Source organism: Populus alba, chromosome 5 (genome assembly GCF_005239225.2).
Source record: "Populus alba chromosome 5, ASM523922v2, whole genome shotgun sequence".
NCBI lineage: Eukaryota > Viridiplantae > Streptophyta > Magnoliopsida > Malpighiales > Salicaceae > Populus > Populus alba.
This window is the reverse complement of record NC_133288.1, coordinates 12,596,582-12,667,427: the sequence shown is the minus strand read 5'-3', so window position 1 is coordinate 12,667,427 and position 70,846 is coordinate 12,596,582. Positions and strand designations below refer to the sequence as shown.

General features: G+C 32.9%; 7 protein-coding genes and 1 non-coding gene across 9 annotated transcripts; 4 read left to right on the top strand and 4 right to left on the bottom strand.

Moving 5' to 3' along the window:
* Nucleotides 1-6,627: 6,627 nt before the first annotated feature.
* On the bottom strand, nucleotides 6,628-8,696 carry LOC118045814 (protein CURVATURE THYLAKOID 1D, chloroplastic). The gene is made up of 5 exons (XM_035054530.1): nucleotides 8,489-8,696; nucleotides 8,249-8,400; nucleotides 7,092-7,196; nucleotides 6,932-7,003; nucleotides 6,628-6,846 (listed from the first exon to the last, which is right to left on the bottom strand). Exons 1-5 carry the CDS (start codon nucleotides 8,616-8,618, stop codon nucleotides 6,775-6,777), a joined length of 531 nt encoding a protein of 176 aa, XP_034910421.1. The 5' UTR covers nucleotides 8,619-8,696; the 3' UTR covers nucleotides 6,628-6,774.
* LOC118045835 (small nucleolar RNA snoR128) lies at nucleotides 8,013-8,082 on the bottom strand. The gene has a single exon (XR_004687053.1). It is a non-coding gene; the product is annotated as a small nucleolar RNA snoR128 (small nucleolar RNA).
* A 3,586-nt stretch (nucleotides 8,697-12,282) lies between the features above and the next one.
* LOC118045763 (methylmalonate-semialdehyde dehydrogenase [acylating], mitochondrial) lies at nucleotides 12,283-24,916 on the top strand. The gene is made up of 20 exons (XM_035054477.2): nucleotides 12,283-12,539; nucleotides 13,364-13,906; nucleotides 14,299-14,393; nucleotides 14,508-14,582; nucleotides 14,669-14,830; nucleotides 14,914-14,992; nucleotides 15,109-15,263; nucleotides 15,599-15,662; nucleotides 16,678-16,757; nucleotides 17,157-17,222; nucleotides 17,639-17,689; nucleotides 17,999-18,150; nucleotides 19,082-19,172; nucleotides 19,294-19,374; nucleotides 22,212-22,289; nucleotides 22,423-22,458; nucleotides 22,554-22,597; nucleotides 22,960-23,038; nucleotides 23,448-23,538; nucleotides 23,653-24,916. The coding sequence occupies exons 2-20, from the start codon at nucleotides 13,387-13,389 to the stop codon at nucleotides 24,807-24,809; spliced, it is 3,156 nt and encodes a 1,051-aa protein (XP_034910368.1). The 5' UTR covers nucleotides 12,283-12,539; nucleotides 13,364-13,386; the 3' UTR covers nucleotides 24,810-24,916.
* Nucleotides 24,917-28,262: 3,346 nt separating this feature from the next.
* On the top strand, nucleotides 28,263-31,415 carry LOC118045773 (uncharacterized). The gene is made up of 4 exons (XM_035054491.2): nucleotides 28,263-28,670; nucleotides 28,868-29,162; nucleotides 30,354-30,404; nucleotides 30,893-31,415. The coding sequence occupies exons 1-4, from the start codon at nucleotides 28,348-28,350 to the stop codon at nucleotides 31,292-31,294; spliced, it is 1,071 nt and encodes a 356-aa protein (XP_034910382.1). The 5' UTR covers nucleotides 28,263-28,347; the 3' UTR covers nucleotides 31,295-31,415.
* Nucleotides 31,416-32,573: 1,158 nt separating this feature from the next.
* LOC118045813 (probable glycosyltransferase At5g03795) lies at nucleotides 32,574-36,736 on the top strand. The gene is made up of 5 exons (XM_035054529.2): nucleotides 32,574-33,204; nucleotides 33,869-34,155; nucleotides 34,831-35,063; nucleotides 36,033-36,190; nucleotides 36,372-36,736. The coding sequence occupies exons 1-5, from the start codon at nucleotides 32,704-32,706 to the stop codon at nucleotides 36,471-36,473; spliced, it is 1,281 nt and encodes a 426-aa protein (XP_034910420.1). The 5' UTR covers nucleotides 32,574-32,703; the 3' UTR covers nucleotides 36,474-36,736.
* A 2,512-nt stretch (nucleotides 36,737-39,248) lies between these two features.
* Nucleotides 39,249-41,431, top strand: LOC118045770 (nicotinamidase 1). The gene is made up of 5 exons (XM_035054488.2): nucleotides 39,249-39,615; nucleotides 39,769-39,952; nucleotides 40,062-40,198; nucleotides 40,295-40,480; nucleotides 41,100-41,431. The coding sequence occupies exons 1-5, from the start codon at nucleotides 39,469-39,471 to the stop codon at nucleotides 41,196-41,198; spliced, it is 753 nt and encodes a 250-aa protein (XP_034910379.1). The 5' UTR covers nucleotides 39,249-39,468; the 3' UTR covers nucleotides 41,199-41,431.
* A 128-nt stretch (nucleotides 41,432-41,559) lies between these two features.
* LOC118045768 (protein NETWORKED 2D) lies at nucleotides 41,560-46,660 on the bottom strand. Of its 2 annotated transcripts, XM_035054487.2 has the most exons (3): nucleotides 46,098-46,660; nucleotides 42,447-45,330; nucleotides 41,560-41,938 (listed from the first exon to the last, which is right to left on the bottom strand). In XM_035054487.2, exons 1-3 carry the CDS (start codon nucleotides 46,189-46,191, stop codon nucleotides 41,926-41,928), a joined length of 2,991 nt encoding a protein of 996 aa, XP_034910378.1. In that variant the 5' UTR covers nucleotides 46,192-46,660; the 3' UTR covers nucleotides 41,560-41,925. The 2 variants fall into 2 exon arrangements, with proteins under 2 accessions (XP_034910378.1, XP_034910376.1); XM_035054485.2 differs by lacking the exon at nucleotides 41,560-41,938 and having other exon boundaries at nucleotides 42,232-45,330; nucleotides 46,098-46,659.
* Nucleotides 46,661-59,598: 12,938 nt separating this feature from the next.
* Nucleotides 59,599-62,034, bottom strand: LOC118045816 (pentatricopeptide repeat-containing protein At1g80550, mitochondrial). Its single transcript, XM_035054533.2, has one exon. The coding sequence runs from the start codon at nucleotides 61,991-61,993 to the stop codon at nucleotides 60,530-60,532; it is 1,464 nt and encodes a 487-aa protein (XP_034910424.1). The 5' UTR covers nucleotides 61,994-62,034; the 3' UTR covers nucleotides 59,599-60,529.
* Nucleotides 62,035-70,846: the final 8,812 nt, after the last annotated feature.

Below are 70,846 nucleotides of genomic sequence, written 5' to 3'. Positions count from 1 at the left end.
AATCAATCAAGAGAGGTTGATTTAAACGTTTGGAAAGTTGTTTTGAAGAAGACTTATAAGCTAAGGTTTGAAAAGAGAAGGAAAAGAGAATTCAAGTTTTTCTTGCAATCATTTCTTAAATCATTATCCAATCAAGGTAATGAGGATGTTCAAAATTGATTAGTTATTATTATGTGTTTTGAAGAAGAGATTCAATCGTTGTGTGTAAATCATTATTCAATTGTCGGATGGAATGGAGACGGAATTTAGAAAGAAGGAAGAAGAATGATTCGTTTAAAAAGAAGAAAATTGGGGCACTAGAGTTTTGACTAGTGTTTTTTAGCCTGAAAAAATTGAGTGAGAAAATGTCCATAAACATGTGGAGATCAAGACGTTAGCCATGGATGAAAGGAGGAAGGCCAGAAGATTAATCCCTTTTTTTCAACCATAAACAAGCCATTAGTCAAATAATCAACCGTCATCGGTAATCGCTTAGAACACAGTAGATTTAGACTTAGTCCTCCAAAGTCCAAACTTCTTCGTTATGATCAAATGGCATATTAGATCCTTGATTTGAAGATTCTTTAGATTCACTGGTCAAATAGTTTCACAGGAAAAACAATAGAAATACCAAAAAAGCAATCCCTTTTCATAACTCAATTGACTTCCATTGAATTGTTTTCTCAGAAAACCTCTTAGACAACCATTGTTTTCTTGTCATTTTAGGCTGGGAAAAACAACAGCGGTACTCTCTCTCTATAGACAGATAGATAGATGGGGAGAGAGAGAGAGAGAGAGAGAGAGAGAGCAGGGCATTTCTTTCTTACTTTATTAGCTTTTCACAAGTTGTGGACCTGTAGCAAAAATGGCAACTGTGTCTTGTAACAGGAGTGATAGCCTTCAGCCTGCAACAAATCTGAAAGGCAGTCTTGCATAGGGCTATATAAGAGCGAGCATCCATGCCCTTTCTCTCTACACTTTAGCTAAAATAGTTAAAAATATATTTTAGCATATTATTACTTGTTAATTGCTAGCAAAATCATCCCCCATTAGTTTTAAATTCTAGGATCAAGTTGCCTTTATTGAGCTTTCAAGTGAGCTTCTCTTTTCTCTCTCTTTTTTTTCCTGATCGAAGTGAAAACCATTCACCAAAAAGGTATCGTTCTTCACCAGTTCACCATAGATGACCAGTTGGAATGTGATTCCTAATAAGAAAATGAGTGTGCTGTCAATGCCACCCATATTCACAGAGAAAAGGAAGCTCATTTGGAGGAAGATAAATTAAAAAAAACCAACAACAGCCGCACTAATTGACAGATATATGCTAGAACTTGTTCTTTAACATTTGAAAGTCCAGCCATACCCATGAGCAAGATTACTACCTAATACAAGTGAAAACTTGTCCAATTGTATTCTTCTCCTTGACTCACTAACTAGATAAAACAATTCAACAAAGCATACCTCAGCATGAGGCAGGGCTGAAAAACAAATTAAAGAGTATCATCTTTCTGTCTGCCTAGTCTCCATCACCGGAGTAAATTATTATGGGTGCAACCAAGTCAAATTTCTCAAGGACTTGGATCTACTAATCAGTTGTTGGAGGAAATCCCAGATAAAAGTTACTTATTCACATGAATAACTTGAAATCCTCATTAAAATTCTTTCTAGAGCATTGATCCATGATATGATATTGCAGGATTTGCTGTTTTCGATCCTAGGATGGGAAAAGCACATACAATACGGTTTTACAATTCTAATTTATTAATGGCTAAAAGTGAAGTTCTCTCTGGATAGAAACGATACTGGTGAGGAGAAAGCAATTGATCCAACTCAACCAGTTTATGAATGGGAAACCTGAGAGAGGGAGAGGGGGAAGGAGGGAGGGAGGGAGAGAGAATAAACTTTCTTTGGATTTCATCGCATCTCTTTCTCGTGTCAATGTTAGGGGAATATTTACTTGTAAGTTACAACATTATTTTTTTGGTGATTTCATAAAGGAAAAACACAAATCTCATAGGATAAACAATACTAAGAGCATCTCCAATGCAAAAAAGTCAAATTAAAAAGCTAAATTGATAAAATAGCTTTTTGAATAATAAAAATATAGCTTTTTTTGAATGGTAAAAGCTATTTAAAAAAGCCATTTTATATTTTAATATATTTCATGTTAAATTCATTTTTATATAATTATGTAACTAATTTAGATATTTATATATAATATAATTATGATGTTATTAATTATATAATTAATATTAGTAATTTATAAAAAATAATATAAAAATTTAATGAAATAATATGAAAGTTAAAAGATATAATTTAAAATTAAACTTAAAATTTATTTTATATGAATATTTTTAATTTTCAGTTTTATATGTTACTGTTAAAATTTTAATTTTTTAAAAGTAAATTCAAATTCATGAAAGTAAAAATTTAATTTATTTATATGAATATTTTTAATTTTTAAAAGTAAATTTTTATTTATAAAAATAACAAGTTTTTTTCCTTCCTTTTAAAGAAAAAATAAATATTGTTGCCAACGGCTATAAAAATAGCCGTTGGCAACGTTAACTTAAATTTACCTCTTCTACATGAACCTGTAGAAATGTCTCTGTTTAAATTAAAAAGTCATTTTGGCTTTTTTGATGGCTGCTCCTTAATAAAAATCTTAAAGGCAAAAGTACATGTTTTTAAATTTAGCTCTTCATTTGCATCTCTGGCTGGAGATGCTCTAACCACAGGCCTGGAAATTATTCAAATTAGAAGTTAGATTATTATTTTTTAATAAAAAAGCACATCATGTATACAGAAAATTAGCAAGGCACCCAATGCATACAGAAAATTAATAAGGCAATGGGTTTGTTTCATCTTTTAATAACTTTTTCATACCAAAAGAAGAAGAAGAAAAGATAGATACAAACAGGGTTTCCATTATCTCAGTAGCAAAATAATACTCCCAACACACAGTCAAAGCAAGAAAAATTAAAGCTTTAGATGTTTTTAGTTTCAACGAACCTTAAAACAAATAGATACAGCAAGAAGAAGGAAAGCATACCCAACAAGAACGTCGAAGTTCTCAAGTTCTTAAGAAGAACTCTTAAAAAGCTTCTAGCACCGTAGCCCTTCTCTGTCTCGCACGCACAAACAAAGCAATGTTGTTCACTTTCTATCTATGTTGTTCTTCCATTTTTTTCTAATAAATCCTACGTAAAACCCAAAACAAAACCCGGATCAAGAAATAAAAAAACAAACATAAGCTAATACAAAAGGGGTTGAGCTGTATAAGAATGAGTGGAACTTTACTTGCAAGGTGAGAGAAGAACAAATAGCGAGGCTTCAATCGAGATTAAGAAAAGATGGAGTTGCAGAAGATGACAGGGAGTCATAGGTATAAGACCCGATCCGGGGTTGATCTGGTTAAAAAATCGGGTCCCAAATTACACGAATTAACCTGAATTAACTTGAATCAGCTTCAATCAACCCAAAAAAAAATTTAAAGTTCTAATATTTTATATTAAAAAGTTAAGAAACAATACATGTGAATATAAACTATATATGTTTATAAATAACAAAGTTTAAAAAATTATTTCAAAATATTTTTTATCTCACATTAAAAATATACAATGTTAGTATGTTATTTGTTTAAGTTAAAGTATTTAAATCAAAAAGATTTTTTATCCTATATTGAAAAAATATAATTTTTTTTCTTGTAAACATAGAGTATTAACAATATATTAAAATGACTTAGTGTCTCTGTTGCTGTTTACATAGACACAAAGCACTATAGATTAGAGTAGTGATTAATGGCAACCAAGTCCTTGACACAAAGAGCTGAAAGGGCAACGGGGGAGGGGTGGGGTTGTCTTTTCACTACTAGGATGTATTAGGCATTGAAAGGATGGTTGGGGAGAAAATGATTAGCATAAATCTTGGTGGAGCTGTAGGCCATGGGGAGTGAGCACCTAGCATTGACGCTACCCACATAAGAAAACCTGGCGATTGGGCTGTTCGGCCCTTGCGCGGGGCAGGCCCGAGCACCACCTAGCACATGGGCAACCTTGGCCTTGAGCGGAGCAAACCCAAGCCCCACTTGGCCCTTGGACGGATCTAATGTGCGGGACAGACCCAGCACCACATGGTGCTCGGGTCTTGGCAAAGGCCCAATTGGCTATGACAACTTAAACACCAAGTGGCGCTAGGGCAGCCCAAGTGCCAGGTTTCCGCTTCTCATTCTTATTATAATATTATTCATTATAATAATAGTATTATAATAAAAATATTAATATTTATACCACAACTGATAATATTTTTAGTATTCATTCTGTTAATTATAAATAAAATAATAATATTTATAGCATAAATAATACTATTTTTTATATGAATATTTTAAATTTTAGTAAAAATAATAATATTTTTAACACAAATACTATTCATTATAATAAAATAATATTTGTAACACCAATTATACTATTTTTAAGAGTAATACTTTTAATTATAATAAAAATTAAAATATTTATAACACAAATTATACTAATTTTGCTATTAATACTTTAAATTATAATAAAAATTAAAATATTTAAAATTCTTCATCAAGACCTATTATAATTGGATCACGCAAAACCCATTGAGCTTGGGTATTGACACCAGACCCAAGACAATGGGTACTTCTTCAAACCCAACCGTCAAGTGCCCCACATTAAGCGGCAGCAAGCTAGCTCCCCACAAGCCACCCCATCACCACATGGCGCTCGGGTATGCACATGGCTGGGTGCGACCAGGCTCACCTAAGCACTCTTAAGCGCCACATGATGCTTGAGTCTGATTGCTATGAAATTGCCGCCTAGTGCCACATGGCACTAAGGTAGACCAAGTACTAGGTGTTCGCTTCCCATTTTTATTATAATATTATTACTTATAATAAAAATAGTATTATTTGTGTTATAATTATTTTTTAATTATGATTAAAAGTGTTAATATTAAAAATAGTATTATTTTTGTTGTTATTATTTTTATTATTATTATGATTAGAAGTATTAATATTAAAAATAGTATTATTTGTGTTATAATTAAAAGTCTAGATGCGTCCATGCCCAACCACATGTGTATTAATATAATAATGTGTGTTATAAATATTATTTTTTTCTCTTATAATTCAAAGTGTTCAATAAAAAATATTATTATTTTTGGTATAAATATTATTATTTTTATTATAACTCAAAGTATTGATATAAAAAGTATTATTATTTGTGTTGTAAGTATCCTTGAAATTCTTATTATTATTATTATTATTATTATTATTCATAAAAAAAAAAATTATTTTTATTTTTATTTTTATTATAATTAATAGTATGAATATTAAAAATATTATCATATGTGTTATAAATATTATTGATAAAATAATTAATAAATTTGAAAAAAAAATATTATTAATATTATAAAATATATTATTTTTTATATTATAAATTTTTATAGTAGTTTTTATGAAAATAAAAAGTGAGTCTGCCGCGTGGTGCGGCCATCCAACTAGTATATATTAAAAGGCTTCAAAAATATTTTTTTTTTCTTGTGAACATAGAGTATATATATACTAAAAAGTTTTAAATACTACATTGAAAAAATAAAACATTCTAGTATATATATTGAACTTTGAAAGTGGTTAATAACCAACTAAAAATATAAAAAAAGAGGAGTATCTGGCTAAGAAAAAAACACATTTGAAATAAAAAAAGGTCTCAATTAGGTTTTTCCGGGTGGCCCAAGTCACGAGTTAACCAAATTTTGTCGGGTTTTTGCTCTTCTCAGTCTTTTGTCTTAACCAGATCAATCTAGCTATTGGGTCAAATGGATCTCGAATCGATCCGTTGGGCTAATCAAGGTTTAATACCTATGGTTAAAAGAATGCATTCGAGTAAAAGAGTTTGTAGCAATATTAAAATTGTTCTATTATATACAATTTGTATAGAATTAAAAAAAGAAGTAAATCGATTATCCGATTAAATCAACAGGTGGGTTAATCTCCATTAATGTCCAGCAGAGCACATAGAAGTGGAAAAGGATAAACGAGCATCACTTCGTCCAAGTCCAACCCATGGAACTTTCGTCCCAAGAATATATTTTATGTATTCCTAATGGATGACAGAGAGTGTGTACGAGGAAAATATATGAGACCGACTTCATGCCTCGCAGATATCTTGTTAAATAAAAGACAATGATATACGGGAGAACCCTTTTCTACTATAAGAACCTTTCCCCCCAAAACTCTAATGATGACTCTCTTGTCAAAAACCAGAACAGCTTTTTGAGGATTACAGGAACTCAAATGAAAATTAGTGGAGAACTTCTGGCAGTCACTAGCCGGGAATAAAGTTTTTTTTTTTTTTTTTTCAAATATATGTTTGAAAAAATTTAAATTTTTTAATTTTTTCTTTATTTTAAATTAATATTTTTAAATATTAATGGGCCATGGTACAAAGGACCACAAGACATCCTTGTTCCTTGTTCCAAACTTCTAATGGCCTATTCTCTGCTCTTCGAAGTCCGACTGGCCAAAAATATGTAGCTGCGTAAGCAAGCTTGTACACGCTGCGAAGGAGCAAAATCAAAACCTAGTATGTACTATGATGTAATATATCTGTAATGAGGTATTTGGTATGGAGAGTAAAAGATTAACTTCATTTCGAAAGGGGAAAAATATCTCGACAATATACTTTCTTTTTGTTAACAGAACTATGGAGGAACCTAGATCACATCAGGAAAACATGTCTATGACCGCATTCAACCATTCATGTAAGATTCATGTCAATCATCATCAGAGCCAAGGACCTGCTGCTTAAACTCTGCAACTTCGGCAGCCAACTCATCCCTATTTTTCTGCATAACACAGGCACAAGACATTGATCAGTTGATTCTTGCAGTGCACAATTATTTTGAATTCCAAAACAATTCAGATTACAACCTTGAAAAGCAGATATCGGGCGGCAAACCAGGTGGTGTAGCCAAGACCCACAACTTCCATCAATTTTGGAAACTGAAGCCATGAAAATGGAACTTATTCAAACAAGGTTATTCATTGTTCCGAGGAGCTTCAAAACTATCAAATAAAGGAACATACGAACCAATGGAATAGAATCAATAGCACCAACAACAGCTACAACCAGCCAAAAGACAACCAGGGCACCACTTGCATAAAAAAGAACAGAATACGCATCTTCAGGATCAAACTGCAAATTTTAAACAAGCAAGGTATCAATACTCCTAAATGCAAGGAACAGAAAGCTTTCAATCCTCCCACCCCCAGTTCCATCTCAGGAAAAAAAAATCCATACAAGGCAGCACCCAGAACCATTGTACAGTGGCCTCTAAAAAGAGACCACAGGGTGAAAAAATTGTAGATATCAACCAAAAAGCAGCTTTCAATTGGCAACTTGTTTTCTACCGACTCTTTCACAATCCAAATCACACTAATAAGTCAGTAAAATTATGATAAACAGGGCAGGGGGGGCATAAAATAATCCAACAGATTGACAAAGCAAAATGCGAGTGTCTGGAAATCATCTCCTTTCACAGATGGCTCTCCCGCAGCTACTTTTGCATTGAGGTTAGACCCAGGTGAGATGTATATATTAATAGACCATTCTCAATGGATCTAGGATGTAGTAAAAGCTTCTGATTTTGATAAAAAGAATGGAACGGAAGAGCATCAGTGTCAACCTAAGATTGTTAAAACATAGGAAAGAAAAGTTAGATTCCTAACCTGGGGTGCCCAGATGGTACCAGGGATCCAACTTGATCAAGCACATGTAAATATATAAACTTTTACTACTTTCCATTACCCATCATGCAGACAAACTTGCATTAGAAGTTATGGATCTGTTAAGATAGACTATTCAAAAGGAGCATACCGCAAGCACAAGTCCAAAATCAAGGAGAGAAGATAAGGGATAAAAGAAAGAAGAAAAAACTCAATTAAGTGTAAAGATTGAATAAATAAATAAATCAAAAGCAGCACTGGAAAATATGAATTTGTAAAAACTGTGTTGCTCAGGTAACCGCTCAGGAATGAATATCATCAAAACTCTCATAACCTTTTCATACTCATCATAGCAACAACTTTGCATTAAAAAAAAGGACAAAGAAAATCCCATTGGAAGCTGATAGCTGATGAGATAAGGAATTAAAGATGAGAGAATCACAAGGAAAACGATTAAATAGAAGAGAGGGGAGAGGTTAAATTTATTAGGAACACAAAACATACAAACTTTGCTTTCCTCACCAGCTTAAAAAAAAACTCATCACTGACTTGAGCAGCTGTTGCTTCCTCAGTTTCAGTTTCGGTGAGTGCTGGACTTTCTTCCACCGCCACTGCACCATTTCGGTCTTCTTTAACATATTGATTTGGTTCCTCAGAGAATGTTGCTCTGATCCCTAAAAAAGTTAAGAAAAAGTTACCATGAAATCCAACCAAATACAAAAACAAAACAAAAAATGTAAAACCTAGGGTTCTGTATCGTACGGGAGTAGAGGCGGCGGCCGCTGGTGGGGGGGATTAGGGTTTTCTGGAGAGAGAGAGAGGCCTTGGGGCGGAAGTGATAAGGAAATTTGGGGTGATTTGATATGCAGGGAGTTGTGGAACACAGCTCCATTACCACTTCCTCTCCTTTTCAAAGCCTCTGTCTTTGGAAGGCCAAAATGGGTGCTCCCGCTGCATTTCTCGGTTTTCTGCTTCTTCTTATGGTAGTTCAATTTTACTCTTCTATCCTCTTGTTTAGGGTTTACCAAGTCCAATATCATACATAGCTTTATCTCTACAAGGGTACCACTCCGTAAAATAACACTTCAATAAAATAACATAGCTTTATCTCTACAAGGGTACCACTCCGTAAACTAACACTTCAATAAAATAACATAGCTTTATCTTTACTAAATAATATAAAGGTATGCTATTAGTTTTTGGAGCAACTATTAAATATTAAAATAAGTTTTAATTTTATATTCCATTTTTTATCATATTTTAATTTAAGAAATATGTAACTTTATTCATTTATAAGTAATTCAAAAACAAAACTATTGAAAATTAAAAGAAAGTACTATAAAATAGTTGAATCATAACACACACATGTTCTATAGATAAAATAGATGATTACTAGCCATTTGACCTATATTTTGTCATAAATTATAATTTTTTTAAAAAAATATATATTAGATATTCAAGTTGTTTCAATGTCTTTTTCACATAAAAAAATCAAAATGTAAATTGAAAATTTTATGCAATTATCTAAACAAATCGTAATTATTCATGTCAATAAAAAAGATCGCTAACAATAATCAAGAAATTAACTGCAAAAATAAAAAATTCATCCAATTATGTTTATTAAACTTATTTATTTAAATAAATAAAAGATAAATTCACCCTAAAAAAATCAAGACTTAAATGATAAATATAAATGCAACTGACTGAATAAATCCATAACATAAAAAAAATATTAGGCCCAACACATTAACAAAATGTAAACACCTGTCAATATAATGCAAAGATATATATAAAAAAAAACTCGAGAAAACCCAAAAGCCAACTCAGGTTAACAAATCATACACATGATCTATGATATGAAATTAGGATGACTCCGTACATAGGAACCCAAAAAACATACCAGCAAAAATAATATTTGATAAAAAAAAAAAAAAAACTAAAGTCGATCCAGGCTAATCTTCTAGATTTATGATCTAGATTATGAGACCAGGGTTACCCTATTAAAGGCAAATACGAATAAACAAAGAAGTAAGACTCTTAACTAAAAAAATATTGAAGGATAAAATTGAAGAAAAAAATCAATCAACAAAACAATATAAAAATAAACAAGTAGCAATTAAAAGAATTAGGATGCAATTCAACAAAAAAAATAAACAAAATTAAATGTCTGGGGATGGAATTGAAAAAAAAAACTAATTAATCAAGAAAATGATTAAAAAATAGCAATTAAAAGAATTATGACCAAATTTGACCAAAACAATAAATGAAAATAAATGCTTAGGGATGTAATTGAAAAAAACCAAATCAATCAATAAAATGATTTTAAAAAATAGCAATTAAAAGAATGAAAATCAAATTTGATTAAAAAATTAACAAAATCAAACCACTAGGGATTAAATTGAAAATAAAATTCAATTAGCAATAATCAATGTAAATAAAATAATTGCAATTAAGAGAAAATTGATTGAATAAAAAAAATTGAAAGGCTAGTATAATTTTTGTATGGTTAACATGTAATTCAAGGAAGAAAGATAAGGAAAAAAAAAAGATTAAATGGGTGTCAAACTAGACCCAACCATCATACACCTAGTAAAAGAAGAAGATACCAAGATAAATCAAATGATATAGTGAAGCGCAATTAAAATCACTAGAGTCAGTCGCATATACCGTCTAAAGTCGATTGACGCATGCAAGACACATGTCAACAGTTTTTTTTTTGTACAAAAACAAAATTGCCTTTAGTACTAAACAATAATAACCAAAAAATTATTATAAAATTACAACCAAGTCCCTGAAGCCAAGGCTAAAAAAATTGAATAGCAAGGGTAATGAAATAATTACACTGTTGATTGATTTTTATGAAAACAATACCCCTAAGACTAAATAATAATAATAATAATAATCATTATAAAATCACAATCAAGCCCCTAAAGCCAATACTAACAAATTTTAATGATAAAGGTTATGGGCTAATTCAATTGCTCATTCTTATTGTTAACTTTTTAAAGGTAATATGGTAATTATAGTGTTATAGAAAATAAAAAGACATTATTATCCCCAAACAAATAAAGAATAACAAATCAACAATGTGCAAAGACCATTTTACCCCTCAAGCAAAGCCTTATAAATAATAGGGTGAAGGGTAAAATAATAATTTCATTATAACCTAAGACACATTTTATTATGGATTGAGTTATAGCGAAACACCCACATGGTTTAGTGTTTTAGTTAATTAATTACTGGTGCTTAGTGAATGTCAAATTTATAAATTGCGTTCATGCTCCCCTGGTATTCAATCCTACTTAATAATTTGTTCTTCTTTTTGAAAAATCTATATTAAGAAATAAGAAAAAATATGAATGCTTACAAATTTTAATCCAAAAATTATAGTTTTGTTAGTAGTGTTAATATCAAATTTGGTAGAGCACAAATGTATTATCACCTCACTTGCATCGTAACCAGCTATTTAACTTGCAAGATAGGATAATTTTAATTTTCAATTAAAAAAAAATAAATACTTGAGTATTTTTAACATGTTTTAATCTATAAAAAGATTCCTAATAAAAAACCAAAACACTTATACATGCATCTAATTAAATGAATCAAGAATTATTCAAGCCTATATATATATATATATATATATTATATATATATAGAGGCTTGTGTGTGTACGCGCGTGCCAGTCTGAAGGATGTATAATGTTGTAGATTATACATGTAGAATATACAAGTTCAGGGTAGTTTGGATGTAATTTAAAATGTTTGATTTTTTACAAAATTGGTCTATTAAATACCAGTTTGATTTTTTAAAATGTAATTTAAAGCTTTTTAGGGCATCTAAGTTAAATAGTCCTTCATTTTGTAATTGACAACTATTTCTGAGTTAATCTTTTGGTTATTATAAAAAAAGAACCCTGGGTATTGGAAGAAGACAATAAAAAGCATTTGATAAGATGAAGCAATACTTGTAAAATAACACCTCTTCTGGTACCTCCTCCCGTACCTGGATGATCTCTCATCCTTTACTTAACGGTGATTGAAGTAACTATAAGCTGATATATTATATTAGTTAAAACCTCATTGATCACGAGTCTTGTTATAATTTACTGAAAATTTTGTGTTGCAGTCTTATATAGTGTCAAATGACTCTAATACTACATGTTCTATTACATAATTGATCTTCACATCTATTTAGATATATTTCTTAGAAACCTAACTGTCAAACAAGATAATGAGATGATAAGTCTTGTTTGGCAGAATATGAAATCTTTTATTTGATTAAGAGGGTTTGAGAGTGTGGTAGAAATTATTTTTTATTTAAAAATATATTAAAATAATATTTTTTTATTTTTAAAAAATTTATTTTTATATCAACACATAAAATATTAAATTTTAATAAAAAATAATTTCAACGTCGATGAGATTCACCTCTCATAAAGCAGCGAAGGATAGTGCAAGCATAAATTTCCCGTTTTCCATTGTGTTAAAAATTGAAGTATTAGCGTGTTTCTGAAGGTCCCCACTTTAGTTTAGTTTAGTTTTTAATTTTAATACAATTTCTACTGCAAGGAGAGTGGTTAAAACTCATTTGTAAAACCATCCACACGCCAGTCGCCTCGCCTTGTGCCGAAGCTTTTTCTTTTTTAAAAAAGAAGCTGTCCCGATCCAAAAACTTTTCCTCACCTCTCTCTCTCTCTCTCTCTCTCTGGAGAAAGATGACAACAGTCAGTCACTAAGGTCTAAATGTCTGTCTTCCAGCGCCAGTTGTATTTTCGCCTCTATCATACGACCGTTTTAGTGTCACCTTAGATCAGGTAATTAAAACCCTGAATATATATTTTTTTTCTGGTTTCATCTGTACTGTATTGATGATTGGAATTACTTACAATTTAATCTTAGAGTAATGCCACTGTAGACTAGGGCTGGGAAAGGAAGGGAGTGTGTGTATTTCCATTGTATTGTAGGATGGCGGACGTGGGAGTGGGGGGGTTGTTTGTTTGAAATGGTTTGTCCTTAAATGGTTCCTCCATTTTTAGAGATTTTGGAGGTTAATCTCCACTATCGATAATGCATTTGTGGCACCTGTAATTTAGAGTAATCCTTGTGATGCAAGGGTTTCCTTCCGCCATACAGACACAACCTTTTAGTTTTGACTTTCGAGAGGAAGCTCTTTCTGACTCCGATGAATGTCCCTTTTACGAGGAAGAGCCGAATTTCCCTTTCATCACCATTGGCACACGTTTCCATCTGAAACAAGCTTAATTTTTTGTTAATTACGATAAGTGTTGCATGGCTGGCTTAATTAAGAATCTTGTTGATAGTTTTTATATAAATATTATTTGTTAGTTAAGAAAGAATGTTTTGTGTCATCTAAGAATTAATTGTAGGCTTCTGTCTAAATACTATTTGTTAATCTTAAGGATTAATAGCGCATATCTGCTGTGGTTCATTCAAAGCCAAACTATAAATGCTGGCATAGGATCATAAAACTGTCAAACAGAGAGCAGATCATGTCATGGTAACATGGTACTCTAATTGCAGTGTCCTTAAGCTGTGTTTATCTATCTATTTATTTTTGTTTTATTCTTTCCTGCCTACAAATCTAATTTTATATCGTAAATATTATTTGGCATTATAGGTTCTTTCTTTCTGCTATCTGTCATGCAAACCCAAAATCAAAAGTATAAGATGTTCCCTCCAGAATCTGGAGTTTTTCAAGATCGCGAGGATCTAATCAATTATGTTCGTGACTTTGGGGCTAATCAAGGTTATGTTGTGACTATTAAGAAGTCAAGGAGGGACAGAAGAGTTATACTTGGTTGTGACAGAGGAGGCATTTATCGTAATAGGCGCAAGATTGATGAAAGTCAACGTAAAAGAAAAGCATGTTCCCGCCTTATAAATTGCCCTTTTGAAGCAATTGGTAAGAAGGAAGATGACATGTGGGTGCTTAATATAAAAAATGGGGAACACAATCATGAACCTTTAAAAGACATGTCAGAGCATCCTTACAGTCGACGTTTTTCTGAAGAAGAGGTTAGACAAATTAGAATGATGACTGAAGCTGGTGTAAAACCACGACAAGTGCTTAAAGCTCTCAAGCAAAGTAACCCAGAGCTACAATCAACACCAAGACATTTGTATAACCTCAAAGCTAAGATCCGTCAAGGCGGTTTATCAGGTGAGATCCCAATCAATGCCTTTCCCTTTGGAATTGGTTATGCAGTGGTAGTTGGGAATCGTTCATCGTTTTCTGCTGAAATGGAGGCTTCTTTTTGCTGGTGATAATCATAAATGAGCTCTCCATGTTACTTTATTCATGGTTGTTATATAGGCTTGATATGAACTGGTTGCAGTTGATTTGCATAGTTTTTAAACATTAAAAATTAGCAAATTTTTGGTAGAAGACATTAGTTGGCAGTTCTCTACAGTTTTGTTCATGATGAACTGCTTGACAGTCAATTGGCATATATTTCAGATATTTTAAGAAAATCGTTTCCTGGTAAAATAAATCATTTGGTAGTTCTATAAAGTTTTCTTCATGATAGATTATCGTTTTTTTTTTCCTTGCAGATAGAAGTTTGAAGTCATGGAGACCTAACAGATCTGTTCCTGTAAACACTAGTGCATCTTCAACTGGAGAGTCATTAAAGCAAGATAGGCAGCCTGTAGGGTTTGAATATATTTGAATTTCTAATTCCCTTCTTTCTATCCGCAAGCCGTCTGTTTTTTCCTCGATTAAATGAATTGGGCCCAAAGCCATAAACTAAATTTAATTGCAGATGAAGGTCCCTAACTTTATTGGAGGAAAGTTTGTAGTGTCTCAAGGGTGTACAATTATTGATGTTTTAAATCCTGTAAGCTCATATATGCTGTTACCTTTTCCTTTCAAATAGAGGTATTTTGCATTGTGGTTTTTCAGCATGTTTTATTTCTTAAATAGGCTACACAAGAGGTTGTTTCGTACCTTCCTTTAACCACCTGTGAAGAATTCAAAGATGCAGTTATTGCAGCCAAGAGAGCGTTTCCTTCTTGGAAAAACACGCCTATTGCCACTCGTCAACGGATTATGTTCAGATTCCAGGAGCTTATTCGCAGGGACATGGTCTGTAAACAAGAATTGCATACTTATGTAGTTCCTTTTCCTTGTGAAATTATTATTTTGAATGCACAAAAAATTATTTCCAGGATAAGCTTGCTACCAGTATAACCTCAGAACAGGGTAAGACTCTAAAAGGTGCCTTGGGTGATGTGCTTTGTGGATTAGGTAAGTACCCAGAGAGTTCTCTTATTGTAATTTTCTCTTTGATTTCAGAAGATCAATTACAATGTGATCCCTAGCTGTCAAGATTGACCTTGGTGCTTTGCCATTGATTTTTATAGAGGCAGTTGAGCATGCTTGTGCTATGGCAACATTGCAAATGGGGGAGTTTGTTCCTAATGCATCAAATGGAATTGATACATACTGCATTAGGGAACCACTTGGTGTTTGTGCTGGGATATGCCCTTTTAATTTCCCAGCAATGATTCCTTTGTGGGTATGGGCCATGTGCTCTAAATTCTTTTCTTTTATTAATTCTGTCCCTTGCTTTTCTTTACCCTTTCTAGATTTTATCTCTGGAAAATGGTGGCTCTGATTTCTTAAACATTCCTAATTAAACAAAAAATTCTAAATCTATGCGTCATGATTTCTCACACTTGGCTTAGCTGGACAAATAATCAGATTTGGCTGAGTTGTAACTTCTTATCTGAATCTTAGTTTATTTTGGGTTCTCTATCCTTTTATCACTCAAATCACTAAAAGAGTGAGTGATAGGAAAGAGGGAAGGATTTTTCTCTCTCTTGCTAAAATGGTTATATGTATTTTTTTCAGATGTTCCCTATTGCAGTTACATGTGGCAATACATTTGTTCTTAAGCCATGTGAAAAGAATCCAGGTGACTTTACCACAGATTAGTTTATATATTCCTTGTTGCTGTCAGCCATTGATATTTTTTTTTTTTTTTGAGAGGGAAACCCTTGCAAGATGAAGCTAATTCATTTGAGAGTAACCATACCAGTGGAATTTGGTTCTGATTGGGCAGGATATTTGATTTATAACTTGAACTTGGTCTTTGCTTGAGCTGGATATTTGATTAGGATGTGAAAGCATGTGGGTTATTCTAGGAAATAAATGTATCCTTTTACTCAAGGATGGTGCAGTAGAGTCAAAATTTTGTTGAAAACAGTCAACGAGACCAAAACATTTTGCACATGCCTTTTTTGACATGTGGACCAGCATATTATTACAAAAATTGCCATGTCAGTAACTAAGTTGTTTCCAGAATGCAGATTAATTTAGAGGATTTCTACCATTAAGCATGTAAACAACATTATCAATAAAAATATATAAGAACTATTTATGATTAATTTATTATTCTGTGAAGATATGTTATTAAATAGTTATGCTTTATTAATGTTATGATCTGCTGAAGCTTACTTGGATGGCATCCTTTAGGCGTTTGGACTTGTTAATTTTGTTATTCCTAAGTTGTTGTTGATACGAGGCTAAAAAATGTAGGTGAGTATTACATGAGTAAGTTTTATGGGTGCAAAAATAGGTGTAAAAGTGAGTTTTTAAAATTGTTTGATACAAGGTTAAGAACCAAGTGTCTTAGTGGAGTCAATTAGAATTAATTGAGAGTCACTAAAGAAGGAAATATAGGCTATAAGTTTGAAAGAGAGAGAGGATGCCCACCCTCCAAATTAAATTTTTTACCCCTTCCTCTCTCAGGTTAAAATTTATCCCCCAATGAGCACCACTTGGAGAGTAATTACTGTTGTAATGTTAAATCTCATTACCCCCACATCAGAAATCTCCTTAAATGAAATCTGTTCTTATACATAATCAATGCACTTTTGTGGATCGGTTCTGTGAACTATAACTGATATTAATGGCAATTTTATTTTCAGGGGCATCAGTGATACTTGCAGCCTTGGCAGTGGAGGCTGGTTTTCCTGATGGTGTCTTAAATGTCATTCATGGAACCAATGTAATATTTGCTTCTCTTGAATCCTTTTATTCCTTATTACTCACATTATAATAAAATAATTTATAGAGGGATCAATTGACTGTAATGTCATTTTAGGGTGTTACATAGAATATATGCTGTTTTGAGGGCCCTTTCTGGTTTTCTTGGCAAGCTGCATTTTCTTGCAAATTATATGTAAGTGAGATTCCCAACTGGGCCCGACATCCAATTTTTCGAGATGGTGCATTTGTTTCATAGAACGGCTTTTGTTGTTGAGATTAGTTGGTTTGCTTTTAATGAGGAATTGGCAGTTTTCTGATGTAACAAAAACCTAATATGGTTTTGGGTGGGATTGGATTCAACACTTATAAGACATTAAAGTCGATCATTTAATTTACTCATCTCAAAAAATTTCTGCAGGATATCGCTAATTACATATGTGATGATGATGATGTAAAGGCTATATCGTTCATTGGTTCAGATCTGGTGAGTTATTTCAAGATTAAACTGCACACTGATTACAATTATATTTGTTTCAAGATTAAACTGCACACTGATTACAATTATATTTGTAATATTCAAAGTTTGAATACCATTGATTTGTGTGTGCAGACGTGCTTCCAATCTGATAGCAGACTAATATTTCCTTTCATTCTTTCACGTTATAGTGCAATTTCTATAATAACATACACAGTTGCAACTTTGAATAGACTTGTTGAATGTTACCCCTGCTTTTGTTAGCAAGTCAAGATCATTAGAAAGATAGAAGGACAAAGGAATTTCTCATCTTGATTATGCTTATAATAGACTGTGATGTATGCAAAATTAATACGTCAAGTCAAATCCTTACACTGACATTCTGTGCTTGGTCTTTGTTCACCACTTGTAACTTGTTTTCCAAGGCTGGTTTGCATATATATGCTAGGGCAGCTGCCAGAGGGAAGCGTGTTCAGGTGAAAACCTCCTTTTTCTCCTCTCTGATTTTCTCTTGTGTGCGCAAGTGCATGCATGCACATGTTTTTATTTCAGGAAAAGACTTTGGGCATGAAAAGGAGGGCCACAGGTCACAATATGAACAGGTCAAGTCTGTTGATTTTGTGGGACCCAAAAGTCAATGGCCATGTCCATTTCTTGTTGTTATGTGTGCCCTCCCTTTTGTGCTGTATACTACACTACTCTTTTCATTCTAACATATTGGGTTGAAAATTTGTTTTACTTAAATGGGTTTCAAAACTAATTATATGCTCTTTTTTTATCCTTAGTCTAATACTGGAGGAAAAAATCATGCTATTATAATGCCTGATGCAAGCATAGATGATACTTTGAATGCTCTGGTTGCTGCTGGCTTTGGTGCTGCAGGACAGCAGTGCATGGCACTGAGCACAGCTGTTTTTGTTGGAGGTTCATTAGCATGGTATTTTTATTTGTTTGTTTGAGCTCTTAAATAATTTTATTTCCCATTCTTTATCTGAGCTAACTCTATTCTTACATATTATATGAAGTCTGTGACCTCCAGAAAAAAAATGTTATTTTGGCTTGTTTGTTAGTAAAATCCAACTTCTTGTGGGATGGTTCCTATTTTTGAATTTACAAATTTTAGGCAAGTGAAATCTGTTGACAAGATATGCTGGCAAAAAAGAGTTTAAAGAAGGGAGTGAGTTGTGAAGAAATTGAGCGCTGAAAAGGAAAGAAAATGATATTAGAAGTTGTCCTGGGTAATTGCTCACACTCCCCCTTTTCGTTCTCTTGCTTGGCAAAATTTTCCACAAAAGATATCATTTATCCTGGTTAAAATTATTTCGCGTGCGGTATGTTAAAGAGATCCAAAAAAGCTTATCTTCTCTCAACCCTGTAAATTATGTTTTAGCTATCACCATTTAGCAATATACTTTGCGACCAAGACTGTAGTATTCTCTTCCACAGGACTGAGATCTTTTTCAAGGGATATGATTTCTTGAGAATCCAATGCTTTTCTCAGCTGTCCATGTGAACAATGATCAAATTGTTGCTTTAATCATCTAGAGCAGCGATGATCACATTTTAAGGTGAGGAAAAGGAGGGGATGCTGTGGAGAAATTTAACAATTACCTTCTAATAGAAGTTTAGTTAGATTGTGATTGTAGACCTAGTCCAATTTGATCACACAAAGAAGTTCATCTTTCATTGCTTTCTCAACTCTTTTAGTTGCCAAAAGTAGTAGAATCACTAATAACCATTCTTCTCTAAACCTGGTGTATGATACTGCCAAAAGATGCTGGTTTATCTTGTCACATTGTAGCTTCATAGGTAATTTCGTGCACATAATATCTATGACACCAACATGGATGTTGTAACAATATTTCCAGGGAGCATGAACTTGTGGGGCGTGCCAAAGCACTTAAAGTTAATGCAGGGACTGATCCCAGTGCAGACCTTGGTCCAGTGATTAGCAAAGAGGTAAAAACAGTATGATTGAACATGCTTCAATTTAACTTGCAATATGAGAAGAGTGAAATTGAGATCTTGGTCCAGTGATTAGCAAAGAGGTAAAAACAGTTGAGGCATGTTAAATTTGCAGGTAAAGGATCGCATATGTAGACTAGTTCAGAGTGGTGTTGACAGTGGTGCTAGGCTTCTTCTTGATGGGAGAAACATTGTGGTACACTGTTTGTTTCTATCTTTTATAAGATGATAACCTTGTGTTCTTGCCCATGTGTTGTTTTTTACTTGGAGTAATATGTGTGCATGTGTGTAGTTTCTTCTGTATGCTTGTGTGTAAGCAGTTGCTAGATTTGCAACTGCCATGTACAACAACACAAGCATGCTAACATAGACAAACCACTTTCTTTCTGTTGTATAGGTTTTTGCTTGCACTATTTATCTCGGGTTAAATATTGTATTCGTTTATTTGGAGAAATAGCATACTGGAATTTAAATTCCTTTTTGGCTGAAAGGCATTTTGTAATAATTTCTCATGGCTATGGGCTCATGGGGCAGTTAAAAAAAATATAATTACCATGACCTAATTATTTTTTTCTGGCCCAAGTTATTATACATCAACTGTTTAGCTAAACATGTGGATCAGATTTCAAAGTCGGGAGTATGATGTGTTTCTCCTATCTGGTCAGTGGAACTGAAAAGGCCTAATTCATCTTTCCTGCTGGAATACTATCTCACTTGGTGTTGGTTTAGAAAATACACATATGGAGATTAAGCTGTCATTTTGCAAATCAATTTCACTAAAAGAATTATTTAATTCAAGTTTAAATTTTTTCTCAATCTTTTTTTTTGTTCAGTGTTGGGAATAATTTCAAAATCCTTGGTTTATGTAGAAAAACAAGATTTGTAGGCAAGACTGTGTGTTAGATGAGAAGATACTCTTTGTTTGTTCATGAGGTGATCATTAAGTCATGTAAAAATGGATTGAATAGTTTGTGAAACATTTCCTAGAAGATATATTACCAATCATTTAGATTTTTCCTTATGCTGTAACTTACTGTGAAGGCAATAGATGCTGCATCAGTGCGGCTTTTTTTAATTTGTTTTTGAAGGTTGCAAAAGATATTTGTTCGGTTTGTTTGAAATGACTTTAAAGAGTAAAGGAATTTAAGAGTGCTTGATGGTTTATGATCAACATCCACATCAATATCCTTTTTAAAAAAACAAAAAAAATCAACAAGGATAATATGTCAAAGAACACTATTAGATTTTACTAAATTCATGATCAACAAGGATGCAGTAACTTATCATGGTTTCATATTTGGTATTCAATTCAATGATAGTAAATGTTGCATTGTCACTTTTAGAGCCATGTTATTGTGATTAAAATAAAAATCTTGAATGACAAATGCCACATCAATTAGTAATCAAGTGCTTGTAAAATTGTTAGTTCTTTTGGCATTGCTCATCCACCTGATTTTCTCTTTGATTTCGGTTTTCTAGAATTTCTTGATAGCATTTTTCATTTTGCTATTCTGTATGGAATCTTTCTACTAAATAAGGACCAAGGTTCTGTGTAAATGGGATTTGCTTGTTTTGCCCTGATACAAGATTCTAATCAAAACATGAAATGGAATTGTAATGAAGTAGAAGTCTTGTGGTAGTAATGAGCCATTAGAGAGTAGCAAAAAGTGTAACCAACACTTTGTCCATTCCATAGAGACTGTCCTCTTTGACTATGCACACATAACAAAAAAGGCTATTTGTGTTATTAATTAAAAGTAGTTAGAGAACAAGTCATCCAACTTTTATTGAGAGGCAAATTAGAATAGCAGGATAATGGTTTGACATTTTAGAGTGGACATATAGGGAAAACTAAAAAAAGGGAAGGACACCCCTCACGGGAGGGGGGAGGGGATTTCTAGTTGATCCTGCTTCACCATGAGCCCACTCACTCAAATTATGTGGGACCAAAGTGATTACAGCACCCACCTCTTCCTGAGTTTGTTTTAATAGTGAGCCAAGCTCACCCAATTAGCTCTCCCTTGTGTGACGTAGGGAGTGTTAAATGATCTAGCTTTGAAAAATTTACTAAAGTAAAATAATTTCTGAATTGACTGAATAAAAATGGATAATACCTTCAACTCTTCTTCCTAGGATTGCATCATGAAGTTTGAGGAAAGTCAAGGAGAGAGCTCAATTGCTCAAATAGGAGCAAAGAGAAGTGTTTGCTGAAACATTAAGAGTCAGTATGAACTTAAGTTCAAACAGTGGAAAATTTGATGTTTCAGCTGTCAAAAAGAAAAGGACATTAGAAGACCTTGTCTAGACACTGGAGAGAAAGCAAAAGGTGAGTGTTTGTATACGTAGCTCTGAAAAGGAGCAATGCTTGATTCTGGCTTTTTTTTTTGTCATGATTGATTTCTACATTCTAATAGAGGTTTCTCTATTTGTGAGCCTAAAGGAGAAAACATTTGTTGGGAAAAAAGGAAGGCCATTGTTCGTGCAGGGAAAAGTTGACCTAGTTTCTGAATTGTATTGTGAGGACTGAGGACCATTGAAGCTTTGCATGCTCCTTAATTGAAGAAAAACCTCATTTCCTTGAGTACTCTAGATTCCTAGGAAGCATGATTGTACTCCAGATTCTAGGTTTTATTAAAAACGTTACTGTGAGAGGCTGGGATATGTGATATGAAGCATGGTTTCTTCTGTCCCTGGAGGGGGTTGAATTGACCGAGTCACGTAAATTGTTATTGTTTCCTCCTTTCTCAATTTTCTATTTCATTTTCTAATATCTTTGGTTCAAGGTCATTCTCTCTTTACACACCCCTGTGTGTGGACTGACCCTATAAAATGATTAGTCTCTGCTGTATTTGTTGTGCTTTTCACCTTTCCACATCTGAATTACATCTCATTTTTGCCTTCTCTAGGTAAAAGTTCGGTTTGATATTCTCTGTGACGAGTGATATAAAATTTTTCTTTCTTTCTTTTTTATAATTCAATCGCCGGAGAGTTTAATTTACTAATCTAATTAACTTGTCTGAAATTATTTTGTAGGTTCCAGGATATGAAAATGGAAGTTTTGTTGGTCCTACAATCTTATGTGATGTTACAATCAGCATGGATTGCTACAAGGTATCCATTTCATACTTTTTACTCTTTTATGGCTTCAGAATGAATGGACTTGGATAATTTATGATTCTCAGTGGAAGAAGAGTTGAACCAAAGACCTTGCCATAATCTTGACAGCGATGTTTGTGTTGAGCAGGAAGAAATTCTTGGGCCAGTCCTGCTCTGTATGCAGGTAGTTTTTTTTTTTCTTAGATTGTTGCTTTTGCGTGAATCCTTTGGGAATTAGCTGGAGAATGGTTAGCAATATCTGTTATTTGATAATCACAGGCAGACAGCCTAGAAGAGGCCATAACCATTGTAAACAAAAACAGGTACATATTTTAACTCCTCTCTTAATCCTCAGGCTGCCATTAGAACGTGTCTTATATGTTCACCATCATAGAGATGTGTTTGTTGATTCAGTGTTTGTTGCAGTTTTCAAACATGTAACTTTTCCTCCATTCTTTCCAGACTTAATATACCATGCAAACTTTTTCCTACCTACTTTTTTTTTTTCCAGAATATTTGTAGATTGTGACAAGAGATAGTTTTAGACATATAGAGCCTTGAAAGGAATTGGAACTTTCTCAAATATATTATCTGTTCAGTATTCACACATCCAAATATCTCCCTAATTAGTCATTATTTGGGGAGTACTTACCTTCTTTGGATTCTCATATCTATACCTTTGTAGGTATGGGAATGGAGCTTCCATTTTCACTACATCTGGTGTCGCTGCGAGGAAGTTCCAGAATGACATTGATGCTGTGCTGGTAAGCCAACGTTTTTCCATATGGTGTGGGAAATGAAGAATTGCTTTTGTCAAAATGCATCTTGAAGAATATCTGTTACTTTCTAGAAGATTTGTCCCCTTACGGAAATTACCATTCAGGTTGGAAAGTGTCTTGATGGTGCAACAGGAGGGAATGGAAAATTTGACCTCAGCAAATGATTATGTCATGTTGGATAATGTAATAATTTTTTCAGTGGAATCCAAGTTTGCTGAATGTTGATGTTAGTTGGTCAATAGGAGGACTGGGTTCAAGCCTTTGATGTTTGTCATGTTGTAGATACGATAGAGGGAGAGCTTGTGACAAACAAAAGAAAATGTGTTCATGGCAGGTTTTCTTTGAGTTTGGGTATTCTCTGCAAGTGTGAACTACATCTTGTTTTGTATTACAGGTTGGAATCAATGTTTCTGTTCCGGTTCCATTGCCATGCTCCTCATTTCATGAAGCTAAGGTGTCTTTTGCTGGCAATCTAAATTTTTGCGGTATAATTCCTTCAAACCCTCTCTCAGGCACACACATTACTTGGAGCAGTGGTCGGACCAGTTATGAAATGCAGCTATGGAGCTCTCTTTTTTCTTTTCTGTTTCTGCATGCAGGAAAGACAGGTGTGCAATTTTATACCCAGATTAAGACAGTTGCGCAACAATGGAGAGAGTTACCTAACATAGGAGTCTCGCGGTCTATGCATACATCGAATGAGATGGACATGACAAGTCGAGGGGTTTGCTCAGCATTGCCTCCATCTGAGAGAGATTCACCTGGCAAGATAGCGTTACCAGCTATGTCACTGGCACCAGAGAGAGATCCTCAGAAGCATAGAGAGCTGCTCTGCGAGAATTTACCAAAATCAGGAGGATCATCAGTGCCCTCAATAACTGACAAGGATTTGCATAACCAGGTGGCATCCCTGGTTTTGCCTCCAACAGCTGAGAAGGATTTACAGGCGAAGATACCACCTACTATACCTCATGCATCAGAGGTCAAGCTACCAAGCCAAGAAATATCATTAACCACATGCCAGACATCTGAAGGAATGTATATACCTGTACCATCTCAGTGGAATGAAACTCCAACCCTAACATCTCAGAGGACTGAAAGTATCTCTCAAATTTCTGAGAGGATCTGTTTACCTACTTCTCAGAGGAGAAACAATACTGCCCCTTCTTTGAAGAGGATTGATGCTGCAATGGATTTAACTTCTGAGTGTGTATACATGGCAACGCCTCGTCAGAATGATAATATGGGTCCAGCATTGCTCAAAGACAGCAGTCCAACTCCAACCTCTCGTCCAACTGACACCGCTGCACATCCTGCTTCAGAGAGGTTACATGATGTTATAACTTCTCACTTGAGTGACAGCATGGTCCAGTCATTTCAAAGGAACGATCACATGTTTCCAACCGAGAGGAAATACACATCCGCTGCAGCCCACAGGAATGATCATATTGGCTTAACATCACAGAGGCCTGATGTTGCTTCATATCCAAGTTCCGAAAGGGTTTACAGCTCTGCAACATCTCAAAGGACAGACAATATGATTCCAGCATCCCAGCGAGCTGAAGCTATGCCACCGACCACAAAAACTATGTTTATGCCTCCAATTGTTCAGAGAAATAACGGTCCGCAGAAAACATCAGAGAGGCTATATATGTATCAATCTGAAAGGATGTATTCTGAGAGCACATTAATTTCAATAGATGGTTTTTCCAGCCAGGGAGTTTCAATGACTTTGGCGACATCTCAGAGGATGTAGGACACTAACAATGCTGTTTATTTTCCACTTGGGAATCTAAATTTAAGAAATATTCTCAGTGAACTCTTCCAAGGTATAAAACCTAACCCGTCTTAGATGGGCCATCATTGTATTTCTTTTCGATGAAAAAAGTATCAGAAATTATCAGTCTAAAACTGATATGCACAAGATTCAAACCGAGAATGTGGATGCCGGCTAATGGATTATCTGGGATGCTTAAGTTTTGCAAACCCAGAGCTTTTATCTGGGAATCAGTTTGCAACAACAGGCAGTGCTTATAAATAATTGTTCATATGTACTCTATATAAATGAAACACAAGGAAGAGGGAGAAAATAAAAATATATTTCTGTTTCTTTGAAAATATTCTTGTCATTTTTTGTGAATATAAAATTGATTTTCTTTTTTATTATCCATCTATTTCTTTTTTTCTGTGTTTTTTCTTTTTATTCAACAGGAGATCTATTGTGTTTTGTATAATACAATGGGGATAACTTTCTTCTATTTAATAGTTATATTGAAGAAATTGCAAATCATTAGGAGTCAATCTTTGTCTCACTAGAAGAAATTATAGAATACACACTAACTAGTGTACAATTTGATTACATCCCTTGTAATAAGATATTTAAGCAACTAAATACTAAGAGGTATAACTTAATTGATCAGTTCGTAGGTTTGTTTTTTAGAAATCATTAATTTGAGTTTCATAAATCTCAGGACCATTGGAGGCTTACACAGTCATTAACTTTAGAAGAAAATAGTCGAGGTGCGTGTAAACCAACCCGAACACTCATCTTTATAAAAAAAATATTTAAGCAATTAGTCATATATTTGTTTTGTATATTCATTTTCTGGTATCAAGAAATTAATTTTTTAAAATTGACAAGAACAAAAATATTAGAGTTATTAATACTAATTAAATATTAAAATGAAAAATTAATTTTCCTTGTAAAATGAATATAGATGCCCTTTTCAGCTTTCTTTTTAATTATATGATAATTGAAATGGATATTCGTAAGAAAAGTAGAGCATAAATTATATTTTTCTAGTTTAAATTCACTTTTCGATTCATGTATTTTGTTTTCACAAAACATATATTTATTATTAGAAATATTGTTTATTAATTAAAAACTAAAAGAAATTAAAATAAATATTAAAAAAATTCTCATTTTTTTAAATGGAAAAACTTGTATCTCTTTAATCAAAACCCCTTTTCTTATTCATGTGTTTTTTTTTTTTTATAACAAAAACATGTAATCGTTTTTTAAATAAAAACTTATCATAATTTTAAAATCAATTCTCAATAAAAAAAAATGAATCAATAATTTTTATTTGAATGTATAAAAAAATGTATGAAAAATTGTATAAAACATTTTACAACAAAAATATATATTTTATTTACATTAAATATTAATGAACAAAACTTTTAAAAATATATGCATATTGGATTCATAATAATTATTTAGAAAGTAATTATTACTATTATAATTTAAAAAATTTAATAGTATTTGAGTTACATAATTATTTAAATAAGGAGAGTCTAATTATAAACAAATGTAAAAAAAATAGAAAATGCAAAGGATCATTTAAAGAAAAAGGGCAAGTGTGCCTATGGTGAAAGGACAACCCAAGCACGTAGCTAAAATTTAAAAACCTAGTTTGCTTGGGCTAGAAGATTAGGCATATACTTGATTTTTTTTTTTAAAAATGGCAGATAATTTATTAATTTTTTTTAATGAAAAAGATGATGGGTTATCTAATTACAATATTTCCCAATTATAAGAGGACTCTGGTGATTGAAAAATCAGGGGTATGGGTATTTGGACGATAAAAATTTATATTTCAACTATTTTTAATACCAAAACATGAAAAATAAATAAAATATTTTAAAACACTATTTATAATTAAAAAACACATTTTAACCAAACTAAAAATAAAAAATGTGTTGAAATCTGATATGCTTTTTCAAGCATGCTTAAGGTACAAACTATTTTTATTAAATTTCTCTCTCAAAAATAAATCTATAAACACTAAAATTATAGTTATTGGCGGCTATAATTTGACCACCTGTGAGTTTTTTTCCTCATTTTTTTTTAACGATTTTTTCTCTAATTTTATAAATGATAAGTATAGAAATAGAAAATAAATGAGGTTTCATAAATGAAATGTAAAAGTTAAAAAGTAAAAGGAAAACATTAATCAATTATATAAGAGATAAAATTTAAGTGACTAAAATGAAAATTTTTTATTGGAACACTTTGAACAATGCAAGTGGAAAAAGGTTTTTTTCTCACATGTTAATTTTGGTCATTGTTCTATTTTTTTTTAAATAACATAAAATTATATTTCATAAAATCAATCTTTAATTTATTATTGGAATATTCTACGGACATATAAAATATATAAAAATATGCAAATCAAAACAAATTCCAAAACATAAAATCAAAAGAAAGGGGCCTTTAGTTGCATTGTATAATATTGTGAGCTTCTTAACTATATTTCTATAACTAGTTTGATTCTTCACACTACATTATAGGATGATTTTTTTTTTTTCAACACAAAAAAGGTGCAAACATTGTTTACTGTCTTTATACTTTCAGTAAAAGTTTTAACTACAAACTGTAAAGTTTATACGTGCATTCAAGAAAATAAATTAAGATTTGCATGTAACAATAAATAATAACAATTCTATTGATTCCAACCAAAGATTAAGTAGGGAAGCTAATATAAATATGTTATTTCTTAGAAAAAAAGAAGTTGAATGTTTGTTTCAGTTTGAAATTGAATCCCTAAAATTTTAATTGGTTTGAATCAATAAAAATGGATTTTGTTTTATTAAATTGAACATTAACTCAATATTAAAATTTATTTTTAAAACTATGAGAGCTCCATATAAAACCAATTGAAATAAAACATCAAATCCAATTCCAACCCCAATCCCAAGTCAAGTAGTCAACTTAATATGAAAGGATTAAATTGAATATTTTTTTAAAAAAATCAAGTGACAAAAAAAATTAAAAAAAAAGAAAAAATTATGGAAACTATTAGGATCCATAATTGATTTGTCTTTCTTTTATATTGTATTTTCATTTTTTTTATAATATTTTTTCTTATCTCAAATTGCCTAGCATGATTATAATTTCAAATACTATTTCAATATTTTACGAAATCAAACTATAATTATTAAAATATAAAGAAAACAACTCAATTAAAAAAAAAAAGGATGCAAGAGAAAAAAAACCCAATAAAAAATGATGTGAATGAAAAAAAGAAGAAGATTTTGAGATGGTTCACTTTCATAATAATCTAAACAATATTTCATGCTTTAACAAACGTTAATATATATATATATATATATATATATATATATATATATATATAAAGAATGAATAAAAAAAAATAAAAAAACTCTCTCGTAAGTTAATTTACTTAAAAATCCGTCCTTACTGCGTTCAGGGATAGGGGATAGAAAGGAAAAACGGTTGATGTAAAGTGTGAATAGAAAACAGGAATTATAGGAACAAATAATAAAAGGAAAGAATGCAGAGCGCGTACGCATCCGGTTCCTGGATACCAGCTCAAGCTTGTGTAAAACTCCGATACTCGAAGGCAAAGCTAACTACTGAAACCTATTATTATAATTGCTTTGACAATACAGGAGGAGGAGGCGGCGGCGGCGATAATTCAAGATTTGCATTACCAATACCAAGAATAATAATAAAGACAGCAGCAGCAGGAGGTCATGTAAAATCAATAACAAGCACTTCAAACCCTTTTGTGAAGCACTGTCTCAAGCTCCAACAAAACTCCTCTTATCGCCACTCTCATGCTTCAGCTCTTGTTGTGGGTTCTACCCCTATCAGGTGGTGGTGTGATTTATTTTTTATTTTTTGAATAAATCATTTTGGGTTTCAAAGTCACGTAATTGTAAACGCAAATGCTTGCTGGTGGTTGATGAATTCTTTTTAGCTCGTAATCCATTTCTTGCATCGGCTAGCTCTATAACAAATTACTCTCAATCGATTATTATAACAATGAGTCAGTGACGTGATGTAAACAGGGAGATACACAGATCTCAAGAGTCCTTGCAAGAAAGGACCGTTGAATTGGAATATTTACTTCTTCTTGATGAAGCAGAGGTCTCCCAAGTCCTCGACGACAAGTCCTCTGCTCGTGTTGTGCGTGTGAGCTCTGTCGTGATGAAAAAGCTTTCACAGTTGCAATCTACTGAATCTGTTGATGCTATTGCTCTCATGAAATTTCCTACCACCTATTTTGTTGTAGACAATCATCAAGACTGTAGCCGGAAATGGTTCCCATCTCCGCACCGAATTTTAGTCCTCGAGGGAATCCAGGTTATTCCACTACAACAGTTCTTACTTTTCTATCTTTCTTCCCTTTTTTCCCTTCATGAATGTGATTAACAATTGTTATTAAGAAAGCTATGCAGAGAAGCCATCAGGAAGATGGGGACAATTCCAATCATAAAACATCACCAAAGGGTGATAACTGGTTCTAAAATTACCTGCCTTGCCTCTCATCTTTCCTTTGCCTTAATGTTATCGTCTTAACATATGGAGCCATTGTCTTGTATTCCGCTCTTTGTACTGATCTTTCTAGTATTTCTGTGAGACAATCAATGGCAAAATAGAAGCAAAACAATTGGCAATGTGAAACTCTTGAACTATATAGAAAATTGACCTAAAAAGCGTTCACCTAATATCAATGGACGTGTAAACCAATTGGATTGAATGAACACATAGCTTTATCTTTTGTACCAAATTAGAGATGTAAAATAAACACGAGCACTTTTCCGATAATGTCTCTTTTTAGTTGATTGATCCTCTTTTAATTAATGGTATCAGATTATCAGGATCATACATGTGTTCTGAATTTGTGGTGGATTAATACGTTAGCGAGACAAAATTTTTACGTTTTGACAAACTTTTTTTCACCAGTTCTTCTTGAAGTCCCTTATCTTTTCCAATTACTTTACCATTTTCACTTGTGTTAGCCTACTTGATTGGTAAAGTGGCATCATCAAATTTTAAAATTTGCCTCTCATCATGTCAAAACATATAAAGTTAATCACATAGATAGATGGAATGCCTTGCTGCCAGAATAAGCTCATTGCTTGGTGTAGTCTTTTGCCCTGCTCACTAATCCATAAACAAACAGACTAAGGGCCGATCAGTTTCTAGAGGTCACTTATTCTTGCGTTCTTCATTTCATTTTTCACATCAATTTCTGAAACTCAATTTTTAATATTGCTATGGTCGGATAAAAATGATGCCATCTAAACAACAGCTTCAGTGTGTTGACATCATGTTAATCAGAGCTATTTGTTGTGCAGTCGCACTGGAATTTATTTTACACCTGTGAACCTTTAAATTACTTTTCCTGTTGTTTGAGATGCTAAAATTTGTTCTTCCTTGGATGATGAAGTGAAAAAATGCAGTTTAAACATGATATTGTGATTTAGGAAATGATTTGAGGAATGTCATGGGTGTTTTCATTACCAACTCCTTAAGTGTCATTCACTGCAGGATCCAGGTAACCTTGGTACATTACTCAGATCAGCTTTGGCATTGGGATGGGTAAGCACCAAGTGCAATCTTATTTATATCTTTTTTATCTGCTTCTGAACCCTTTCTTCTTCTTCTTTTTTATTTTTTCCCATTGATTAAGCGCATTTTATCCTGAACACCCAGTATACATTATTAGCAAACCTCCATTCTGAGTTTTCCAAGGTTGTTGTGAAGTCATTTCATTCACACAATGACATCAGTTACGATTGAACTCAAATGTTTCCCTCCAATGTTATCATCATGGTGGACCATATATTTGAAACTTTTGAGAATATTTTTCTCTCAATTCACCTATTAGTTGCAATAAGATGGCTGCAGTCATTGCAATTTACCTACTCGTTGTCTGAACTGGAGGTAATATCATGCCTTCACGAAACTTCCCTTTGGACAAATTATTACATCCTATGCATTCCTTAGAATAGATTTTTCTTGTCCACTGCTTTCTCAATTCATAATTGAAAAACCGAAGGGCTAACATCGATGATGATAGACAACAGGGTGGGGTGTTCTTACTTCCTGGTTGTTGTGATCCATTCAATAGTAAAGTCCTCCGAGCTAGCCGAGGAGCGTCCTTTCAGATCCCCATAGTTTCTGGCAGTTGGTATCATCTTGAAGCTCTCAAAGATGAATACCAGATGAAGATGCTAGCTGGCCATCCAGACTGTAATGACAAATCGAGACCCGTGTCGCAGCTATCTCAAGGGCTTGCAGATTGTTTTGCCAGGGTACCATTGTGCTTGGTTTTGGGTAGCGAAGGGCATGGCCTTTCAGAAAAAGCTCAACATGAATGTGAGCTTTTGAGCATACCAATGACAGGAGAGTTTGACTCTCTCAATGTCGCAGTTGCTGGAGGCATTTTCTTATACATGTTACAGCCGAAAAGCCAAAAAATTGTTTAATGGTTTTTATTTGTGATTTTGTATGAAGTCAAAACTTCACTAGTTACATAGTGTTATTAGATGAACAAATTATTGTTGAGTAGTTGAGGTTTTATTGAAATTAGACTTTAAGTTTGAGCTATTTTGAAAAAAGAAGAGTATTTTGAAATGAAGCAACTTTTACAAATTGACTTCAAATCTAATGAATCTATTTCCTCTTCATCTTCAGAATTCATAATCAGCTTAGAAGATAAAAATGAAGATGATTATTTTGACATTCTTTTTTTTTTTATATATAAAAATCTTAGACATTTATGCGTATGTGTACATATGCTATTAAAAACAAAAGAGTTTTTAGAGGGAAAAAATATTTATGATCTATTTTTTTATTTTGCTCTTTCTTATGACAGGTTCATTTAGACCCATCTTCTCCTAGCTTTTTTTACTCCTAGTCTAAAAAATTATGTTGGCAAAGAAGATAGGGTTTTTCTCCACTTGCAAATACAACAAATCACTCCCAATGAAGAGAGACAAGGCATACAACTTCATCTAACAATCTTTGAAAAGACTTTGTAAAGTTTCAAATTTGTCATATTCCCTTATAAATAGGTGTTTCTCTCCTTGTTTAATACAAATTTTTTTTTTTAGATAACTCTTTAGCAGATAAGACCAATAACTTTAAGGAAAAAACACATCATTTTCTCATCTTTGTATTACCTTCATTAAAATCCATATCTCTTGCATTTACCTTAATATAAATTTTAATAAGATTTCTTCGAGCTTTGTTTTATTTGTGTTTTATATTCTTGTATTTATAAGTATGCTATGTATTTATTAGATAATTTTTTTATGTTTATATATATATATATATATAAATAAATAACTTTTGAAAATATGGCATCGAGTGTAAATATAAACTGTAATCTTTTAAAATATAGCATGGAATGTAAAATAGATATTCATGTAATTTTTCTAATATGATGAATGACGTAATATTCTAGTTTATTTTTGTAGTTTACTCGATAACAATTTACTTATGAAACAAAAAAAATAATTTATTTAAGGTCTATTTATTTCTGTATTTTAAAAAAAAATTAAAACTTTTTATATTTTTATTAACTTTAAATTAATATGTTTTCAGTGTTTTTTTAATCATTTTAATATACTAATGTTAAAAATAATTTTTAAAAATTAAAAAAATATTATTAATATATATTTTAATATAAAAAATTATTTAAAAACAGCCATAATCACATCAAATACCAAGAAGAAAAACTACTAGACGTTTGGCATGGTATTTGAGTTGAGGGATTGAGGCGGTGAAATAAATAAAACAGGTACCCAATTATTAGCGCAAAAAACCCAGAACAGTCCACCGATCTGAAACTCCAGTGAAAAACCCAAATCTCCCACCACTGGCTCCTCCGGCAATGACAGCCGGAAAGCTGTCCCAACAATTACAGCAACAGCAACAAGTACGGCAATCCATGTGTTCTTTGAAAGGATCCCTCCGCACTCTGGCAATCCTAACGCTCGTCTCTTTTACATACCTTTCTTTCAATTCTCTCCATTCCTCTTATTTTTCTTCTTCTTCTTCTTCCATCGCTGCATCAACCATTTCTTTAGCGCCAGTGACCAAGAAGACGACTATATTGGTTGAAGATTACGACGACGACGAGATATCGGATCTGTATCATTCGCCACGTGTATTCAAATTGAATTATGAGGAAATGGAGAGGAATTTCATGATTTTTATATATCCAGATGGAGATCCAAATACATTTTATCAAACACCTAGGAAATTGACTGGCAAATACGCGAGCGAAGGGTACTTTTTCCAGAACATAAGAGAGAGCAGGTTTCAAACACAGGATCCTGATCAAGCCGACCTATTTTTTATTCCCATCTCCTGCCACAAGATGCGCGGCAAGGTCTTTATTTATTTATTTAGCAATTGCTGCTGCATCTGTCTGCATTTCTCTAGTCATGCTTTCAGCTTTACATTGACTGACTTTCCTGCCTGTCTTTCTGTAATTCTCAGTATGAATTTTATTAAATATTTATTTGGTTACATTTTCTTCACTACAGTGTGTTACTGGAATTGTTACCCAACTATTTTTCTTGATATTCTTCTTTTGGGCACCAACTGTAAGTGTGTCATCAGGCTACCTTTCACGCGCCGGGTCTGAGCCCCTTCCCTGTCGATTCTTATGCAGGCCATCCATGACAAATTATTCTTCGCATGGCCCCTTTTGGATTCGATCCTGGATGATAACATGGAGAGCAAACCCACTTACAATAAATCTTTCTTCATATTTTGACTGACAAGCATTTGATAGATAAATGTTGTTTTTCCAAGTGAGGAAACCCTTTGTTGATGATGGCTCCTATTTTTCTACATTAGTTTCCCTTAGCTCTGCTTGCTTGCTAAATCTAAATTGGCATGACAAATGCCTAAATCTATGCATGAATAGCTATCTGACACTACCTTTTCCTTTTTATTACTAACCCAATCAATTAAAGATGCCGCATTGCATTGTTGGTTGTTCTGATTGATGAAGTTGCTTCAAACCTGAAATTCATTGTTCTGTGCAGGGAATATCTTATGAGAATATGACCATTATTGTTGATAATTATGTGGAAAGCTTGAAATCCAAGTATCCCTATTGGAATAGAACATTGGGTGCTGATCACTTCTTCGTCACTTGTCATGATGTTGGTGTAAGAGCAACTGAAGGAGTTCCGTTTCTCATAAAGAATGCAATCAGAGTGGTGTGCTCCCCTAGCTATGATGTCGGGTTCATTCCACACAAAGATGTTGCTCTTCCTCAGGTCCTCCAGCCATTTGCCCTTCCTGCTGGAGGAAATGATGTAGAGAAGAGGTAACAATAAGTGAAAAATGTTGACTTATTTATTCTTCTAAACTTAGGTTTTATAGGCTCTTTTTTTTTAGGATTTGTAAAGGCATGGCTGTATCCATTTTTCTGTAGACTAAGAAGCGTTGTTGCATTTTGCATGAGCAGCATTGTTTTGTTTGGACACTAGCAGTCATTTTGATGATTGATTATGGACAACTAAAATTGAAAATACAGGATATCTCTTGTGAATCTTGGGGCTTTTTTTATTTCGCATTTAACATCTTACTGTACATTGAGGACATTAATAGAATTCAATTTTTCTTTTTAAGTGGACTCATAATATTAATGTTTAACTCTTTAGCTTTCATATCCTTATTTCTGCGTTTTTATTTTGTGCTTCCCAATGAATATTAGAAGCTCACATGCTACCTACCACTGAAGAAAAAAAAAATACAAGCCCAAATGTATTGCGGTTGTCATTTATCATTGACAAAGGTTACATGCTGGAAACTTATACTGAGTGTGTATTTGTCATTGCGTCCATGTTCATTCCATGAAAATAACTTTCACAATTTTTTGATTGACTCCTTACCTGATAAAGTTGCTGTCAATTGAGATAGGCATATGTGCAGATAGGTGTTGAATTTTTTTTTTTTTCCAAATGGATAGAATTCACCCTTGAGTTCATTTGCTTTACAGGACAACTCTTGGTTTTTGGGCTGGCCATCGAAACTCTAGAATTAGAGTTATACTAGCACGTGTGTGGGAGAATGATACTGAACTAGATATTTCAAACAACAGAATAAATAGGGCTACTGGACATCTTGTCTATCAAAAGAGGTTTTATGGATCTAAATACTGTATATGCCCTGGTGGATCTCAGGTTAATAGTGCACGCATAGCTGACTCAATCCATTATGGATGTATTCCTGGTAAGTGTTACAACTGTTGCAACTTTTTTTGATAGCCAAGAATGGGTACAAATATGTTTCTATAATTTCATATCTCAAAATATGAAATTAAAGGTTTTGATTCTTTAACAAGGTCCCTTTCATTAACCCTGACTTAAATACCTGGAGAATATGGTTAAGCACCTGAAAAAACTAAAAACTAAAATAAAAAATGAATTGAAAACAAAAAACATACATGAAGGAAATTTGACATGTATTTGTTATTTTAGTCTTGCTCATTTTGTGCATGCTCATATTCTCTTAGTATCTAATTGGGGCTTAGCAATCATGCTGATTGCCCCTGAATTATGATAGAAGGAACACCTTGCATGATGCATGGAAAATTTTTTTTTGCTATAACGAAGGACAAATGATTTCCTAGCATTACTAATAGTTCTTTATATATGTGTGTGCATGCGTGCATGACTAAGTTGCAGTTGGATAATTTCTTGGGATTACTTGCAAGATGTCAGAAAACTCCATAACATGGTTTTAAATCATGGTTTCAGTTCTGTAATCATTTGCTGTCGCAAGGAAGCAGGCTGTTGCGGGTGTTATGGCTCATGGTTATAGCTTTGTACCTGCAAATATATGTTAATGAAATGTCTAACATACTAAGGTCGGTGTTTATATAAATCAATATAAACCATTTGATTGTGAATAAATAACATGCACTGAGGAAAAAGATAAATTTATAAATAAAAAAAATAATTTCTCAAGTGTAATGGTTGTTCCTCCTGTTACAGCCGAAATATAACGGATAATTAATAGAAGGCTAGTACTCTGTTATGAAACGGCCATATGTTATGTAACGATAGTTTATTTTAGAACCATGCTCCATAGTTACGAAGCTTCCTATAAACACAAACATTTTTCATGCAATTTTAACTGTTGTTCAAATAGTTGGTTGAGAATCACTTTCTTTGAATACTTTTGTCACTTCTCTTGCAGTAATATTGTCCAACTACTATGACCTGCCATTCAATGACATTCTTGATTGGCACAAATTTTCCGTCATACTTAAGGAGCAGGATGTGTACCGACTCAAGCAAATTCTGAAGGACATACCCGACAATAAATTCGTTTCACTGCATAAGAATTTAGTGAAGGTAGAGCCCTCTCCGTTGCAGCTTGAAATGTGATTCTTTTTTTGCCAGATTATGGATTTTTGTTACGACTCAAATAATTTAAGAAGAAATTCAAAAATCCATATTACATAGCACCAGCAACTTTGAATTTCTTCTTAATGATTTGCAATAACTCACAAGCACTTAATGTTATGTTTATCAGGTACAGAAGCATTTCCAGTGGAATTCGCCTCCTGTCAAATATGATGCATTCCATATGGTCATGTATGATCTCTGGCTGCGTCACCATGTGATCAAATACTAGCTGTTCAAGGGGCGTGATTCCAATTGTCATCAGTTTATGCTCAAAACCTTTCATGCTTACAACCCGAAGCCTGTACATTGTCACATACAAAACGTCCTCCATGCCCCTTTGAGCTAGGGAATTACTTTTAAGGTTCCAAATTCTTTTTCTTCTTTCTGTCCAGCACTGGATCTATTGTATATGTTTCTGATTCATTGATTTCCGATAGTTTTTTTTTTTTTTCAACAACAAAAATAGATATTTATAAAATTAAATATTATATTTGTTTGAGAACACGATAACTTCATAAAAAACTAATTAAAACAAATTATGAATTTTAATTCTTAATCAATCCAAGTTAACCTCTCAAACAAGTGATTTATATAAAGGAGCATATTGAGTTTAATATTTGTTTTTAGGTTTAATAACTTTTGTTTTTTCCTGTAATAGTTTATATTTAATTATGTAATAACAAAAATAGATACTTGCAAATTAAAGCACTAATTTTTTGAAATCATGAATTTTATATATAATAAATTAAAATAAATTTATAAAACTCAATTCCTAAAATCAACTTGTCAAACTTGTAATTTGACTCTATTAGGTTTAATAATTTTATTTTTTCTAAAATTATTTTTTATTTAATTAGATGATAATCAAAATAGATGCTTATAAATTAAATGTCAATAAATATCAAGATATTTGCTTGAAATTACAATAAACATCCAAAATACTCCAACAGTGATATGAAAAACACATAGTCAAATATGAAAAAAAAAAAAAAATTCTTTCTCAACTCTAATCTACATTCTCCAGCCAGATAAAGGTTTAAAAATACTATAATGAGACCCCATCATTACATGGAACCCATTCACATCAAGATTGATATTTTTTTATTATTGGAATATAACAAATTAACAACTTTCTCTTTTATTTGTCATTATTTGGTGATTTTTTTCTCTTTTTTTTTAAGTTTAAAGATTGAAATATTAAAAAAATAAATTTTTAAATTGAAATTAAAATTACAAAAACTAAAAGATTATAAAGAAAGAAAAAGGAAAGCGAGTGGACTAAACATATATATATATTTTTTTTTTTAGTGAATTTGATATTGATCATATGGTTTCTTCTTATTTTATGCTTTTATCATCTTTTGTTTTATTTTTTCTTTATGTAACAAATCTTGATAAACTGATCATTAATTAGGTCATGGAAGGTAAAAAAACAATTAAAGGTAAAATTGAAAAAAAAACATATAATTAATGTGAATTGGTACAAAGAAATAACTAGTGGAATACTAATTGAGATGCTGAATTGCTTCGATGGAAGTGAGAGTTGCGCTTCGAAGCTCTGTATATTCTAATGAAACATCACACATTTAATGAATATGAAATTGTTATATATTAGATGGCTGGCAATGAGAATTATTATATATGGTAATGAAATTTACCCTCACGAAATTTAAAGTCAAGGTGGGTAATCTTTACCTCCAAATTGGTATTCCTTTTTTATGGGTAGATTCTACACTTTAAAATTTAACCTTTTTTTAATCAATAAATAAAAAAATTATTAACGTGCAAGAAAACAATGACCATGTATCATACTTTTTTTAATCAATAAATAAAAAAATTTTTTATTTATAATTTATAAATTAAATTCAAAATTAAATAAATTAATAGATAAAAAAATTATAAACGCTACTTAAATATCAAAACAAGAAGCTAATTTTTACCATTAAAGCAAAAGATAAATGATCAAGCAAATATTTTATATTAATTGTCTTTTTTATTTTTTGCGCTCTCGCTGCTAATAATGAATGATTTTATTTTTATAAAAACATAATATAAATACAAATTTTTTTTATATAAAATACAAGAGGGAAAAAATTAGAGTTAAATTAAACTAATTTCTTGGAAGTACTCTAAAACTAAAAAAATATAAATAGATGAATCACTATTTAAATAATAAAGCTAACCAAAACAGTAAAAATTTAATAATAAGAGAAGATGATATTAATTAATATTTAAGTAGAAAAAAAACTAATACAAAATTTTATACAAGTTCTCTTTTTCACCTCTCAACATGTAAAATAAAAAAAAAATAAATTTATAATCAAAATATATATTTTCAAAATAACAGGGAGCAAATGATAAGAAAATCTAAAACTTTAAAGATGGAACTGAAATTTCCTCATGCCAAGATGGCATGTGTTTTTGTTCTTCGTGAAGTATTGTTCTTTTCTTTTAATTTGTATGTTCAACCAAATCCGTTTTCAAACATAATCCAAAACTCAATGCATTAGTGACAAAACAAATTAGAAGAATTACACATAAAATGTAACATACGCATATAAAACGAAGTCAATTTTTTTTTAAATTACTATCAAGAATTCAAATGAATTTTTTAATTTCAGCTCTAAAAATCTATTTGAAAATATGGTTATTGTTATTTTTTAAAAATATTTTTATTTGAAAATATATTAAAATAATATATATTTTTTATTTTTTTAAAAAATATTTTTTACATCAATACATTAAAATGATTTAAAAACAAAAAAAAATATTAAATAAAAAAAAAATTTTTATTTTTAATTTTTTTTTAAAATATAAAAATAAACATTACACAAAATTCAAAACAAGTGCGAAGAAGGCAAGAAAATTAAATTAGATTTTGTTTTTGTTTAATTTATACTTGTTTGACTCGGGTGGGCCGCTTCAGACATTGAAGGGCCCGAACTTGACTTTGTTAGAGACCGGACCGGGGCAGGTCTTCTGAACAGGGTGATCGGGAAGCCCGGCGTCCGGTCAGGTCTAATAGGGCCGCTTTCATGTATAAACAAAATAAAATAAAAACAAATTTCCAAGGGATCTTTTGAAAATTTCATCCACACGGCTCCACGCGCATACTGAGTCTGTTTCAACATTTCTTTAATCTTGGTGCGCATGCTGTATAGGTCATATGACCGGATTGCCTACCTCTCTTCTCTAGCATAGACTTTAGAAGAAAGAGAGAGAAGATGGTGTCGCAGGCGATAGATTTGTTAAAGAAGGAGCTTCCTGTTGAAGAGGGTAGGCTGCTTCTGAACGGAGATGGAGCTAAGACTACTGGTCTGGTCTTGGTCGACCTTGTTAATGGCTTTTGTACTGTTGGCGCTGGGAATTTGGTAACAAAACAAACAACCCAAGAATTGCTCTTTTGCTTCTATTTACTTACATATATGCATAGACAGGGAGAGGTCTCAATTTGTTTTGTTCTGTTGAGGTTGTGTTATGTTTGTGATTATTTTTTTAAAAAAAAAAAAAAACTGTTTTGGCAGGCCCCAAAAGTGGCAGATAAGCAAATATCAGAAATGGTGGAGGAATCAGCGAGGATTGCTAGATTATTCTGTGAAAAGAAATGGCCTGTTTTGGCCTTTCTTGATACCCATCATCCTGATATACCCGAGCATCCTTACCCTCCTCATTGCATTCAAGGAACTGATGAAGCAAATCTTGTTCCTGGTAGCTACTGTTTCTTTCTTCTTACAATAAAAACCGTACTATTCTTCTTCTTATTTATTTATTGAATGGATGAATGAACGGATGGTATTCTATTCTTTTTTATTTATAGCCCTTCAATGGTTAGAGAATGATCCCAGTGCAACTCTTCGCCGCAAGGATTGTATTGATGGATTCCTTGGTTCAATTGACAAACATGATGGTTCCAATGTCTTTGTTGATTGGGTTCGAAATAATGACATCAAACGTGTAAGCAGCAACACTCCTCTTTTCTTTTCCTAAAATTCTATTTATTGTTTCTTTTCTTTCTTTAAAAATCAATGGTGCATGTTTTCCTTTTGGAAGCTACTGGTTGTAGGGATATGCACAGATATATGCGTCCTGGATTTTGTTTCTTCGGCCTTATCTGCCAGAAATCGTGGCTTTCTTTCTCCTCTAGAGGATGTGGTTGTGTATTCTCGTGCTTGTGCAACCTATGATCTTCCACTTCACATTGCCAACACTCTCCAAGATACCATAGCACACCCACAGGTACTTTGATTTATTTAATCATTGGTTTGCTAGCTATGATTCCCCCCCCCCCCATGTTCCCTGTCTTGATTAACCCTTGTGGTGTACTTCAATTTAGATTAGTAGCCAATTATCATGATGGCTGGGTTGTGTATATCGAACGCAAAATTTTCTAATAAGTGTAGATATATCACGGGTCAGCATTTTACTCAGATTATTGATCTCAGACATGCCAATTTTGTTAGATTATTAGGATTTCGACTTAGTTGAGATTGGACATATAAATTAATAGTTAAGACACGGTATAGGTATGAGGGGGTGGTGTAAATTAATATTAAATTGCTTGTTTAATGCATGGTGATGATTAAGGGGCAATGCCTTTACAAATGAGAAGTGCGATGCACAAATTGGAGGATCTGGTTCTTTGATCAATGGATCAAATCAAAGAACAATTTCATTTTCTTTTATTAGTTAATTATTTTTATTGTATATTAGTTAGCTTAATCTTTTGTTTTTTCTTGTAATGATATTTACTTGAATTTGCATCTTTACGTAAAACAGACTTTACATGCTTTTTTCCCTATGCATTGGTGAAATATGCAATCTTATCCCATTTCATTTTATTTTATTTGTGTGGCAGGAGCTGATGCATCACATAGGCCTCTATATTGCCCAGGGAAGGGGAGCTAAGGTAGTATCAGAGGTTTCTTTTGGTGCATTACCACAGCCATTATTTTAGCCCAGCTATGCTTTACATGTTCGTCAGATAGGGGTAGCTGAAAGAACAGTATGTATCTAGAATAAAGGTTTTTTATATTTGGGCTGCCACTCAATAATTATGGCATAGGTATTGAAATTAGTTGAATGGAAAACAAGATTGTCACATGCCCCTGTGTTTCTTGATCATGTTTTGCTTTGTAAATTTCTGTGCAATTCTAAATGACAAAGTATCAGCAGGAATGTTCTTGGCCAGTGATTTCGTAGTTGGTTCTGTTTCAATTGTTTATCAACGAAAAAAAGTGGCGTTTCCATGTTTCGATTCATGAATTATATAGCATTGAAAGGGATATAATCTGGAATTTGTGTGGCTAGGCTTCGCATCCTTTTTCAGGAGATCAGCAAACCAAATTTGAATTACAAGGCACTTGACAATTCAGTAGATTAAATTTGAGACGTCCATCTTGAACATCTCGTGTTGAAGTTTTGGAATTGGTGTGTGGAGATTCAGGGGAAGGGAGAGTTACTTACCCCTGCAGTTGAGCCTGAGATGCAGTGAGCCTTCCCATAATTACATTCAATTCATGCTACAGTTCTATAGAATTGCATTTTCAGGACTGAATTTACCAGAATTTTCAGCACGGCAGTCAATTTCCTCTGGAAGGACAGAGAAGCAGGCCCCAACACGTTCCCCATCAGAATTGTTCAAAAGGATGTTTCTCATTCCATGTGTTAAGGATACTTCCAAACTACGTGTTCTTTCTGAGGTTCAAGAGAAGGAAAAGAAACGAATATATCATGTTCTTTCTGGTGCATGAATAATGGTTTTGATATGCAATAAATGGAAGATCAAATTCAAATAAATTCGTCAATTTCAAGTTCACATTTTGTCTGTAGTCGCGCTACAAGCAATTGTTTCTCTTTTTTGACAAGGATGTGGCTTGGTTACAGACATTTAGAACAGCATATAACAGGAAAGCAAAACTTTCATGGAATTGCGCAGAAAAGATTTCTTGGTTGATTTTATAAGGTTAAAATGCAAACCCACTAACAGGTTAAGTGAAATCAAATTGTTGAAGTATTCTTCTCGTTCTGATACTTTTGATTTATCGATAGTAAGCACCCGTAGTACATAGAAACCATGCCTTGATAAAAAGTAGAACAGAGAAGGAAGCTTAGGCTTCTGAAACAACAACAACAACAACAAATGGATTGGATATAACTCAGACAACCGATTCAAATAGCACTAATTTACACGTTAGGTCCTGACCTTAGATGTCTCCTATTCATTGCAGGGTGCATGCGAGAAAAGATTGAATTCTTTTGCTTTTTGGGTTTTATGCCAAAGATGAACGACCGCAAAGGAACTCGAGATCCACTTTCTGAGTGTGGAAGCTGGATATTTTGACGGTGCTTTGATCCGGAAAGCTTAAATTCCTCGTTCAATTTTTCCAGTGTTCTTTCAACTTCGAGTTGGAGTGTTGTTATGTAATCTAAGCCTGCCTGCAATTCATCTGCAACCTTGTTATTCTCTTGTTTCATGTTCAAAATCTCTCCTTGGAACTTAGCAGCTTGATAGCTTGTAAACTTGAACTCATCATCTTCAGCACTCTCCTTCAATACAGCTGTTATTTCATCTTGAATGTCGCACAGAGATGCAAATCTGCTCTTCACTTCATCTTTCAGTTGCATGCTTTTCTCTAACCAGACTGTCAGTTCAGTATGTATCTCTCTAAGGTACTTGTATAGTGGCCGCGCATCTGATTTCAAAGAATATTTTGCATTACTACTCCCATCTTGAATCTTTTGCTTTTCCTCTAGTTTGAACAACTCAGACTGTAGATCTTGAACTTCAGTTTCAAATTTCTGTATTTGTTGGAATGTAGTGCTGAACCTTAACCAGAAATTCAAGTTCTCTTCAAGAACTTCATCAATGTTCATCCGGAATCGATCTTCGATTTCTGAGGTAGTTTCTGGTTGGTCCATTAGAATCACATTGATGTCTCCTGTTACTTCTTGTTCTGTCACCATTGATTCTACAGGTTTGCTATCTTCACCCAAACCTGCTTGAAGAAGGATCAGCTTCTGCCGTAGAAATTGAATCTGTTCATCCTTCTTTGCATTAGCACCTTTCAACTCTCTTACCTGCACTGTTGCATCAAAGAGGCTATCTCCATTCTTCTTTTCTGCTTCAGTAAGCTGCTTCTTTAATTCCTTGTAATTCCGAAGAATTGTAGTATACTCTGTCAGCAGTACTTTTTCTCTATTCTCCATACCATTCATGAACAACTGCTTCCAGTCTGGCTCATCAACTAGCATTGTTTCCTGTTCCCATATTTCAACATTGAGATCATCCATCGGTGAAGGTGAGTCTTTCTTAGCAGTTTTTTCTTCAATTTCCAGGCCACTAAGTTCCTCCAGAGAATTGTTGAGGTCAATAGTTTTTTTGGGTTGACTTGAATTTTGCCCATGCTCTTTTATCTCTTCATCTTCTCTTTCAATCCCTGCAGTCTTTATAGAACTATCAGCATCATTCATTTTATCTTCTTGTTCCTTCAACTCCGCAAAGAAACTGGATTCCGCAGGATATTCCTTTACCTTCTCTGAAGAATATGAAACCTTGAGCTCGTGACGTGGCTTCAGATTTTGTTGTACCCCAAGACCCTCAACAGGATTTAGTGCATCTTCTGATCCCTTGAAATCTTCATGGGATTTACCAACCTTGAGCTCGTGCATCTCTTTTGTCTTCACATTCTGATGTTTCTCAAGGCTATCATCAGGATTGAGTGCAGCTTCTTGTGATTCAACTTTTACCAGTGATCTGTCCCCTGTTTCAGGTTTGACCTCGAATTCCTCATCTGATTTTACAGACAGCAATCTTTCAGAGAGGTGGTCAATATTAGAACGAGCTTCAGTAAAATGTGCCTGAAGGTTGTTATTCTGGTACTCAACACTCTGGTTTAGATCCTGGAGTCCATACAATTTCTCCTCCATTTCCCTAAGCTGTTCCCTCAAATTATTTTTTCCATTGAATAATATTTCCTTGTCTTCTTCTAAAGTTTGAATTTCTGCTTGCAGTTCATTTGTCTCCAACCTTAACCTCTGTATAAGAGCTGTCTGTGATGAAACTGAAGCTTCTAAGTTAATGATCTTGTTTACAAGTTTATCGATCTTCTCAGCAAGTTCTCCCATGGTGACACATGCACTAGATCCAACCTCGAAGTTTTCCTTAATCTTCTCACGCAACAACTCCATATCCTGTCTCTCTTCTGTATCACTGCTCACTCCTTGATATATACGTTCCAATCCTTCTACTGCTTTTAAAGGTTCATCTTTGGCTTCAGGATTTTCTGGATTGATCTCACCATGCAAAACCTCATCCTTGAGACACTTCAACTTCCCCCAGGCATTGTTGATTCTTTCCCGCTCTTCTACTGCTTCTTCTGCAGATCTCTCTTGTCTCTCCTGCAATAGAGCCAATGTCTCTTGGCATGATTTCAGGGCTGCCGATGCGATCAATTTCCGAGCTTCGTTGTCTTCAATGACCATGCCTGCACCAAATTCATCTTGCAGATTACAAACCTTCTCCTGCATTTCCCTGATCTGAAGCTCAATTTCCCAATACTTGGCAAGTCTGCTGTCATAAGAACTCTTCACAAACTCTTTTTCAGTTTGTAGAGCCAGGATTGTTTTCTGAATTTTGTCAATCTCTTGGAGTCCCTCGGATTTGCTCAAACCAGACTTGGCAACTGTTGCATTCCTTGCTCCTTTCATTGACTTCTTTGATTGCAGCTTCTTTGAAGCTGATGTGATGATACCCTTTATATCTTTAGGAATCTTTGGGACCTTTGGAATATTTGCTTTCGAGATTTCTGGATGCTTCTTTGCAAATTTAGATGGGGTCTGGTCTCCATCTTCTTCCATTGCAAACTGGACTTGTTCTGGGAAAACATAAGCAATGGTATTGTTGGCATTTTGAAGCTCTGTTGATATGTGGTCATACCGTTCAGCTAATGCCCGATAAGCTCGGTAAGAGTCTTCAACGAAGTGTATCAGCTCTGGTCTCTTTTTGTAGTACATTTCAGCCCTCTTGGCAAAAGAGTCTCCATCTTCTTCAATAAGTTGGAGCACGTTTTGAACCTTATCTTCCATATCTGCAATTGAAGATTTGTGTTGTTAAGGCATGTTATACACATTGCGTTTATGCATGTTACGATCAATTGATTCATATATAGATGAAGGCATTTGACAAATTTATAAAGCAATGAGATGGAAATGAACTTCAGTTGTATCAGTTCCTCAGCAGAAGGTCCAAAATCATTTGAAATTGCCGGAAGAGGTCCAGAATCTTATTAAAAACGGACTAATATTGTGACTTGGTTTCTTTTAAGTAGGTTTTATATAATCAACATTATATTTTTACCATATGTTACCATCACAAAATGAATAAACCTGGAAGTCATTGCCGTGCTTGACTTAACTCGAAAACTAAATGCATTGAAATGAGATCTTTTTCATGCATATGTACGCCAAACATGTGAGATGTAAACCAATCCAGACTTGTGGGAAATATAGAAACTTGATCAAGCTGGTCTAATAGCGCATCTGGGCTTGGCCTTGCCTTATTATAGCAAAGAAGAAAAGGCAAACAAATGTATTCTCAACTAAATTTGTTCTTCCAACAATAACGAGCTTTGCAGAAATCAGATGGAGCGTATCATGCACGTAATGAATCGATTAGCATACGAAGTAGTCTAATTCCTATTCAATCGTAAATCTCCCTCTCTACAGCGTTTTGTTAAATCCCGTGAATAAAAAATGAATGTGTGATTGCTACAACATGAGGTTTACAAAAGGCCCATTAATCCAATCACTAACATATTGAGTGAGAAACTAGACAAGAATAGACCCTAATAATTACCATGAAGGTTTTGCTCGAGCCATTTAGATTGCTTTGTTCGGATGTGGCTTGCCCACCACCACGAGTAAGCATTGCTTGCAGCTCTCTGCAACATATTACTGTTTCTTTCTTATCTCTTTTGTTTCTCCAAATAAAAAATATGTTGGATCATGCAGCTTTTCTCCTCCTCTTTCTTCAACAAGGGACAGACCAAACTACATGCAATGCAACGCTGCAAGTAATTGCAGCCTCCCCTCTTTCTCCCCCCCTTTCTCTAACAAGAGAGCACAACAAGACATGGAAACCCGAAACGTCGTACCCTTTTGTTTTGGAAAGACAGAAGAGGAGGGTTGTTGGTTGAGGTTTCAAATTGAAAGAAACAAAAAAAGAAAGGATGCTCCAACTACATGCTAATAATGAGATGATGGAGGGGAGCCATTCCCGGCTGGATTAGCTGATGAATCGAGTTAAAATGAAAAGACCGAACGCCCAGCTGCCAATTTGTGATAGACAAGTGTAAGCATGGAATATGGAAGGCACGGTTTTTGCTTTTCCAGGGTGTATATAGGACACCTCCCTTTTCTTTTCTAATTATTTTCTTTCTTTCTTTGCGTTCTCTTTACCCTTTCTTCCTTTTCTTCTTCTAATAATTATTATCAACAATATAAGCAACAAGACTTGCTCCATTCAAGTACAAACAAAACTAAGAGATCAACTTTGCACTGTGCACTGTGAGTGTATTTACCGTGTATTCGAGCAATGTTTATCTGGGGAATTTGGACCATTCTTACGAGTTTTTCATGTGTTTTGTGCGTTATTCATGCCATGTCTTCAGATCATTTTTCTTTCTTTCTTCTGCCATGCATCTCTTTCGACACGGTTGCTGGGTTGTAGGTGGTCAATGAGTTTTTGTGGCCTGTCCTTCTTGCAGTGTACCCAGTTGATTGGTGGTTGTTGGTAGAGGGTGGGGCTGGTAAAGTGGAGTTTGATTTGGGTTGGTTTTGCACGACATGTTTGTCCTTTCTTTCAGTCCTGGAGACTTGATGGGTTACTGTGCTCTCTCACTCCTCTCACTGTGGCTTCTTTCTGGGCAGCTAAGCTCCCTCTCACTCCTCTCACTGTGCTTGATTGGTTATTTCGCTCATTTGTTTTGGATTTTGCTTGATTTCAGGGGCTTCGGTTGGATTTGGTTGCTGAAATTGACTTATAAGTGCTCTGTTCCTGCAAAAGGATAATGATTTTTTGACACTCACATTAAATCGCCTTAAGCACCCAGTGACACTTGGGTCAATCTCTTGTATCGGATTGCCCACGTACCAAGTGGTGCCTAGGTTTGACACTCAAATCGGATCACCCAAGCACAAAGTGGTGTTTGGGTTTGTTTTTGGCATCGGATCGTCCAAGCGCTAGGTGACCCTAGGATCAGCCCCTCTCATTGGATCGCCGAAGCGCCAAGTGGTGTTGTGGTCTGACCCTTGCATCGGATTGCCTAAATGCTAGGTGGCACTAGGGTCAACCCCTGGCTTGTCAATCTCCTGCATCAGATTGCTCAAGTGCCAGGTGGTGCTTGGACAGCCCCTGCATCGGATCACCCAAGCACCAAGTGGCACTTGGGTCTGGCATGACCCAATTCTATGGGGTCTTGCCTGACCCAATACTATTATATCTAGCGTGACCTAATTTTATTGGAATCAATTGAAAGATTTTAAATATTTTAAGTTTTGTTATAATTAAAATTTTACTATCAAATATAGTATTATTTGTGCTATAAATATTTTTATTTTTATTATAATTAAAAGTATTAATATAAAAAATAGTGTTATTTGTATAATGAATAGTTTTTGGGTTACAAAATATAATTACTGTTATTAAAATTTAAAATATTTATATAAAAAATAGTATTATTTATGCTACAAATATTATTATTTTATTTATAATTAACAATATGAATACTAAAAATATTATCAATTGTTGTATAAATAATACTAATTTTATTATAAGCAATAATAAACAATGAGAAGTGCCATGTGGCGCTTGGTTTCCCTTGCCCCATGTGGCGGTTGGGCTACCATAGCCAATCAGACCTTTTTCAGACCCTAGCGCTAGGTGGTGCTCGGGTCTTCCTTGAGCAAGATTAGGTTCGCTCATGCACCACGTGGCGCTTGGGTCTACTCTAACACCATGTGGCGTTGGGGTTGCCAAAAACAATCAGATCTTTTGCCAAGACCCCAGCACTAGGTGGTGCTTGGGTCAACCCCTGGCATCGGATCGCCCAAGCTTAAGGTGGCGCTTGGGTCTAACATGACCCAATTCTATGGGATCTTGCCTGATTCAATTTTGTTGGGTTCAACTGAAGAATTTTAAATATTTTAATTTTTATTATAATTAAAATTATTAATATCAAAAAATAGTTTTATTTGTATAATGAATAGTTTTTAGGTTAAAAAATATAATTACTGTTATTAAAATTTAAAATATTCATATAAAAAATAGCATTATTTGTGCTATAAATATTATTATTTTATTTATAATTAATAGTGTGAATACTAAAAATAGCATTAGTTGTAGACCCCAGCGCCAGGTGGCGCTCAGGTCTTCCTTGAGGAAGATCAGGTTCGTCCATGCGCCACGTGGCACTCAGGTTTGACCAAGCGTCATGTGGTGTTGGGGCCACCAAAGACAATCAAGCCTTTTGCCAAGTTCCAAGTGCCAAGTGGTGCTCGGGTTTGCCTGAGCAAGGACAGGGCTGCCCATGCACCATGTAGCGCTCTGGTTTGCCCAAGGGCTATGTGGTGTTTGGGTTGCCATAGCCAACCAGGCAGCCTAAGCGCCAGTTTTCCTTGTGTGGGCAGCGCCAACGCCAAGTGTCCGCTCCCCATAGCTTGCAACCCCACCAGCACTTGTGTTAACCATTTTATTTATTTTTTTATTTATATTTTTACTACAAATAAAGTTTTATTTCACAAAATTGATATTTAATTCATCACTAAAATATGATTCAACACTTTGTATATGTGAGAAAATACAAATCAAAAGGTTTGCTCCCTAATGGTAATGAGTTTGAGTCCTCTCAGAGCCACTGAGATTTATATGATTGTTAATTTCAGGGCTCGTGAGATTAGTCGAGGTGCGCGCAAGCTGGCCTGAACACTAACGTTAATCAAAAAATACAAATCAAAAGAAATTTCAACATCTCATGCTAATGAAATCTGAAAAGATGAAATTATAATTAATAAATTTCGATAACCAATATTAAAAATTCATATTATTTCTATGAACACTGAATTCTCCTATTCTTTTAGCATAGTTAGTAATAATATATGATATGCTTGTTTACAAATGTAGCAAAACAAGTAGCGGAAAAGCCATATAATTTCCCCAGAATCTTGGTTCCAAATTATACTTCCATTTCCTTATAGAATCTGGGCTCAAAATAGTAACCACAACAACTTTTTTGTTATTTTGAATAAATCCTATATGTGATTTATTTCCAATTTTATTAGTTACTCATGTTTAACATTACTTTTCAAAGATTTAATTTGTGATGGTTACATATTCTATATTGTTGACCTAAATAAAAGTAGTTTTAGTTATTATATAGTGGAATTTGTCATGATTATTTTTTTAATTAATGTGGGTATTTGGGCTAGTTTGTGCGCATCTTGATTACTTTCACGAGTCCTGAAGTTAACGACTATGTAAAGCCTCTAGTGACAATTATCTTAGCAATCATAGGGTTTAAATTTGACATTATAGGAGGAGCAAAATCTTTAATCCTAAATTTTTATTATTGGATTACCTACTAGATGGTTTTATTTGACATGATCTTTATTAACATTTGAAGCGGACTTCTACTCGGTTGAGTGAGTTATGAGTTTGAAATTAAGTAATTTAATATAATTCTAATAAAAACATGTAACGATCTTTATTAGCAAAATGAAGTAACAAGCTAATGTGACAAAGCTTTTACTAAAAAATTTGAAATTATATAATGGATAATATTTTTTTTTTTGAACCTCACGATAAAATATATTAGTTTTAGTTAAAAATATGTAATTATGTTACAAGAGACGTAAGAATATCACAACCTTTTGTATGATTTTTTAAATTATGTAATTCAATACACACACACAAAATATCATGTTTTTTGTAATTATATTTTAAATTTTATAGTTTCGATACAAAGGGTAGTTTAAAATTGTTGTGATTTTGTTGCTAAAAACAGTTCATTTAATATAATTCTAATAAAAATAAGTAGCCAATAAAAATTATTTTAGTCACGTGAAGGGATCTAATTGATTAAATAATTTTGATGATTTGTATTAAATTATAATGTTTCTAGGAATAAGGACCAAAATGTAAGTTTGCAAGCCATCACTTTCCAATTGGGTATAATATATGGGTCATAACAGTTCCAATTAAAAAACTTGAACTTTTCAATGATTTCCTACCATTTTTCTCAAATCAAGGCTTTTTTAAAACGTAAAAAACATAATGATGATTTTTAGGGCTATGTTTGTTTTTTGAAAAGTGATTTTTGAGAAATTACTTTTCAAACTTTTCTATATTTATTTATCATTAGAAAAGTTGGTCAATGGAAAACACTTTCCAGTCAAAGAAAAAATTTGGCTTAGTTTCCAGGAAAGTATTTTCCTGAAAAATTAGAGTGAAAAACACTTTTTGGAAGTTGTAAAAAATTTAGAAATATCATATTATTTGCTGATTATATCAAATTTGGTCCTCAAACTTTTGATTGCTATATATATTTTGTTTGAATATTTATTTTTCAATTTTATTTCTTAAAATTTAATTTTTATATTAACTTTGGTCTTCATTGTTATAATTGTTATTTGTTTTTCCCTTATCATTTTTTTATTGAAAATTTTTATTTATTAAATTTGATCCTCATTCTTTTAATTGTTACTTATTTTATTTGAAATAATTTATGAAATGTTAATTATTTTTTATTTGAAATTATACCTTTTTTTTCAATTTTATTCTTATTCAACGTTTTAATTTGTAAAATTTGTTCCTCATTATTTTAATAAACTTGAGAAAAATAAAACATTAATAAGTTATTTTCCAGCTCATTTTCCATGACATAACCAAACACTAGAAAGTGTTTTCCAATTTATTTTCCATTGCACTACAAACATCATAAAATAATTCATTTTTCCCGGAATCCACTTTCCAAAAAGAAATTACTTTCCAGCAACAAACGGGGCCTTAATATTTATTCCTTTTAATTTTAAAAGCTAAAAAATGAAAAAAAAATTAATATTTATACATTTGAATTATTTTATGGATCCGTGGGATTCTGGTGGATTTGAAAAATTTTGGAAGCGAAACCGTGCTATGATGGTTTTAGTAAATAAAGCTTTTTAATATGTTTGATATTATGATAATTTTTGTAGTTATAATTTTAAAAAGTAGTTGTAAAAAATATTATAAATTATATTTTTATCATAAAAAAATGTTTAAGAGATAATATTTAGTGGGATCCATGTAAAGTTACAATGTTTATTAATTTATCCAAATATTTTCAAAACTATAATTAGAGTAAAAAATAATTTTAACTATACTTCACCAAACTATTAAACAAATCCTAAATTAGATCAATAATTATTAAGAAAAAAATAAAGAACCTCAAGGTGAAAAGTCAGGGAGTCAAGTTCACAATAAACTTGCATTTTTCATTTATTGGTTGAGATCAATTAAAAAAAATGTAAATGTTCACATAAGAGCAAACTTGTACTCTCATGTGCATGCATAGACACTCATGTATATAAAAAAAACTAGAAGTCGCTGCTTTTGTCTTTTTAGTTAACACTAGATTATTGACAATTGTTATGCTATAGGTTTGATAAAAAAAAAAATAAATTGAACATAATAAAAGATACTCAAGCCATAAGAAATTATTTGATATTGTTATTAAACTTAACTCATCTAGTCAACTGTGAAACCTCTCAACTTAACTCTTACCTGGTTTAAGTTTAGAGTTAACCAATATGAGAGTTATCTTGAAATGACCCGGTCAACTTTGTAGGTCCCCAAACAACCCATATGATAAGAAAAAACATGACTTCAATTTAGAAAAAAATTCAAGACTTGTTGAAATTGGAAGAAAAATACATTGGATCAAACCTGACTTTGTGATTTAACCTGTTGAAACTGTGATTCAAATCATGGACTCCACTGGATATAATAATTTAATTTTCTTAAAACTATTTTTACTTAATGATATGATAAAAAAAATAGACATTTGTAAAATTAAGCACCAATCAAATATCAAGATATTTATTTACGACTGTGATAACCTTATAGAAAACAAACTGAAACAAGTTATTAAGATCAATTCAAAATCAACTAAATGTTAAAGTGTGAAATTAAAAAAAAAAAAAAAGCCTAAAGGATTCAATTGTAAAAAAAAAAATGGAATATGGAATTTAAAAGAAAAAAATAAGGCTCAACTTAGAGGGTTAACCTTAAGACCTCTCGACTCAATTCATTACCTAGGTTTGGTATAATAATAATAATTTGATGCATATTAGAGGGGATAATATCCACAAATAAATTTAAGGATATTGTTGAAATTAGAATGAGGATTATGAATTTTAGATTAAAATTCATAATGACGATGAAAACGGTGACGAGTCTTGATTGATAAAAGAATTAGGAAAACTCAAAGAAACACATTTCTAGAATAATAAAATAATTATGAGGAATTATAATGAAAATGTAAACCCTCACATCACATAAGGCTAAAGGTAGTAATAACCTGATAAATAATATAAACTTGGAATAAAACAAATGAGTAAATGACAAAAATAATTATGAATAAGATGCGTAATGAAGAGGATGACCTCCATTAATAAATTTAAAGTTATTGATGAAGTTGAAAAGAAAAATTTTGATCAGAATTCATAATATTAATGAAACTAGTAACGAGTTTTGATAGATAAAAAAAATAAAAAAAATGAGAAAATGATCTCAAGTAATTAGTATAGAAATAAAGAATAAAGTATAAGAAAAATTAGTACAAAATAAAAGTAAACAGGGATGGTGTAAGCATTAGTTTAAAATCAATAATGTTATCGTGAAGCGGTAATAAGTCTTTAAATGAAATGAAGGGTACAAAGGCTAAATAAATATATTTTGGTTAAGAAAGTGGTTCCATGGATTCATTAAAATAATTGATACAACCTATGCAAGAGTGAATAAAAAAAAATTCAGATTTTTAACAAAAAAATCACAAATTGACTCATTTTATACTAATGCGATGAACTCTCAATCCAACTATTAGAATTGGATTGCAAAGTGAATCTCCTAACATAATTTTCTACCTTAGTTTAAATTTTTAGGTCAATCGGAGCTTAGTAAGAACTCACAATTTAGGCAACAAACAAGTAATTTATGCCAAAAAAAAAGGACATTAAATAAAAGGCAAAACTATAGATAAGTATAAAATCAGTCTATAAGAGGTTGTTTCTAATGGATATTTTTGAGAGAGAGGGAGCTTTTATCCTTCATTTTTCTCAAAATTTCCTTAGAAAAATCACAACAAACGGAGAAATATAATGAGATAATGGATAAAAATAGGTAAATTAAGGATATATTGACTATGGTTTATAAGAAATAAAAGAGAGAGTTATGATTAAAAAGAGAATTTGAAGAGGAAGAGGAAGAAGAAGGTTGGAAACCTTGTAATTTCTTTTTGATTTGGTATAGGTAAGTGATGATAAACCTTCTTTTCTAACTTTAATAAGTTTTCACATGATTTTCATGAATGTTGGTTTATGGATTTGTGAGTAAACTTAGTGTTTGATTGGATGATAAGTTATTAATGATAAGATTGTTATGAGTTGTGCTTTTGGGCATAAAAAATTAATGGGTAATGTGGAATTAAAGAAAAATTTGAAAGGAAAAACATGTTTCCATTGGAGCACATATTCATCTAACTATGAAATGAAAAAGGGGTTAAATTTTTTTCTCTCTTAAATTCTTGATTGAAACTAATTAATTATGTGTTGGTTGATATAAATTATGTATGTGCTAGCTTTAATTGCATTAAATTTTGAAAAGGAACCCTTGAGTTATCAAAGGATAAGATTTGGCCAAGGCTAAGAAAAAAAAGAGGTTGGTTTGGTTTGGTTGATGTAATTCTTCTAATAGTTGCATTGAATTGTGTTAGATGAAATGTGAAATGATTAAGTTTGATAGTATTATTAAGAATTTTAAAAGAAAACACATGCCTTTCTTTTTAGCTAGATTCGGTTAAAGTCATATTTATAAGGATTTGCTTTGTTATTTTGAATTGCCATGGAAATTGTGTTAAATGGTGATTATGTATTATGTTCAAGTGATTTGATTTTAAAAAATAACAAGAAGAAATTTGGGTGGAAACTCATAGAATTAATCCATGAGGTTTCGATTATCCCCTCACACTTTATAACATATTATATGTTTTTGCCTATGTAATTTATTACAGCTACATATCAACTTCTACCTTGAAGATCTAAGCCTTAAATCAATAACAAAAATAATATACAATACAACTTGTATTCCATTATAAATCTACATTTACACATCATGTATGGATAAATAAATAAAATGTAAGGGAAGGTCAATTCTTTTATATTTACTTTTGTTATCTTACTCTCGGGGAGTCATGTCCTGATTTCATATATTTTTCCAACAACTTTCAATTAATAATAGCCATTAGTGTTTATCATTTACACTTATTTACTTTAGTAATACACCGCTATTATTACTTACTTTATTAATCATTTAGAAGCACCCCCATTATTATTTTAAATTTTCGCATCTTCCCATCAACAATTTTTAACATCACAAGACATATAAATATAAGTCCATATTTTCCCCAATTACATATGTGTACACAAATTGATACATTCACAAAAGAATTTTTTTTTTTTTTCAATTTTCCTTGTTTGGCCAAAAACCCCTGCTTTGATCTATTAGCATTCATTTCAACATTTTTTTTAATTAGTTTACATAATTTCCCATCTTCATAATATTTCAAAGTCTTCTCTATTCACATTATAAACTTCTAAATATATAAATCTCATTTCAAATTACCATACTTTATTAAGAGGTATTTAATATTAATATGTATTTATATAAATACTCACTTGAATGACTTCTCCTTAATCTTCTTCATTTAGCCTAAACATTATCTCCCATCTATTATGCATTCTTCTAAATTTCCTTCTCAACTTAACATGCTTTCAAACTCACACCACATGATATAACTTATCCCATACTAATCATAGGCATATATTCAAGCACTTTCAAATCAAAGTAACTTTTAAACATTAATTTCATAAACAAATATTATAACTATATTTATTGGCATCAAATACCATCATGTATGTATATAATCACACTTGGAGTACCCTTTCCAAGAATCTTAGGCCACTAGATACCTCAATTTTCTTCATCATTTTACCTTTACTTCATTACATAAATAACCACACAATCCAACAATTAGTCCAATTTAACACTTCTAGGAGTTTTAACAAACATTCATAATTATATACGATACTTTTTTTCCATGTCAAACACATAAGACACCCTAATTATAACCCATGTATACAATTTTCAACATTTGTTTTTATATTTTCATTATGTGTACATCATTTTCATTAAGCATGCTTACAATATAAAAGTTTTATTCTTTTTAATCATCACCAGCATAACATGACACATTCGTACAACACATTTCTTATACATTTATTCAAATCAAACAACCCCAAGTAATCCCTCTATTGGCTGGCCCTATCATAGAATTTTACCCAAAATATTTCTTCGATAATTCTTGTTATTTCACTTCATTTAATTTTAGTATCATGCTACTTCAACAATCTTAGCATTGCATAACATTTTCTCCATTTACAATTATAAGGACATAATTCATGTATACTAATAATTCAACTACATTAAAATACAATGGCTAAATTCATCTTAAACCATCATTCTCATATCCATACACATCAATTACATGCAATTAACAAATATATATATATGAAGCATGCTACACCATATAAGCTTCAATAGTTGAATAAATGTGGAGAAATTAAAGTGACTAAACAAGTTTTAATTTTATTTTCAATAAAAAGATATAAGGATGATGTGTTTATGTGATGTTGTTCATATGCATGTTGCACATCTATTGTTGGGGAGACCCTGATAATTTGATAGAAAAGCCAAGCTTGATAGTTTTTAAAATAGAGATACACTAGAAAAGTATGGGAAAACATACATGCTTGTACTAGTGTCACCTAGAAAAGTGTGAAAGCAGAAGAAGCTAAACAAGCCTTGTTACAAAATAATAATGAGGATTTGAGGTTATGTGAAAATAAGGTGAGGCATGAGTGTGAAACACTAAAGGGTAAAGTTTCTGCTGTTAAAAATATATTTTAAGGCTTCGACCAAGATTAAAAAAGATAAAGGAAAGGCTGAGTATGGAGAAAATATAAGTGGAGAGAACAAAGGAAAGATGAAAAAAGAAGAGTGTAGAAAAAGTGGGGAAACATATTTTTTATGAAAAAAAAGTGATCTTAAACATGTTTATTTTTCTGATATACCTATGATTTTACTCTTGTATATGAAGACATACTTTAACACCATCAAACTTGATTTATGTGTTCCTAGTGTTTATGTTTCTTTGTTACTAGAATTTGAAGATGTATTTTCTAATGAAATTCCAAGTAGATTTCCACCTATAAAAGGAATAAAAAAAATAGACTGACCCAGTACCATGTTCAACTATTACTTATAGACCAGAGTATAAAAGTAATCTTGAGGAAACAAATGAGATATAAAGGCAAGTGGAGGAGTTAATGTCTAAGGGCTATATTTGGGAGAGCATGAGTCCATGTGTTGTTTCTGTACTTTTAGTACCTAAGAATGATGGTACTTGGATCATATGTGTTGATTGTAAAAAAAATCAATAACATAACGTTAAAGTATAGACATCCTATCCCTATATTAGATGATATACTTGATGAATTGCATGAATCTTATTTGTTTTCTAAAATTCATCTTAAAAATATATATCATCAAATTAGAATGAAAGAAGGTGATGAATGGAAAAGTGCTTTTAAAACTAAATATGATTTGTATGAATGATTAGTCATGTCTTTTGAACTTACTACTACGCCTAGTACTTTTATGAGATTAATAAACAACATATTGCATGCATTTATTGATAGGTTCATAATTACTTATTTTGATGATATATTAATTTATAGTAAAGAATTATATGAGTATATGGATCGTTTAAGATAGGTACTTGACATACTTAGAAATTAAAGTTTGTATATTAATTTAAAGAAGTGTAACTCTTGCATGGAAAATAGTTTTTCTTGGATATGCTGTTAGTACAAAAGGTAATGAGATAGACGAGTCTAAGGTTAAGGCTATAAAAGAGTGATTTGTACTTATAACAGTAAGTAAGTAAGAAGTTTTCATAGATTAACTAGTTTTTATAAAAGATTTAGTCAATAATTGCTCCAATAACTGAAATTGTAAAGAATAGTAGGTTTTAAATAAGAATCTAAACAAGAGAAAGCTTTTAATTTAAAAGAAAAACTTATTTTAACTCCATTACTTATTTTGCCTAACTTCACAAAAACTTTTAAAATTGAATGTGATGCTTTAAATATAGGTATTGAAGCTGTTTTAATGCATAATAAGATCCTAATAACTTATTTCAATTGAAAGCTTAATTGTACTATTCTAAACTATCTAACATATTATAAAGAGTTGTATGCATTAGTGAGGACTTTGAAGACTTGACAACATTAGATTTGTCCTAAATAGTTTATGATTTATACCGATCATCAATTTTTTAGATACTTGAAAAATCAAGGTAAGATGAATCACAGACATATCAAGTTGGTGGAATTTATTTAGACATTCTCACATGTCATCAAATACAAGCAAGATAAGAAAAATACAATTGCAAATGTATCTTTGCAAATGTATGTTTTTCTTAACACTTTGAATACTAGACTTTTAAGATTTGAGTATGTGAAAGAATTATATCCTAATGATACTGATTTCGGTGATATTTGTTTCCAATGTGAACTTGCAGCAACTAATGGATTTTTTAGGCATAATGAATTTTTTATTTAAAGATAAAATATTATTTGTATCTAATTGTTTAATATATGAATTACTTGTAAGTGAAGTTCATGGTGGTAGATTATTATGACATTTTGGGATTGCTAGAAGTTTTAAATGAACACTTTTATTGGCCTAATATGAAAAGAGATTCATAAACATTTGTGATATGTACATAACATGTACACAAACTAAGTTTAAAGTGATGCCCCATAAGTTATATACATCTTTAAATGTTTCTAAGGAACTTTAAGTTGATATTTTCTATAGACAAATAATACTTCACCTTTCCTCATTTTCTTTGATGAGTATCGTCACTTTAGAGGACTTATCAACTCCAATAAGCATCAACCACCACATAAAAATAATATTTCTCCAAGTTTATAGTAGGAAAAAAAGAAAGAAAGAAAACTCTCTCCTAAACCTTTTAAAAAACAAATAAAATCTTAAAAAATAAACTATAACCAACAATTTAAAAAGAAAAATTCAATTTTAAAGTTTTTTAAATATAAAACTTCAAAAATCCATACATCAAACAACCTCATGACCATTTGATGAAGATTTTCATTTTAATGATAGTTTTGGATGAATTTGTCACCAAATTATCCGATAAAAGTTCTTTATACTCTTTCTTTTTTACTCAATATTTGCTTAGTTATTACAAACTATAAATCATTCAAGTATTCAGTTTCTAATGGTAATTCACATGAACTATTAGTGAGAAATCTCTTAAACCCTCTAAGAAGAGATGAATTGTTATGTCTTTGAATTTTAGCTTTTTTCTTTAGTATTTTTCATGTGTATTATGTAATGTACTATTTACTTTACTGAAAATAAAGGTATAACATTCTTTTCATAAAAAAACTTGAAAACTCTATAAATAAATAAAAATATTAATTTGCACCCTGAATAATATTACTATATTACTTTGGAATAATTTTAAAATTTTATTTAATCAAATCCTTACTTTATTTTTTCTAAGTTTAGAATTGTAATCTTATGAATAAATTATATTTTAGTCCTCAATTTCTAAAAATTATTTACAATCAAGTTATATTTAATTAATTCTTCTATTTTAATTTCTAACCAATGGTTCTTATATGTGTGACCCATTAAGTTTCGTAATAAATTGGTCTAAATATAAATCATAATTCTAAATAAATAGAATTTAATAAATTAATTTATTATAATTTCAAAAATTAATTGATTTTATATTTAAAGATCAAGTACATTATTTAACAACCTATTATGATCTCTAAAATATTAGAAAAGTCATAGGTGGTTTAACTTAACTTTTTTAGTGATCAATTTCATAATATAATTATTATTCATTCGTTATTTAAAGATTACATACAATGTCTAACAATCTGTCATCATTCTCCAAATATTAAAAAAGTTATAAGTGGTTTGATATAACATTTTAGTGACCAATTTCTCAGTATAATTATTATGTATTCATCAACAACATTTTAATTTAGACATTATAACACGAAATGTGTCTACTTTGTTAAATCATGTTTGTTCTCAACAACATAATCATTGATTATTTGAATAAAATTTGAAACTCTTTTCAAATCTCATTTCATCTTACGCAAGGATTTACGATAAATACTTGTTGAGAACATATGAAGCACTTTTAGTAATTCACCTAGAGTGATGAATCCTCTCTTGATTACTCAAATACTTTCATAAAATTCATATTATACCCAATATCTTCTTATTTGTTACCTTTAATTAGAATGTATAGCATGATCAAAACATAATATTCTATATATAAGATAATGTTATAATCTCAAGTTTAAGGATCACTTACATAACCATCATGTGAGTCATTCCATAGATATATGTAGATATAAGTAATCTCTTCATATACAATTCTCATAATGGTCAGTTCAATATAAATATTATTTAACAAACACCTAGATATTAGTTTTGGATATCCATTATACTTAGCTTATACATTAATAATTTTCCCTTTCCATGACCACCTACATATAGACCCTTGTGTGGAAGGGGCAAGATAGATGCAAGCCGCAATGCCACATGTTATAACAAGTAAAAACATCAAGATAGACTTCCTGTGCACAAGCTTTAAAAGGGAAATTAAATCATCAAAAGAAGTGCCCTGGCTATGAACTCTCCAGAATGTTAAAACACCTCTGGAATGGTGTGCAAGGAAGATCATGTCGGCCCCAGGTTCTGATCCATAAAAGGTGCTAACCCTCGCTTGTAACTAGATCTTTTTCAAGAACATGTGGCAAACTCTTCCTGATGATATTTCTGGGCCTGGATGGAAATAGCCACATTTATCCTTCTTCGGTTGTATCTAACTCTACCCTGGGCTTTGCTGAAAGACCTTTTGCCATCATCTCTTCATCATACTTTCTAGCCATATCTAGCATGCCCTTTTGAATTAGAGCATCAATTAAAGCATTATATGCAAATTCATCTGGACTGCACCCAAGTTTCTCCATTTTCTTCCACACTAAAAAAACTGGTCGAAGAAATCCCCATCTTCCAAACTTTCTCATTAGCATTACATATGTGTCCATCCTTGGGCAAACCCCACTCTCAATCATCTGATCGAAAAGACAAAGAATCTCTTTTGGCTTCTCAAGACACCTAAAGAAACAATGATAAGTGAAGACATCAGGGGCAATATATGACTGGGGCATTTCATCAAGCATTTTATAGGCTTCCTTTATCCTCCCATTTTCACACAAAAGCTTTATCACCGTATTACAAGTCACAACATTCGGCTGACAACCCAACTCCCTCATTTCACGATAAACCCTCAAGACGAAATCCACACCCTCTGATAAACCAATGGCATTAATAACCGTATTATATGCCACAACATCCAGCTTTATTCCCTTACTCTTCATCTCTTTATACAATTTCACTGCTTTCCAAGGCTTCCCACTTTTGCACAGTATATCCATGTATATGGAATATGAATGCAAGTCTTTACAAACTTCTTTCCTATCCATCTCCTCCCAGAACTCCCTACACTTACCCCACCACCCCATCTTAAACCACCCGCGTAAAATCATATTATAAATCTTTGTTATATTCCTAACATTGATGCTGTTATTGTTATTTCCAAAACACAGTTCATGTGCTTCTATAACATGCTTGTACTCACAAAGTGCATCAACAAGAATACAATAAGACGTCTCGTCTTTTAAACCGAATTCTTTTAATCTATCCTCATAAACACTTATTGCTTCATTAACAAGATGAGCAGATATATAACGATGAAACAATACACGAAAGGTAGTATGATTAGGCGTTGAAAAAGGGTTACTTCTCATTCTCTGAATCAAGTCCCATGATAAATCGAATTCAAAGAACTTACCCAAGATGTCAATCATGCGATTGTAAGTCTCTGTTGTGTGCTGAAATTGGGATTCAGTTTCCACCCAGTTGAAGAAATCCAGAGCTCGTTTCCAGTCATTGTTATAACATGACAGGGTTTGAAAAACAGTGCTGGAGTCAAGATTTAGTGGATCTGATAGTGGGGGATTTGGGGTTCGGGAATGGAAATGAAAAGTGGGGGTATTTGTTGAGTATGGAAGGAGGAGGGTTTTAGCGGGGTTTAGGCGTCTAGTTAGTATCGAAGAGTTCATTGCTGGAAGCCTGTATGGGCTTTGGGGATCAGAGAAGAGGAGAGAGGAGATGAGAAGAGGGGGGCGTTGCAATGCTTGTCGTGGCAGGAATAAATAAATAAATAAATTATTAACATTAATAATTAACAAATAACAATTCATGATAACAAATGACAATAACAATTATTATACAACAACTGAAGACGAAGGGTTGTTTATTGTTTCAATTAGCTACCGTGCGTCTGAGTTTTGTCCCTCTTTCTATTGATATTTAAACAATTATATATTTTATTTTTAATTTTTTTTATATTTTTATTTTTCTGTATTATATTCGCAGTGTTTTTAGCTTAATAATTTATTTTAGTTTGAGTGTTATATTATATTCTCAATATCAAAAAATATATCTGTAGTACATTTTGTGAATTAAAATTTGATTTTGTCAATTAAAAAGATTTAAAATAACATGGACTAAATGTATTATCGAAACAAAAAACACATCCCATTTTTCTTTTTTTTAATATTCATGGGACGCCAAAAAAACCACAGTTTAGTCACTAGAGTTTTTAACCTTTTTAATTTTGCTTCTTTTTATTTTAATGGTTTCATGTTTTAGTGTAAAACTTTATTTATTTTACATTTTAGTCTCTAGGATTTTAGAGGAGAGAGTGTTGAAAAATGGAAGATGAGAAAAAAAGTGGATAGTCATCCATATTTCATCCCATAAAAAATCGATCTTGATGTTAATGAATTTGTTATAAAAAGAAGGGTTAAATGGAGGTAGTGTTTCCCTTTGAACATTATGGAAAAATCAAGAAGGATCTAATTTGGCTTTTTAAAGTAATGATACATGAAACCATAGTTTTGAAACCCGACCCGGTCATTGACCCGGTCAAGTGATCGGGTCACGGGTCAGATGGGTTGACTCGGGTTAACCCGGGTCAACCCAAAAAAAAAAGGCATAGATAAGATAGAGAGATTTGTGACCTTCCTCCAGCAAAAAAGAATTTCAACTTCTCCTCACTGTAGGTTGTTGATCCAACCAACAAATACAAACCCATGAAACCAGGACGAACAGATAAAAGCCACAAAGTAACATTGGTTAACACAGATGAAAAATGAACTAAAACAGATAATACAGAGAGAGACCAAGAGGAACAAGAACAGAGAGAGACAGAGGGAACAAGAGAAATAAATAAATAAATAAAGAGAAGACAAGCAGAGAAAAGCAAGAACAGAGGTGAAGTGAACGAAAAACAAAAGTATAGAAGAAAAAAGTAACATTGGTTAGCCAGCCCTCCATCACCATCGCCTTCGTCTTTAAGTAACAGCTCCAGGTAAGTCTTTCTTTCTCTTTCCCCCTCTTTCAATTCTTAATAATAATTAAAAATAACAAACATGGATTGTGGATCATAAAGAACAACAAACGAAAGGCCTATTGTCATTATATATATATATATATATATATATATATATATATATATATATATATATATATATATATATATATATATAACAGTATGTATGTAAGAAATGGTGAAGGTACAGACCTAGTAATTGTGGCTGTGGCAGTAAAGGCACTATGACGGGGGATCGTGAGGTAGCATGTTGATAGCAGAGTAGTGCCGTACCAGGTGGGAGATTCAAACCTTTTTTTTCAAAGACGAAGAGTAACATTAATTAGGTTTATTGCTTCTTCTTCTTCTGTTTTCAATCTTCAGTGTTTTGGCATTTTAGATGGCAAAAAACGACGTCGTTTAATGACAGTGAAAAAAAATAAAAATGACCGGGTCTCACCCGGGTTTGGCCGGGTGAACCGGGTCCCGGGTCAAATCTCCGGGTCAACCAGGTTTTCCTGAGCCAATTCCCGAGCGGGTTTTTGCCTCAACCCGGACCGGTCCTAGGCCTGGGTCAGCTGGGTCCCGGGTTTTAAAACACCGCATGAAACACATTATGAATTTTAAAAAGATGAGAAAGTAACGCTAACTTGTATGTTATTGGCCTAATTCTCTTTGTAATATCAAAGGAATCAATATATTTGGGTGCTAGTTTTCTCTTCTTTTTAAAACAGATAATGTTCTTCTAGGGTGCAACTTTCAAGAATACTTGATTATCCATGTTGAACTCCAACGGTCTTCTCCTATTATTAGCATAACTTTTTGTCTATCTTAAGCTTCCTTCATCCTTTCTCTAATTTCCTTCACTTTGCCTATAAATATCAGGACCCATTCTAATCTTAGTAACTTCCTTTCACCCATTTCATCCTAATATAGTGGAGTACAACATTTGCTCTTATATAATGTCACAAATGAAGCCATATTTATAGTGGCCTGATAGTTGATATTGTATGTAAATCCCACCAATGATAGATGATTTTCCTAGTTTCCTTTAAATTCCAACACACATTATCTCAACAGGTAAATCCCACTAATGATAGATGATTTTTCTAGTTTCCTTTAAATTCCAACGCATATTATCTCAACAATTTTTTCAATATCTGAATAGTCCTCTCTAATTGTTTGTCAATTTAAGGATGAAAAACTACATTTAGATTCAAATTTGTTCCCAAAAAAACATTATATATATGACCATATTCAAGAAGTAAATTAAGGGTCCCTATAAAAAATAAAAAAAATAGACATTGGGACTTTGTGTAGTCTAATTACTTCATCAATGTACAATCTAGCCAATTTGTCTACTAGACCAGACATTTTCATAGGTAAGAACAAGGTAGACTTAGTTAGCCAATTGATAACCACTCAAATTATATCATTGCCCTTTTTACCCCTTAGAAGTTTTGATACAAAATCTATCATAATATCCTCCCAATTCCATTTTGGCATTGAAAAAGGTTGTAATTCTCCAACAAGTTTCTAATGTTCTACTTTCATCTGCTGACAAACAACACACTTCACTATAAACTCAACTACCTTTTTTTCATGTTAGGCCATTAGTAATGTTCTTTTAACTCTCTATACATCTTTGTACTTCTTGGATGAACCATAAAATAGGATTTATGAGCCTCTTATCCTTATTTGACATTTCATAGTTCAAAGAGTATAACTGATTTTCCATTGTTGGGATGTCATTTTCCATTATTTAAAAAGAAGTCTCTCATTTGATCCCACGATAGCCTTTATCTTTTTTATCTCCACATCCTTTTATTGAGCCTCCAATACTTTATCACATAACACTAGTTTTATTGTTATTCATGCCAAAAAAAATCCTTCAAGATCCCTATATAATTTTACCCCTTGTCTTTCTTAATTCTAAAACCTTCAACTGATCGTGAACTTGTATGCAGTTGACCCTAATACTCGATCTGTGGTTCAAAGCATCTACTATTACATTTGTATTCCCGAGATGGTATTAATAATGTAATCATAATCTTTAATCAGTGTTGCTACCCAATTTTTTACCCAAGTTTTGATAAATTTTCAGAAAAATCCAAAAATAGAGAAAAAAAATACAACGAAAATCCAAAAAATATGTTTTTAATATATTTTCATCATTTTAACATTTTCAACGTCGTCTAAAAAAAAAAGAATTTAAATTTTTAAGGGCATTTCAAACGCGTTCGACTTTTCACACGTCATTTATAAAATCATTGATTTTTCTCATCGAGTTGACGTTGATATTGCTCGTTTTCAAAAAATACAAAAAAATAAGAAAAATCAAAATTTATAAAAAAGAAGAAGTTAAGGGACCAAGTTGGAAGACCTAACAACATTTTGCCTATAAATAGTAGCTTCCACTTGCATAAAAAGGGGGTAATTTTGCACTTTAATAAAAAAAAACACAAAACCCTAACCCTAAAAAACCTCTTTCCTTCAAACCAGCCGCCCCCCGCTAGTTTTTATTTTTTCTCCCTTAGCCAGACCCCGGCCCCCCTCCGGTGTCTTTCATTTTCTCCCCGACTGCAGCTTCCCCTCTCTTTCGGGCCAAAAATCAGAGAGCATAAGCCTCCCTCACTATCTCCTTGGCCGCTCCGACTCCAGCCTTCACCTTCCCCGTTCACGGCTTCTCTCCCTTCTCTCTCCAAGCCACATCCGCTACATTTTCACCTCCCCCGGTCGTATCAACAACAACCGGCCAACGAACAGGGCTCAACACGCAACAGCCCCATAGACCGAACCAACGGCCTCCCTCATCTGGCCGACACCAGCAGCAAGCCAAACCGCCACTGCTACCACCAAGAGAGGAGATCTCAACGCCACCGCCCCCTCCACAGAACCTGCTGACCGCTAGCCACAGACGTCCTGAGCTCATATTCGGTCGCCTGAGATAGATAAGAGAGGAGGCAGAGAAACGGGTGCAGATCTAAAAAAGAAAAAAAACCGAAACAGATCTAAAAAAGGAGAGAAACTAAAATCAACTGGTTGTTGCGGTTTTGGTTGTTTTTTCAGGTCATCGCTGGTGTAGGAAGACGGAGAAGAGGAAAAGGTTCCCGATCCACCGGCTTCTGCAACCATTATCGGCTCCACGAGCCGCCAGTGGCAAAGGCACATGGAACAACGCGCCGCCACTATTCAGATGCCTAGAAGATGTTCCCAACACTGTTCCGTTAGTGCAGAATGTGTTCCCTGTAAATTCCAGATTATTTTGGGGCTATTGTTGTATTTTTAATCTAATTTTTATTTAATTGTTTTGAATTTGTATTTTGTAAATGTGGATGGAAAAAAAAGAAAAGAAAAGAAAAGAAACAAAAATATAGTAAAAGTGAATGTGTGTGTTTGTATTTGTTTTATTTTTTATACATATTTTTTTATGATAAAATTGTAAGGATTAAAGAAGAATTTAATATTTTGATTGGATCATGGTCAAGAATTATTAACTTATACATAAGTTGTATTTCTAATATCCGATGAAAAGACAATTATTAAAACTTCTTTAACACATCAAATTCGCGTAGCAGCTTACCTCAGGTAGGGTGTGTTAGGGGTGCTAATACCTTCCATAACCATAACTAGTCCCTTGCCCGGGAATTTCTGACAAGACCAGTACATCCGATTTCCTAGTAGGCTTCAATAAATTACTAGGTGGTGACTCCAACGAACCAATGCAAGCAACCACACAATGAGAAAAAATCACCAGCAGATGTCGCGCGGATTTTCGACGTGCGATAGAATGCGACTCCGCTGGGGAAGGTACTATTTCTGACAATATTAGACTAAGCTTTGTGTATTTGATGTGTTTAAGTTTTTGCAATTCTATCTCTTTTTTATTTCAATATTTGTTTCCATGCATTTTATACAATTGTTTCATGCATCACTTGTTTTAATTTTGAAAGCACACACAAGCTTCTAGGTTAAGTGAGGAACTAGCGATCTGCCCTAAGACTATTGGTCAGGGTTCAAATGCTTGAAACACCCAACTCATATCTGAGTACCTACTTGGTAATGGTGGGTATACGTGCCTTAACTATTCTTTGCAACACCCCTATACTATCTTTACGAAGAACATCACTGGGCAAATATGAGACCCTTTTGAGACCAAATAGAAAACCTACCCATGTTCACATAATGAATAGAACATGTCCTTAGGTTGTATGTGCTATTGTTCTTTGCATAAGGGCAAACCTTTCTTGAAGCATCTTGAACTCAAGACTTGTGGGTGACACAATGGTCGTCACTCAGAAAATTTTCATTGTAGAGTTTGGGCAAAAATCATGATTCTTGTTCCATCACACAAAAGTTACGACCATATTGTCACTCCTCGAATGGCGAGTTCATCATATAGATAACATGTTCATACATTTGTCATGCATGCACCGGAATGAAAAGTAGGACCCTATGAGTCTACAACACCTAACTTTGAACGAAAAAACACAGAAGATGAAGAGTGCTCGTTGTAATGTCTATTTTTAAAAAGAGTTGGAGTTTCTGAAGACATGTGTGACTCGCCTCTAGCTTACTCGAGCAAACACTGAAAAATCATTCTAGGGAAGTTTCCTTCCATTCGACCAATCATCTTTGTTCAAAACTCAACAACGACTCTGCCCGAAGAAATTGGGGGCAAACATGGTCAAGATGCCTTAACACAATTCAATATTTATGCAAAAACCTTTTGTGGAAAGGCTGACCGAAGGGGAATTGCACCACCGGGTGCATGATGGAGCCTATTCTTGTTATGCAAAAAAAAAAAAAAAAAACAACCTCAGTTTGATCATGCCTGCAAAATTTCTTGATTTTTGTTTCAACCTATTCCAGTTTTTGTTGGTAATTTGGCTCAAAATTCCAAAACACTTTCCTTGTCAAATGAGCCGTTCTTACTAATAAGATCATGTGTTTATAACATACCTTCATTTTTGTTATTGTTTAATACAAAGAACATATTGAGCATAACTGTTAAACATGAAACCTTGGGTATGTTTCCCCTTTCTTCCAAAACCATGATCGCACATGAGGATTTTTAGGAATTCAAAATTTAGTACAAAAAACATAAATCATATTGATGTTTGTCCAAAACAAACGAGTTCTGAAAATTCAGGTGATTCCTTAGAAAGGTAACCATACACCTAGAAAACCTAAAAACAAAAAAAAACAAAAACAAAAAGAACCCATGAAGTGACTCCAAAAGCTGAGTTTTATTTGAATGAGTAATGAGAAATCACATTGTATACTCGCATGAAAGCAAGGCTTACCGATCCTAAATGCATGAGTTTGAAATGAAGAAAGACCATCTTTGATAATCTTTTTACGAGGCTAAAATATATCATTTGCAGTCCCCTTTTGAGCCTAATGCTTTTCTTGAGATAAATAACCTTGGCTAGGATCACACCCCACACTACGGGCAAGTGCGAGAGATATAGCAAAAAAACCTCAATGATTGAAAGTGCCAAGCAACACTAGAGGGAATAAAAGAAAATTCTCAATCATTAAAGGTGCCCAAATAAAGCTTGGGGGCATGAAGAAAAAATCCAAAGGATCCAAAAAATTTTGAGCATGAAAAAAAAACAAAAAAACAATATGATGATGCTCAAAACCATATGAAGAAAACAAAAGCAAAGAGAAAGATCCCAAACCCATCACTAGGGGGCATGATAGACAATTTTTGATAGACATTCTAATGACAAAAGGTCTAGAAACAAGCACAAGTGATCCTTAGTTTTGAAATCCCTTAAACACTTTTTGAGCTTGTAAATATCCTTTTTCTTCATAACCAATAGCCTAAGCCTACATTACGTGCCTAATCAAGCCCTTTCTGATCAAAGACAAGCAATCTGGATCGGTATGCAATGCTTTCTCATGCGAACCAAATCATTATTCATGCAAATAAAATAAATGCTTTGAAAATTGATTCTCTAACCCTCAAATTGAAATTTGAACCATATTTGACCAACCAAATGTCACTTCATATTTTTCACCAAAAGCCAAAACAAAAGGTTTTCATCCCTTCTGATAACCTCTCTATAGGAAGCACTTGAATTTCTTCAGAATGAGTTTGCTTTGAATCGATGTCAAAATAATTTCTGTGTCTGGAATAGCTTTGGAATTCCAAAAATTCTGCATGAAAACAACTCCTTGTCAAACCTTCTTTCATATAGCCTCATCCCCAAACCCGACACTTGGGGGCATGATCAAGCTAGTGGGCAATAAAGAAACATATGATAGGGTTGGCTCTATTATTCCCATTCTAAGAAAATATCGAGCGAAATTGGCAACCCTTGAGATAAAGAGGCAGAGGACAAAGAAGTATGATGATATCAAGTCTTTCCTAGAGGTAAAAATCACAAGAGATGACTCGAGTAAGCAAGAGCGAAAAAGCCATCGAAGTTCACTGCCAACACTCCAACTTTTGAGAAAAGAAAGATACCATGAAGAAAGGGGGACCTATTTTTCTCAGGTAAGTATACATGCATATTGATCATAATGCATTGCTTTAAACATTGTCAAATCGGTGTTTCATCATCACCTTTTAGGTAGTGTGTGTTCTAAACATACCTCATTTTGAGTGCGCCTTTGAGCCCTCATTTCTTTTTGTGTGTGCCTTTGAGCCACCATTTCTCAGGTAGTATGTTTTCTAACCCTACCTCATTTCGAGTGCTCCTTTGAGCCCTCACATCTCGGGTAGTGTGTTTTCTAACCCTACCTCATTTCGAGTGCGCCTTTGAGCTCTCATTTCCATTTGAGTGCGCCATTGAGCCTTCACATCTCGGGTAGTGTGTTTTCTAACCCTACCTCATTTTGAGTGTGCCTTTGAGCCCTCACTTCTCAAGTAGTGCGTTTTCTAACCCTACCTCCTTTTGAGTGCGCATTTGAGCCCTCGACAACATTTTTCAGGGTAGGTCACCCATTACAACGCGACCAATTCTCCATGTTTTTTTTACTTAGGTAGGTCACCCATTATAATGAGGTCATTCTTGCACTTGGGTAGGTCACCCATTACAATGAGACCGCTCTTTCCTTTTTCTTGGGTAGGTCACCCATTACAATGAGACCAACATTTTTCTGAGTAGGTCACCCATTACAACGCGACCAATTCTCCATATTTTTTTTAGCTGGGTAGGTCACCCATTACAATGAGGTCATTCTTCCACTTGGGTAGATCACCCATTACAATGAGACCACTCTTTCTTTTTTTTTCTTTGGGTAGGTCACCCATTATAATGAGACCACACTTCATATTTTTTCTATCTGGGTAGGTCACCCATCACAATGAGACCGTTTTTCATATTTTTTCCATCTAGGCAGGTCACCCATTACAATGAGACTGCACTTCACATTCTTTCCATCTGGGTAGGTCACCCATCATAATGAGATCGTTTTTCACATTCTTTCCACCTGGATAGGTCACCCATTACAAAGAGACCACTTTTTACACATTCTTTTATTTTGGTTAAATGAGGTCGCCAGATGGGATCTGAAGTAGCTTTGGTTAAAGGGAATCGCCAGATGAGATTTCAGGTTGACCGAGCTACAAACATTTTTTAGTTCCAGTTTAATGAGGTCGCCAGATGGGATCTCAGGTAGCTTTGGTTAAAGGGAATCGCCAGATGGGATTTCAGGTTGACCGAGG

Bases quoted from the DNA above. Each gene is read 5' to 3' on its own strand.
- LOC118045814 (XM_035054530.1), bottom strand. From the start codon at position 8,618: ATGGAGCTGTGTTCCACAACTCCCTGCATATCAAATCACCCCAAATTT. The intron at 7,197-8,248 runs GTGAGGAAAGCA...TAAAATTTGCAG, and splicing joins ATGAGTTTTTTTTTAAGCTG to TTTGATCCTGAAGATGCGTA. The intron at 7,004-7,091 runs GTTCGTATGTTC...TCATGGCTTCAG, and splicing joins CTATTGATTCTATTCCATTG to TTTCCAAAATTGATGGAAGT.
- LOC118045763 (XM_035054477.2), top strand. From the start codon at position 13,387: ATGCAAACCCAAAATCAAAAGTATAAGATGTTCCCTCCAGAATCTGGA. The intron at 13,907-14,298 runs GTGAGATCCCAA...TTTTCCTTGCAG, and splicing joins CCGTCAAGGCGGTTTATCAG to ATAGAAGTTTGAAGTCATGG. The intron at 17,690-17,998 runs GTGAAAACCTCC...TTTTATCCTTAG, and splicing joins CCAGAGGGAAGCGTGTTCAG to TCTAATACTGGAGGAAAAAA.
- LOC118045773 (XM_035054491.2), top strand. From the start codon at position 28,348: ATGCAGAGCGCGTACGCATCCGGTTCCTGGATACCAGCTCAAGCTTGT. The intron at 28,671-28,867 runs GTGGTGGTGTGA...TGATGTAAACAG, and splicing joins GTGGGTTCTACCCCTATCAG to GGAGATACACAGATCTCAAG. The intron at 29,163-30,353 runs GTTATTCCACTA...CATTCACTGCAG, and splicing joins TAGTCCTCGAGGGAATCCAG to GATCCAGGTAACCTTGGTAC.
- LOC118045813 (XM_035054529.2), top strand. From the start codon at position 32,704: ATGACAGCCGGAAAGCTGTCCCAACAATTACAGCAACAGCAACAAGTA. The intron at 35,064-36,032 runs GTAAGTGTTACA...CTTCTCTTGCAG, and splicing joins CCATTATGGATGTATTCCTG to TAATATTGTCCAACTACTAT. The intron at 36,191-36,371 runs GTAGAGCCCTCT...TATGTTTATCAG, and splicing joins TGCATAAGAATTTAGTGAAG to GTACAGAAGCATTTCCAGTG.
- LOC118045770 (XM_035054488.2), top strand. From the start codon at position 39,469: ATGGTGTCGCAGGCGATAGATTTGTTAAAGAAGGAGCTTCCTGTTGAA. The intron at 39,953-40,061 runs GTAGCTACTGTT...TTTTATTTATAG, and splicing joins TGAAGCAAATCTTGTTCCTG to CCCTTCAATGGTTAGAGAAT. The intron at 40,481-41,099 runs GTACTTTGATTT...TTTGTGTGGCAG, and splicing joins ATACCATAGCACACCCACAG to GAGCTGATGCATCACATAGG.
- LOC118045768 (XM_035054485.2), bottom strand. From the start codon at position 46,191: ATGTTGCAGAGAGCTGCAAGCAATGCTTACTCGTGGTGGTGGGCAAGC. The intron at 45,331-46,097 runs GTAATTATTAGG...CTTCAATTGCAG, and splicing joins GCTCGAGCAAAACCTTCATG to ATATGGAAGATAAGGTTCAA.
- LOC118045816 (XM_035054533.2), bottom strand. From the start codon at position 61,993: ATGAATTGTTATTTGTTAATTATTAATGTTAATAATTTATTTATTTAT.